At 44.6% G+C, this 72,089-nt stretch overlaps 1 pseudogene; it reads right to left on the reverse strand.

Moving 5' to 3' along the window:
* Nucleotides 1–39,469: 39,469 nt before the first annotated feature.
* On the reverse strand, nt 39,470–39,586 carry LOC136657992 (5S ribosomal RNA; annotated as a pseudogene).
* Nucleotides 39,587–72,089: the final 32,503 nt, after the last annotated feature.

Genomic DNA, 72,089 nt, shown 5'->3' on the forward strand with positions numbered 1-72,089 from the left:
ACACTTACCTGGGAGTAAACCGCATTGATTATAATGGGACTTATTTCTGCGTAGACATGCCTAGGATTGGGCTCTCCATCACATTGATTTCAAATTGTTTGAAGGTATAATTTGAACATGCCCTTTGCAACAAATGTTTAAGAATTTGCATAGCAGCAAAGCGGAGGCACGCACCACAACGACTGTTTTAAAAAAACCTGGCAGGTTAATCTTAAAATTAACCAAACTTTGTAGAAGAAGCCGGCCTGCATATTTTGGTTCTTAGAGGCCTTTGCTCTGTGTCTCATGAGTGTCTGACATGCAGGGGTTGTACCAAAGAGACACAGTCTCCTTCACAATAGCGTCCAGGTTTGCTGCATGAGACCTGACTAGTCACATCCTGCTCTACTTTGAGACATCAGCCTAATCCATCTTAGGCACGTTTTCTAGTCATGCCTTCTAATTTTGCATCCGCTTGTTCATTTTTTGCTTTTATGTTTGTTTTATGGGTTGGCGTTTTGTTTGTGTTCTTAATGATCAGCCCTTATTTTATGGATTATTGTTTAATTTAGATTGTCAACTACCCTGGACATCATATAGCAAAGCTGGGAGCTGGTGGGCGATAAATGTTTCAGTAAATAATGAATAAATAAATGAGAAGAAATGGACAACAGCTGGGAGATATATTTGCTGAAAATTGGATGATGTTTATTTAACCCTGGAGCAACCAACCTTATGACACAGCACAGTCCTTTGCTTTCCCCTTTGCCAGGATTGGATAGTAGTAACTATGATAATAGATTTTTATTTCTCAAAGAGCATTTTTTGCTTTAAATGATAAGTACAGGTTAGAAGAAAGATATAAAATGAAAGAAGCCGTGCAAATGCCTCTTTTCCCTCCCCTTTAAATGATGCCACAGTTTGTCTAATGTTTTGTCTGCTGTTATAGCTCATTTTTTGATGATGTTTGTAATTCCATTTTAATTGTCTGCGCAGTGCTGTGAAGAACCAAATGGGGAAGAAGGGAGCATTTGAGAAATAAATTTGCATTTTTTGGTCCAGAATTAGCCTGTCTTCACAACAGTGGATTGTTTTCTAATTTTCATGCAACCTATTAGGAATTGAGAACAGCCAGATTCAGTTACAGATGGCCACTATGAAGAAAATGTGCTTGAATGATGACTGAATGGAAGAAAACATCCCAATCCCCTTTATGCCAGCTTCACAGTGAGCTTCCCAGCTCCTCCAAGGTGCCAAGAACTAAATGGGTGTAACTAATATGAAAATCCACACCTCCCTCGCCCTCCCCTCCACATCCTACAGGTTAGCGGAGAGTGAAATATGTTTCATGCAGGTATCAAGCGGTGCAGAATATGAAGTACTCATCAATACCCGCACATTCTGCTTGGCAGGCCAAATGTGCAATATTTACGGCAGCAAAACATGTTGTTGACCAAGTTGTTTTAAAAAGCAAAAGAGAAAAGAAAGTCTGTTTTCATTAGAACAATTTTTTTTTTTTTAAATCCTACCTCCATTCAAATGGCCTAAACCTAAGAGCTAAAACAAATGAAGTAGAAACTGTACATAACGATGCTCTCATTGATCTGTGTACATTCTTTTAGCCTCTTGTTGGGGACTTGAATGTGTGCGTGCTCCCCCACATGGAATACTGTCCATCAGTACAAAACTAGGAAAAGCAAAAGGGTGTGGGTGTGTTACTTGGATAATTAGTACATACAGGACAAACAAGAACCCCAATGTTAAAGGTATATACATATATTAAAATTCACAGTCAGTTATCTCAGTACACATAGATTGACCACAGAAGAACTGTAAAAAACCCAACACTAACAGTTCAGTCCTAACCCACCTTCCAGCACCTTTGCATTAATAGAAAATTTCTGTGTATGTAACCTTTGTGCTGGCTTGCCTTAGGGTCAACCCAAAGGAGCCGAGCGCCAGTGGTATGCTTGTCCCACTGGCGCCAGGTGTCATAAAAGTGCTGTAAGGCACTTTACCACCAACACTAGACCTGCCGAGCCTGCAGTGGGCCTCAGCTCCAAGAAGACTCATTGGGGAGCAGTCAGCTATAAGTTACTCCACTGGCCAGTGGAGTGACTTTTGGGGACAGGGGGAGAGCAGAATTGGGTGAAGGGGGGCAGGGAGAGATGAGGATTGAGGCCAGGAGGGGACGGAGATAGTGGCAGATTCTGCTGCTGAATTCTATGCCTTTTCCAGGCCTAAGGAGCTCCACACAGGCCTCCTCCGTTCTGTGCCAGCAAAATAGCTGACACAGCTCTGAGGAGACCCATTTGGGGCCACTGGAGTTTTATCCGTGGTAAGGGAACAAATTCTGTGGTAACGGCATCTGGCTTGGATGCCTTTAAAAGGGGATTGGACAAGTTTCTGGAGGAAAAATCCATTACGGGTTACAAGCCATGATGTGTATGTGCAACCTCCTGATTTTAGAAATGGGCTATGTCAGATGCAAGGGAGGGCACCAGGATGCAGGTCTCTTGTTATCTGGTGTGCTCCCTGGGGCATTTGATGGGCCGCTGTGAGATACAGGAAGCTGGACTAGATGGGCCTATGGCTTGATCCAGTGGGGGCTGTTCTTATGTTCTTATGTTTTTATTTTTGGCACTTCTCTGTCTTTTTTTTAGTAAGAGCAGAGCAGAGAGCTATTTATTGCTCCTTCTTCTCTTATGGGTGGCTCATGGCTACCGGGTAGTGCATATTGTTGCAGAGGAGCTGGTGTTGGTCAGGTCACTTGGCTCTCCAGCCACTTCTTTAGCAACCTACTTCCATGATGAGGAAACCCCAGTAACTGGGCTCACTCCAGATAGGTGGAAGAGTTTCCCCTTTTATGATTTTCCCTTTCTGATGGCAGCAACCTCCCTTTTTGAATTGTGTATCTCAGAGATCTGTTCTGTCACAGTCGTCCCAGAGGGGATCTGGAGATGTGTGAGTAGGTCTGGTGCAGAATTATCATGCCTTGTTTATTTCCTCCAGTCCTGCATGTTGGATAGCAGCCATCAGAACCATCAGAATTACCATCCGAGAACCATCAGAACTAGCTTTCTTTGACTGCTCAGAGGGTGGAAAGGAGGGATGCAAAATTGGAGGCACACACAGGCCCCCTATTCCCCATACTGACATGTGTAAGGTAGTTTCTTTAAAATTCTACCAGGTTGCAGTTTACTTTTTGTTTCCTGAAAATACAGATTTCCAAGTTTTTGTGGTTTCCTATGAATTGCTTCTAAATTCATGAGACCATATACCTTATAGCCTGGCATGATGCCTGTGTATCATCATGGATAAGGGGAGGCTCTGTTGGGAATCCCAATCGGGATTCCACCATTTGTGGTGCTGGCTGTGATAAGATTGGGCATAGTCTACTGGAATCCCAAGAAGATCTAGGCTTGTGCTGCATCAACTTCATTCACATAATGCCTATGATCCTGAGGTTTGGTTGCTGAAAACAAAGTGGGAGGCCAGACCAATCAAGTAATTCATTTTGTTTGCACTTTTATTCATAAGAATGCAAGTTGAAAGAACAATACATTGCAAACAATGTTTCCATATTTTTCAGATATTGACTTCCTGGTAGCCTGATTGCATTTACAAAGGGGGATCCTGTGGAGGTATGGCATCCTGCTGTACCTTGACTCACTTCATTCACCACCTTGATTCTCTTCATTCACCCAGGAAGGTTTTAGACTTTTCTTTTGTCATAACAGCCTCCTGTGCTACAAATCAAGCTGTTTTTGAAATAGAGGGGAATTTCAAAAGCAGTTATATTGCTGAATAGTCAGCTGTTATATAATGGGGGGAAAACCTGTGATTGCTTAATTGATCTATCACCATCTGTATACTCCCTGTGGTGCTTTACAGAGTTTCATAAGCAAAGAGGCAAGCAAACAGAGGAGGAGGAAAGGAGCGCAGGGCAGAGACAAGGATAGCAAGGAATGAATTTGAGCAAATATAGTTACGTGTACTTGGGATTTGGGCCTAATCCTATGGTTGCCCTATGTTGCTGGAACTTGTGTTAATTTGTGTTCCAACAGCACAGTGTGCTTTCTGGTGAAAGCTGGACCATAGTAATGCGTTCCCCAGCTGCTACCGCAAATGGCAAACGGTGTGTTGTGCATGGTAGTGTCTCCAGGAGGCTGTGCTCGTCCTAGAGAGTTCTCGGGGGGGGGGACCCTGAATGGGGAGGGAGAATAATGGAGCATGTTGGAGGAGGAGCATGGATCCAGTGGGCGTCATGCACACCAGACATGTATCCCCCATTTTTCTTCCTTCCCTATCCCCTGGCCCTCCTTGAACATACGGGCTATATAGCTGGCATAGATCTGAGGAGACCCATAAGGCATCATAGGGCCTATGCAAAGGTAAAGGAAAAAAATATTTTTTACAGGGAAGCCCTCCAGAGACTGAGCGGTTTGGAGATAAGGCAGGATGATTGTCTAGGGAACTGAACTGGTCAGAGGGTCAAGTCATTTTTGAGAACTGTCTTTAAATAATTTTGGGCAGTGCGTTGTCCTTGCCGCCGAAAGCCATTTTAAAAGTACTGCTGTGATTGGTTGCAGCATAGGAGGACCCAGAAAAGCGAGTCTAACAGTGGCAGGGATGGCGGGTGGGCAGAATGGGGTAGGAGGGAGGACACTGGGGTGGAATGGTGGTGAAACAAGGGCTGGAATGGGCAGTATTTGGGGCAGTGGCACTACCAATATCTTATCCCCTTGATACACCTTCCCAGGTCCACTTGAATTTGTGCCAGCTTTGGCCAAGTAGACCATCAGGGCCCAGAGGCTTACCTCTGGATATGGGAACAAATATTTCCTTACTTGGAGGAGATCTCCAGGTCTGCCCCCCCCCCCCGCAACAGAGTTGTGTGATCATCCCCATGATCATCCCCATCCTCCTTATCTGATTGTAAGGGAAATGATTTTCAGCATCTGGTGGCAGCAGTAAAGCAGCACCTACCTTACAAAAGGGAGGGAGGAAAGGAGAAGGATTTTTGTAGAAGTCCTTCCCCATTACTATTCCTTACAAGTGATTAAAGTGGGTGGAATTTTTAGAATCTCCTTGCGTTAGTTAAAGAACAGCATGTTAACAAGCAAGGAAGGCGATGAATTCTGCCTGACCTGGCTGTGTAACTCATCCCTCACATCCCCCTCACGTCACATCCTCTCATTCCAAAATTCACGTCCGTGACTACTTAGAACCTTTCAACCTGAGAATCACAGCAGGCACATTTCCAAAGTCCTTTTAAAAGATATGTTTAGTCTGGTAATGGGGTGCCTGGCATAGTGAAAAATCTATAGAGGTCAGCCTATTTCAGGGAAAAAAATGGCCTTTTCTACTTGGTGTTTTTTTTTTTTTTTTAATGAGTCTGTTTAAATTATTGTTCTTGGTGATGAAACCTTCAGCTTGTAAATACTGAGCATATCAAGGTCATGTGGAGGTTGTGCTGAGCCATGCTGTGGGAGTGAGTAATAGACAAATCTTGTTAGCGGAGTGACAACTTGTTAAATTCATGTGGAAACACCCGTCCACTCTCCTGAATATTTATGGCCTTGGAGGGCCTTTGTTGGTTATGATTCTCCTGGTGTACTTGTATAATGTACATTATGAGTTACTCCATATCTATCTAATGATTGTTTTTATACTTCTTGAGCTTAAGGAGGGCATAATTTTTTTAAAAAATAGAAAAATAAATGAATACATAAATACTAGTAGAATAAAGAAAACGAGGGGATATTTCTTTGCCTGATTTCGCATGACTGGAGAGTCATCAAATATGTAAGAATGTAAGACTATTTTTCCATTTGAAATTAAAATTTTGAACACTTTAACATAGGAGATGATTTACTCTCTCAAAATAAATTCTTTGACTCCTGTAAGTGCTGCAGCTAGGAAGGGATTATTCTGTAGTGGAATGCTGCTTCTTTGTGCACCTCTCGCCTTTATGTGCTGAGCTGAAATGTGCATTGCTACATGCGAGCCACAGAGTAGATCATGACCTCAGTTGCTTTAAACTGGAAATTGATTCTCTGTTTGACAGCAAAGTCTGTCACTATGTCCAGGTTACCAGGTCACCACTTTGAAATACCTCTTGAAACATGAAGCTCATCACTCAAAAGAGACAGGCAGCTAGGTTTTCACCTGACTATTTAGGCCTTTAATCTGTCTCCCATTCTTTAGCCACTAGTGTACACAAGTGTCGAGGCTATGTGGTGTGCAAAGCCTGCAGAGGATGTAGTGCAGCGAACTGCTGGCACTCGAAGTGATCCAAGATAGCAGAGAGAAGGAATGAAGACACGGCAGGCAGAAGTCCACCACCAAGCTGTATTTACATATGATACAAGTAGCCATTCTCACCAGCAGTGTAACAGCAAGCACAGGTCTTCAGATATATCAACACAGATTCATGCTCTTCCAAACTCCTCACTATGACCAATGAGGGTAGGCTCTAGCAGCCTCCCTTTTATACTTCCCCTGACCAGTCGGGTTTGGGATGACCTCATCCCCATTACCTCATCCTCTCCTGACTTTGTTACATCATCCTCCCAAGATGCATCAGCCCCTCTCCCATTGACTTGCATTGGGGTTGCATGGTCACTGTGATTCAGCACATTTGTACAGTTACCATTGGTCAGTCCGGGCCTTGGGCTTTGGCCTTGGGCTTTCATCTAGATTCAGGTCTCAGGCTTTCAGGCCTTGCCATGCTCAGGCAGCAAATTTCTCCCAGTCGTGCCAAAATGTCCTGACAGTACACAACTCTGAATTTCCCACACAAACGGTAAGATAGAAAGGTAAGGACCCTGGAAATGTCATGACCGTGACTTTCCACCCAAGTCATGGCAAGTCATGGCATCCATCCAAGAGTTGTTAAGGAATTGAAGAATGTAGTTGCAGATCTCTTGACTAAGGTATGCAACTTGTCCCTCAAAACAGCCACGGTGCCAGAAGATTGGAGGATAGCAAATGTCACGCCTATCTTTAAAAAGGGAAAGAGGGGGGACCCGGGAAACTATAGGCCGGTCAGCCTAATATCCATACCGGGTAAGATGGTGGAATGCCTCATCAAAGATAGGATCTCAAAACACATAGACGAACAGGCCTTGCTGAGGGAGAATCAGCATGGCTTCTGTAAGGGTAAGTCTTGCCTCACAAACCTTATAGAATTCTTTGAAAAGGTCAACAGGCATGTGGATGTGGGAGAACCCATGGACATTATATATCTGGACTTTCAGAAGGCGTTTGACACGGTCCCTCACCAAAGGCTACTGAAAAAACTCCACAGTCAGGGAATTAGAGGACAGGTCCTCTCATGGATTGAGAACTGGTTGGAGGCCAGGAAGCAGAAAGTGGGTGTCAATGGGCAGTTTTCACAATGGAGAGAGGTGAAAAGCGGTGTGCCCCAAGGATCTGTCCTGGGACCGGTGCTTTTCAACCTCTTCATAAATGACCTGGACACAGGGTTGAGCAGTGAGGTGGTAAAGTTTGCAGACGACACCAAACTTTTCTGAGTGGTGAAGACCAGAAGTGATTGTGAGGAGCTCCAGAAGGATCTCTCCAGACTGGCAGAATGGGCAGCAAAATGGCAGATGTGCTTCAATGTCAGTAAGTGTAAAGTCATGCACATTGGGGCAAAAAATCAAAACTTTAGATATAGGCTGATGGGTTCTGAGCTGTCTGTGACAGATCAGGAGAGAGATCTTGGGGTGGTGGTGGACTGGTCAATGAAAGTGTCGACCCAATGTGCGGCGGCAGTAAAGAAGACCAATTCTATGCTTGGGATCATTAGGAAGGGTATTGAGAACAAAACGGCTAATATTATAATGCCGTTGTACAAATCTATGGTAAGGCCACACCTGGAGTATTGTGTCCAGTTCTGGTTGCCGCATCTCAAAAAAGACATAATGGAAATGGAAAAGGTGCAAAAGAGAGCGACTAAGATGATTATGGGGCTGGGGCACCTTCCTTATGAAAAAGGCTACGGCGTTTGGGCCTCTTCAGCCTAGAAAAGAGACGCCTGAGGGGGGACATGATTGAGACATACAAAATTATGCAGGGGATGGACAGAGTGGATAGGGAGATGCTCTTTACACTCTCACATAATACCAGAACCAGGGGACATCCACTAAAATTGAGTGTTGGGCGGGTTAGGACAGACAAAAGAAAATAGTTCTTTACTCAGTGTGTGGTCAGTCTGTGGAACTCCTTGCCACAGGATGTGGTGCTGACGTCTACCCTAGACGCCTTTAAAAGGGGATTGGACAAGTTTCTGGAGGAAAAATCCATTACGGGGTACAAACCATGATGTGTATGCGCAACCTCCTGATTTTAGAAATGGGTTATGTCAGAATGCCAGATGCAAGGGAGGGCACCAGGATGAGGTCTCTTGTTATCTGGTGTGCTCCCTGGGGCATTTGGTGGGCCGCTATGAGATACAGGAAGCTGGACTAGATGGGCCTATGGCCTGATCCAGTGGGGCTGTTCTTATGTTCTTATGTCCCCCTTTTCCTTTGTCTCATCACCCAGTTGAGTATATAGCAGCTGGTTGGATGGCCCTTGGATCGTCTCCTAAATTGAGCTTCATCATGAAGTTGGTGAAGACATTTAGAGATGTGAAACCCTTTTCTGCCTCTCATAAAACTTGTTGCTTCTAATATCAAGAGTCCAGGAAGGGTCATAAACTATTTTATGGGTACAGGGTCATAAACTATTGCACATGCTGTTCCAGCAGGATTTACAGCTGGAAAGCTTTGTGTCCATTTTGGAGGTGCGAAAACCACATTAACATGTAAGCAGTAAACAAGCTATGTTCAAATCTGGAGTGCTGGATCCTTTGATTAACAAATGGGGGGCAGATTATTATATGGTCCAAATGAAAGTGCAGAAGTGTGGCCTTCTTGGCTTGTGGATCTTTTCCTCTTGCCAGCAGTTCTTCACATAGTCACAATACTGGTCTGGCCCTTTATTCCCTAGGCAAGTCCAGCACCTACTACATGTGCTTAAATGCATGTCTCCTGCAAGCTTTGAATTACACACTACAATGGCTGTCAAACAACCTGGGATGCAGAGCACTATGACAAATCATTACTCAAGGTATTGCTGTATTATCAAGCCATGCTAATTGACACCCCCCTCCCCGCAATGATTTTATGTGGGAACAGCAAACAAGCCATAGGGCTGAACCAAAAACTCATATTTAGCAACGTGGGGGGGGGGGGAAGGCAGAATTGGACTTTCCTCCATATCTCCTTTGCTGCCTCCAGTCTTGAAGTGGTGGCAATGGCAATAGCACTTGCAGGTCCTAGGTAGGTACTGGGTTTAAAAAAAAAAATGGCAGCTACCATGATGAATAGTGATGTCACTGCTGCAAGCACCGAAAAACTTTGCGCATGCATTTCATGCTCTGTTCCCATAAAGTAGCACTGAAAGCAGACTGTGAAATTAGGGGAGCCATTTCAGCTTAAGCTATCTAGTCTATGGCCTGTGCATTATTAATGTGTAGGAATGCTCCCTAGTGCAGGAACATGTGCATATGTGCCAGCTGTCCCTGTTGAGAAAGAGTCCATAATTTGTGGTACCTGTCCCTGCTAATCTCTTCTTCTGTTTCCCTTTTGGGGAGAAGTATATTCACTGAATCCAACAGGACAACAGTAAGCAGGAAATTCCAGCCATGATGACATGCTCGTATGAGAGATGAGACACTTCCTGGTTGCCACAGCCTGCAACCCTATGCTTGCTTGTTTCTCAGTAAATAGGCATTGAATCTGGCCGCAGACATATGTTCTGAGTGTTGCTGCCAAACATCATCCAAATATCACTTGGGAATCAAGCTGTAATGCTTGCCTCAGTGTGAAACTCTCATTACAGCATGGGCATATTTCAATTTCAGCCACAGGGGAACTCAGTTAAACCCTTCCTCATGAGTCATGACCCATATCAGCAGCATGGGGAAAATGACAAATCTCAGTTGCCATTGGATCGAACATGTTACCACAGCCCTTGCCAGGCAGTGGAGAAAAGAGGGAGGCAGTTCCTCCATTTCCTATCTTTCCTGGAGCAATAGATCTAGAGGGCAAAGGGGTAGATAGACAAGCAAGGAGAAGGGTTGTTGAACATTCACATTGGGGCTGAAGGAGGAGTCAGATTCTGTTGTTCTCCCACTGACACTACTGAGGGTCCAAAACAGGGTCCAAAATAGGTTCAAAAATGGGTTTCTGAAGAGGAGGGATGATTTCCCATCCCGTTTCCAAGCCTGATGAGGGGCAGTTTGCTTTTTGCTACGTGAAAGCAGTTTGACGATTGAACAGACAAGGGAAGGTATTGGGTTTGCCCTCAGTGGAGGTCTTCAAGCAGAGGCTTGACAGACACTCTTTGGAGATGCCCTAGAGAGAACTTTCCTGCTTCAAGCAGGGGGTTGGACTAGCATGCCTTGAAGACCCCTTCCAACTCTGTGATTCATTCTATGAAGCATTTTAAATGTATCTTTTAAATGTTATGATGAGTTTCTTTATATACCCTGCTTCTGAAGGTAGTACAGAAGCAAGTTTGCAGTAGTAAACTGAACATATAGAAAGTGATGAAAAGTCTTACACAATTATGTACTGTTTCTCTCCAGGTTTTGATGCATTTACTATGACTGATTCTCTGGTCATAGGAGAATACAGTAGTGATGTTTCCTCTGTTTTTACCTTATTTTCATGTGAAATGTTGAAAGCACTTGCTATTTGAAAGTCCCCAAACTGTGTGCTGAATTTCAGAGGCTTTAAAACACAGTTGAGGAGGGCCTGTGGCCACCCTAGGAAAGGATACTGTGAGTATTGAATCCAGGCTCATATTTTCCCCTCCTCTAAGCAGATTATCAGTGGGGACTGTGTGTGCAGTGCCTTTTCCAGAGACGGCTATGCACACAGCATCTACTAGCTGGATTGGGGACCTGAAGCAAACCTGCAAATCCAGCCATGACACAAGTGCAGCTTTGTATACACAACTTCTGGTTATCCTAACCAGCAATTCTGGTCTTGGACTGAAGTCTATCATGTTTTATGGGAATGAAAAGCAACCGGAGACATTTGTTGTGGCCTCCTGTTTACTGTGGCGTGTTACTTACTGCTAACAATGCATAAATTCTCATATAGTTAATGTTGCCATTAAATTGCAAGTACAATATTGCATGGATTTTATAGCTTGTCTGCCTTGTAAATCTCCCTTGGGGCGAAACTGCTTCTAAGTTTAGTGTGCTGGAGATGGAAAGGCACATGGTATGAAAACAGAAGATTCAAGACACAGATGCCATTTCCAAAAGCTCTGCTGTTGCCTTCTACAAACTCTTCTATCCTGCTATTTAAGAGTGACCTCTGCAAAAGTGGGAAGCCCATAAGACTGTAGCTCAGCTGTACAGCTCCTGTTTCGCATGTGGAAGGTCCCAGGCTCAATCCCAGCATTTCCAGATAGGTCTGAGAAAGATCTTTCCCTGAAACAAGAGACAGCAACTGCTGAGCAGCACAGACAATGCTGGGCTGGATGGACCATTGGTCTGACTCAGCGGAAGGGCCCAGTTCTATCCCCCATCATCCTACACAATGCCACTGCACTGCCAGAGCTCATGCTGCATCCAGTGATGGGAAAATGAGCAGGTGACCTGGGAGAGAGAAATAAAAATATTTTTTACTTACCTCTCAATGGGCCACATGGTCGTAAATGGGTCTCTTTAGGCCTACACCAGCTCTTTTACTCACATAAGTCTGAGGAGAGGTGGGGGTGTGTTGGACCAGGAAAACAGAAATAGAATCTAGTGTGCACTACTATCACCAATATTCACCCCCTCAAAATGCCCCCTGCTCCCTGCCCCTATCCTCACCCTCAAATCACCCCCTGCCACCACCTTACCTGCACTGGTGCAGCATCTGGGAGCCGCTGAAGCACAAGCAGGTCCTCCTGTCATTTGTGCAGGTGGACCTAAAGCATAAGATGATATCACAGCTTTTGCAACACCACCGCAGTACTTACAGCAGTGGATCATGAGGTCCACTGCTGTAAGTCCCCATTAGAACTGGGCCAAAAGGCTTCAGGCCATCCCATCCATGAGGCCAACTGAAGTGGTTATTCTAGTTGCAAATAGCAGATTCCCTCTATGGACAAATTGCAGAATTTTTTCAAAACTGTAGCATGGTGGGGAGAGTAATGGGGGCAGCTTTTTACCCATACTAAAGTCCTGAACCAGATCTAAATTCCCTATAGCTACTATTTTTTAAAATACTGTGTTTAATATTATGTCTTGTTGGACCCTGAGTGTTAACCACTTCAAATTTCTGCTGTTTTTTTTTTTTTTTTTTAAAGAATTATATCTTCCTCTCTTGAATCATGGGTGTTAAATGTTAACTTATTGGGAAGAAAACTACCCAAAACTTATTTGGATTTTGCAAAGAAAATAGCACTTTTCCCCATTGGATATTCCATTTGGAGTTGAATCTTGGTGCTTTCTAGTGGAAGAAAGTTGCTTGTGACTGTAAGGCAGTGGGTATGCGGGGGTGGGGGTGTAAACACAGATTAGAACCATGAAGTACATCTTAGGCAGCTGGGTGGCTAGGTGCTAAGAACTCCTGACATCTCCCATTCACTTTAACAACTGCTGTCAAGCACCTTTGCAATTCTGTTTCCTTCAACGCCTGTTTCTAAGGCATCTTCAACATTGCGCCTGGCCGTTCCCCATCACTGCAGAAAGCTGTTTGCCTAAGTGACTGTGTTTCCTGACTGCTGTCCCATGCGGAGAAGTCAGCAGCTAACATGTTGGCTTTCAGCCAGGGAAAATAAGTGAGGGAAGTCAACTTGGAATATGGAGGGGAGGGGTCCGCTGGGTTATAGACTGTATGGAAAAGGCTGCTGAAACAAGTTTTCTGCTCCTCTGCCTTGTGCAGATTGATATTTTCTCTGGCAGTAGATTTTAATCAATTGTTCCTAAACTTAGAATGGGAGGTGGTGATGGAGAGCTAAGAGTGTAAAATCTTATTCCATATGTGATGCCCTTCTTTCATGACCAAAAAGGAATAAGAACTCCTCCAAAGTTCATTGTTTTTAAAATTGGTTTTTAAACACAGGCTCTTGGGGTCCTTAAAAGTCAGTCTTTGATGCACGTATTGGATGGAAGATTGCTACTGAACTGAGTTTATCTGGGAAATGTCGCTTGAATGTATTTCCAATTGATGAAAGTTCCCGTTTCTCCCCCCTAAAGTGCACAAATGTCTAGGTTTTTATTAAGCTGCATGGAGGTTCTTTTCCAAAGGAGGGAGGCAGGCAGGCAAGGATCAGCATACAAAGAAGCACATCGAACAAGGTGCTAATCATGTTCGATTGCAGGGAAAGTTTGATGAAGTTCTTTGGACACCACAAGCTGGCTCATACTTGCATGCTCATTGCCGGATGACTGCTGCTGCAGCATGAAGTGATGATTCATTATGTTATCTGAACGAAAAGCCATATAGATCAAGTGTCACAGATCAAACTCCACTGCCACACACAACCTCAAAAACATTAATGGGCCTTACTCCTAGGGAAGTGTGTGTAGGACTGCAGCTTTAAAGTACAATCCTAAATATACTTACTAGGGAGCAAGTCCCGTGGAATTCAATGAGGCTTACACCCAAATAGTCAAGCTAAGGATTACACATCAAAATCCAGATCTCTTTTAAGTTTCTTTTTGGACATATAGTTGATTTAGTACATATGAAGCATCAAGAAATGTCATAGTTTAATAATATCGGTCAAAATAGCTAACAAATTGAATTGTGAGATTGGTTGAAAAGTTATTGGAGTGCACTAGATGGTCAAACAGAGACATCTGATCTGTTTCCAAGCAAGCAGGAAAGGAAGAAGAAACATGAGGAATTACACTAAAAGCTGTAACAACCATTTTAGCCCATATCTCCTGATGGAAACATTAGCATTTTGTTTGCTATTTTGGTTGTTCACTCTTCATTTTAACGATCTGGAACAGGGGTGCCCAAGCCCTAGTCCAGGGGCAATTTGTGGCCCTCAGGGACTCCCATTCCACTAGGAGCCCCCAGTCTCCAATGAGCCTCTAGCCCTCCAGATACTTGCAGGAGCCCGCACTGGCCTGACATAACTGCTCTCAGTGCTGAGGGCGACTGTTTGAACTCTTGCATGAGCTGTAGGATGAGGGCTCCCTCCACTGCTTGCTGTTTCATGACTGTGATGCAGTAGTGGCAGTAAAGGAAAGGCCAGCCTTGCTTTGTGCAAGGCCTTTTAGAGGCCTTGAGCTATTGCAAGACCTTCATTCATTCATATAAGTTCATCTTTAATGTTTTCATTTATGTAAACTGATGTAAATTTATTCAATTTTGCAATGTAAATTAATTCTTCCCCTCCCCCCCGGCCCCTGACACAGTGTCAGAGAGATGATGTGGCCCTCCTGCCGTAAACTTTGGACACCCCTGATCTGGAAGATTAAAAGGATTTGGTATGTACTTATAAATTTATCATTTTGCTAATACAAGCAGTATTGGGTCAACCATCTGCGAGTGAGCATTTTGTGACTTATGACCATATAATGCAAAGAGAAAGCAGATAAAGGGGGGAGGGAATCCAAATTCCAAGTGCACAGCAAAGAAAAGTCAAAATAATCCACATAAATTATATCTCAAAGGCAGGCCACAGTGAGCATTCCAGAAAAGGCCTTTTTTTGTGTGGATACAGACTTGACACCCAAATAAAGTGGCATCTGGAGCAAAAGTGTCGAAGGACATTTGCGTTGAGTGGTATCAGAGTGGCTTTCAGGCTGTGTGAAAGTCCAAAATAGACTTGTCAATTTTCTTTCCTTTCTAAGAGCGCTTATGCGGTTTTAACAGCTGCCTGCCAGGCAGAAATTTGGTCAATGTAATTTTTCTTTGAATAGAGAGGAACTGATGGAGATGTTTCACCTTCTAAATCTCTGCAGGTACCTACTTAAAGGCACAGGAGACCCGCCAGAAAAAGCAGTCCAACACAAGGACTGTGAGCTACATGCAACTGGTGAGGCCCTTTTTGGTGACCCCCAAAAGCCTGTAGCCTTCCCCACCAACTCCTCCTGCTTCAGAAGCTTTTTGAACTCTCTGTTGTGCTCATCCAGCTTCTCCTTTGGAGAAAGAAAACTTGGAACTGTGTGGTAGGGAGATCAAAAAGCCCCACACCCCCACCTCCGCTGCAGGCTCTGTAGAGCATGGAATGACTTCAGCAGGCTCAGAACATGGAAGTCATTGGTGGTGATGTCATCACTTCACCGCCAATTACGTCTGGGTCAGCACAGCCAGGGGTCACGCAAGGGGCAAATGCCCCCTGGCTGCCAAAAGTTGGACTGCCCTAGTCGTTCATCACTGTACATTCCACTGTCAGAATGCTAACTCCAGCACTGCAAGACCGCAATAGGATTGGGGCCATACTGATCTCTCCTGGCTTAGCTGACTTTAAAGGGGGGGGGGTTATTCATGGAAAACTGGACCATCAGAGGCTATTAGTCATGATGTCTTAGAAGTAGGATATTGAATATCAGTTGTTGGATAGCAGTGGTAGAATAGGGCAGCTGCCTTCATGCCCAGCTCGCAGGCTTATTGGAGGCACGTCTGTAAGAAAGCAGGATGCAGGACCCACTAGCTCCTGATGCCTGAGGTGGCATGCCAAATGCTGCCAATGATATGCCAGGCTCTGCTCCTCCTACTCTCCAATGTTCTAGCTCAGGGGTGTCAAACATATGAGCCGGGGGCCAGATGCGGCCTGTGGAAGCTTTTTATCCGGCCCTCAGGCTCTCAGCTGCTGAGCAGTGCTGAGGTATTACTTATGAAAGGGCAGCCCACATGAAAATTGGGCTCTCCTATAACTTGAAATATGATCAAGAGTTGTGTATTTTCTCCTCTGTCATTTCCAGCTGATAAGTTCCTAAGTGAAAAAAGTGCTTATTTTTTGTTATGTCCTGATTAATGACATAATTTCCTGCCTAATGACATCACTTCCGGCCCTCAGCAGGCACCATGAATGCTGTTTGGCCCTTGGTATGAAACGAGTTTGACACCCCTGTTCTAGCTCAGCACTCTTCTCCCCTCCACAGTTCCTCTCTGTCCTCCTCTTCCTTTTCCAATCCAGGGAGCAGACGGAGAAGGAGGAGCAATGGAGGTAAGGAGGCGAAGAGCACACTCCACTATTCTGCTATCCAATGGAACAGCTTCAGTTTGATTCATGGATGGGATGGTCCTGACTAGATGCACTTTTGATCTGTTCTACCAAAGTTCTTTCTGTGTACAAATAAGAGAATACGCCCCCCCCTGCAAGTGCTATAACAGATGCCTTTAAACTGTGTGCTTAGATCAAAGCTAATGTTGACCTCTTTGCCCCCTTTGAGGGTTACACTAGCATAAGTGCTAAGCACTTGACTGAGAAGCTGTTACTTTCGAATGAATGAAATACGCTTCTCATTACCCTCACCTTCTCTGCCAAGGATGGAGGCCAATGTATTCAAACCAAGGTCAGTGTAAGAGTTCCAGTTACATCTTTGCATTGACAGAGGCAGAGCTGAAGGCAGCCAGGCAGAGAAGTAGAGTCTGGCATTGTGCTGAACAGATCAAAACGTGGAATTTTAATCAGCATGCAATAAGCATAGTGTTTTATTATTATTATTTATTTTCTGCCTAGGTTCTCTTATATGAATGTCAAAAAAACCCAGCACTTGCAAAGGCTGTGAAAGAACTCATTGCCAAGTTCCACACATGTTTCTAGCATTTCTTAAGATCGCAGTGGCAGGTGCTACTCGTAACAAAGCAATGATGCTTTTCATTGTTAGAAGAATGATAAATTGATGAAAGATCTGAACAAGAACACTTGAACACTAGTGTCAAATGCAAAGTACTACTGCAGCATAAATTACAGGAAAGAGAAGAGCCCTGCTGGATCTTGCCAATGTCCATTGTGTCCAGCTTCCTGCTCAGGATTGGCTCTGGGTTCCAGCAGTTCCACAGCAAACTGGCCTACATGGTCTCCCTGCTGCTGATTGCTCAAGGTTCATGGTGTGGCTTACCTTGGCAGATGACATTGGAGAAAGGACGCAACAGTGGAGCAAATGAGTTAAGAGAGTCACTCTGCCACCATGACACAAAGGCTATGCATAGAGAGATGGTCTTAGGGATCACCAGGGATCTTAGAGATCTTCCAAAGGCCTGATCCTCAGCAGTTACTGAACGTTGCCAACCCCTGATGATGCTGGCCCTAATCCTGCTCCCTAAAGCAGCCAAACCCCCATGTGTGAATCCATGAAGGCAATGGACCTTCCTCGCTGTTGCTGTCCAGCAACACTGGGACCCAGTGCCATACTGCCTCTGAAGAAAGTAGGTCCATATAATCATTATGGCTAATAGCCTTTAAGAAACCTCTACTCCTCCATGAATTTGTCTAATCTACTTCTAAAGTTAGTGGTCATCACTAAATTCCATAGGTTAATTTCAGTCGATAAGCAATCCACATTCATTTAATGAAATTAGAAAAAAAAAATTCAGGGGTACCCATTAGAGCAGAAGTTGGCAACCTTTTTCCACATGGGGGCCAGACGTCAGGTCCATCAATTGTAAGAATGCATGTGCATTGATATGTATGCACGATCCTCTTGATTAGGCCATATAGATAAGGAAAAAGTGATGGGCATAGCACAGAGAGATGCATGCCTGGAGAGAGAATAACAAAGGAAACTTCTCCCCTTGGTCTGTTTACACTGTAAACCTTACAAAGACAGAATTACAAATTTCAGTTCATTTTAAGGACCACCACAGGTTGGATTGATATATCTTTTTGGAAGAATGGGCTGGCTGATTAGTGTAGTGGGCCAGATTCAGCGTGTGGGCCGCAGGTTTCCTACCCCGGCATTAAAGTGATGCTTTATTAGGAGCAAAGAAAATGTCACAAAATGGTGATCAGGCTTTCAAGTTTCCAAGAATTCTCCTTCAGGCTGGATGTTAAGCAAAAAGTGGGAGCAGTAGAGAATTTATTTGCCTTGCCTGTCCTGAAACCCCTTGCCTGAAATCCCAGAATGAACTGTGGCAGCAAGTATCTAATTGGAAGGGTGTGGAACTTCACAACTTTTACAGGTTACACATCTGCTCTTGGGGAAGCTTCACCTCCTTTTTGGCCACTTTGTATGTTTAGGAGAAAAAAAAAATGCATTCAAGAAGCAGTGCCCCCAACCTTAGATGTTGCTCCAGCTACAAGTCCCCAGCTTTGATGTTACACATTTTGCTTGAGCAGTTCAGTCCATTCACAGGAGGAAGCATGAAATAAGCAGGACATGTGACTGCCAATCACTACCTATTAAAGAAAAGCAGAGAGAAAAGGGTGAGTGTCATGCAGACACAGCAATATGTAAGATATGCATAAGCCATCTATCTCCCTCATAGTGTTATTTTTAAAAAATTCATATGGATTTTTCCCTACTGCTGACAATCAAGATTTCTTCTCTGTCGCTTTATTCCCTCCCCCCCACCCCCCAACAAAAAACTGCAATTGGCTGGAAGAAGGCATTCTGATTTCAAGGTGCTGAAACAATTCTTGTTTTGCTTAAATGAAGTTTGACAAAGGAGGCTGGGCAAATGCAGATCTAAGATAAGTGCTAGAGATAGAAGGAAAAGGAAAATGTAGACAGACAAAATGTGCATGGTGCATTTTAAGCCGCAATTTCCAATTTCTGTGCTGGGAAAGAGTCTAAAGTGTGCTTTGAATTTAGGCCACTGTCTGGGCCAAGTAAGGGCCCGATCCTATCCAACTTTTCAGCGCCAGCGCAGCTGCAATGCATCCTGGAGGTAAGGGAACAAACGTTCCCTTACTTTGAGGAGGGTTCCATAATAACTACCCTCCCACCACAGGACACGGCACACACCCCATTGGCACAGCTACGCCGGGTCTGGTAAGTTGGATAGGATTTGGCCCCAAATTCACACAAGTGTACAGCTCTCATTCCAAACCATATATTCAACCAATGTACAGCCGTCCCCCTGTATCCATGGATTCACTTATCCACAGTTCTCCACGCCCACGCGCCCATTACTTATCTGTAAAAGGGGACCCTATACTTACTGTAGTGCCAAGAACTCATCTCTCTTCCATTGTGGCCTGTTATAGAATGCTAGAGAGCAGTACAAGAAGCAACCATCTGGAACACTGGGGTAGGAAGCTTCCTGAATCCTGCTATGTTTGCTTCCTGCTTCCTGTTAGATAGATATATACAGGGCTTTTTTTCTAATGGAACGCGGGGGGACGGAGTTCCGGCACCTTTTTGCAGGGGCCCCTCCCCTTCGGAGGCATTCCAGGAGGGGGGGAGCAAAACAGAGGCATTCGCTGGGTGGGTGCTGGGGGGTGCAGGATGGGTGCCTGGCCCCTGCCTGACTGCACAATGATCCCCTCCTGCCCCATCTTCAAGCTCTCGCCTGAGCCTAGCCCACCTCCCTTCCCCCTGCGCTCTGCTTCCCCGAGCTCTGCTTCCCCGCGCAGCTTCCAAGCTGGTGGAGGGCACGGGGGAGACGGACAGCCAGCCAGCCAGCCAGGGAGACAGGCTGTGGCACCCACGGAATGCCCAGGCACTGGCTTGGCGGAGGAGGAGGGGAAGGAAGCTGGCTGGCGCAGCCCCTGTGCCAATCTGCAGCACGAGCCTAGGTGTGTCTACTCAGAAGTAAGTCTCATTGTGCTCAATGGGGCTTGCTCCTGGGAAAGGGTGCATAGCCTTACAGCCTGAGAGCCCTAGCCTATGCATGTCTACTCAGAAGTAAGTTCCATTGTGTCCAATGGGGCTTCCTCCCGGGAAAGTGTCATAGCCTTGCAGCCTGAGTAGACAGGCAGAGGAGGGGCTCTGAGGCTGCAGTCCTCTCCACACTTTCCTGGGAGGAAGCCCCACTGCCTCTAATGGGACTGACTTCTGAGTAGACAGGCACAGGATTGGGCCCTGAGGCTGCCATCATGCATGGCCCAATCCTATGCATGTCTACTCAGAAGTTTGTTCATCTTTAGGGGGAAGCACATAAAAAATATTTTATTTCTCCAATAAAAAAATGGTTCAAAAATAAATAAATAAATAAATAAATAAATAAATAAATAAATAAAAGATTAACAAATTGTGAGTTCCTGCACCTTTTTCTTTTTCTTTTTTTTTCAAAAAAAGCACTGGAAAGATACTTTACTTTTTTCTGTTTATTTATTTATTTAACTACAATAAACATAAAATAGAAAAACAAATACATACATAAACAAAATTCTAATAAAGCAGCACGAGCGAAGCCAAAACATTTCCATACTTATAATCCAAATACATACAGTCCAAACATTAACAAATATTAATCTATACCACTAATACTTCAAAATCAATCTTCAAATCCAAAATACCTCAAATCCCCATCCTCTCTCTGATTCAAAAAATCAATAACTGGACTCCAATTCTTCAAAAAGTTTTCTTTTGAATTCTCCCTAAGCAAAATTGTTAATTTATCCATCTCCGCATAATCCATAAGTCTTATCCACCATTCCTCCACTGAAGGTATATTCATAGTCTTCCAATTTTGAGCATAAAGTATTCTGGCAGCACTTATCATATACAAAAATAAAACTTCATTTTTTCTTTCCACATACTCATCTGTCATACCTAATAAAAATACTTCTGGCTTCAATTGTATATTTGTTTTTAAGATCAACTGTGATAGATACTTTATTTACGATCATCCGACCAGCTAATCACAGACAACAAAACAAAATACACAAAATTAACACAACACCCCTTTACACATATATAAAATCAGAGATTTGCACTCTCAATTTTCTTTCTTACCAACTGTGCAGCATAACAGAAACAGGCAACCCTGAATGATATATCAGAGTGTACATCAAATAGCAGAAAAGCAAGCTGCTCCTCCACCTGCATTCCCGTTTCAGTACCGAAAATCGGGGAAATAAATTTAGATCTCAGATCATCATAATATGGACATTGCAAAACAATGTGGGCAGTCGTCTCCCCCACATTATGAGGGCAGGGGCCTTGCATAACGTCCCAAAAGGACTGCTGATAAAAGTACATTACACCTGGCTTTAGTAAAAGCAATCCTAAATTTAGGAATAACAATATTATAAAAATATCTGGCAGGAGAAAGTACAAGAGCTTGATCCCCAAGAAAAACATACACAGAAAGTCTAGCTCTCGCAGATCTCATTTCAAGGTCCACCAACCTCTGACACAAAATTTCTTTTGCGTCTCCCGGGCTCATCATCATTAAAGACTCTGGGGAAAGATCGCAGTTTAAAATGGTCCAAGCACCTTTTTCCCCAGGTGCCTACAAAAGGATCCAAAAAGATCAAATAAGTAAAGTTATCCTGTCTCGAGAGAATCTTCAAAAAGTAATGTAAGGTATTTAGCCACATCGACATCTCTATACTTGGGGTACCGGATTCCAGCCTAACCACAGTATGCGGCACACATCGGGGAACATTCATCAGTTGACGCAAGAATTTGGTCTGGATCACCTCCAGAGACCTGGTCTTTAAATATGGGGCGATCTCAGAACCATAAAGCAATTGAACCCTGGTTTTAGCAGTACGCAGCCTTAAAGCCGCAGGGAGAAATTTGGCGCCTTTAGATGAATAAAAACGATAAATGGCACTAGATGTTTTCTGTGCTGATTGACCGACATAGGTTTTTATGGGCCAAACTGCCTCCTTGATAGTGAAAAATCACCCCCAGGTATTTTATTACTTTAACCTGCTCAATGGGTTTCCCATTTAGGAGCCATCGAAAGGCCTTATAACGTCTAGCAAAAACCAGCACTTTTGTTTTATCAGAATTAATAGTCAATTTCTCCTGTGAACTGACCAGGGATAGATGGCGAAGAGCCCTCCTCATGCCGACCTCTGTTCTCCTGCTTCCTGTTAGCATTCTCTTAGTCTCTCTTCTCCAGTGTTCTGGTTGGCTGCTTCTTATGTTCCTCTCTAGCGTTCTATAACAGACTGCAACAGAAAAGAGACAAGTGCTTGGCACCACAGTAAATATAGGGTTCCCTTTTATCCGTGTTTTCTGTATGTGCAGGTGCAGGAACGTATCCCCTGCGGATACACGGGGGGGGGGGCATCAGTATAGAGCAGGGGTGTCCAAACATTTTGGCAGGAGGGCCACATCATCTCTCTGACACTATGTCGGGGGCCAGGAAAAAAAAGAATTAATTTACAATTTACAATTTGAATAAATTTACATAAATGAATATATTAGAGCTGGAACTTGTGTGAATGAATGAAGGTCTTGCAGTAGCTCAAGGCCTATAAAAGGCCTTGCACAAAGCTAGGCCAGCCTTTCCTTCGCTGCCACTGCTGCATCACAGACGTAAAACAGCAAGTAGTGGAGGGAGCCCTTGTCCCACAGCTCAAGTGAGAGGTTGAACAGTCTTTCTCTTACTGAGAGGCCAGCACGGGCTCCAGCAAGTCTTTGGAGGGCCAGAGGCTCATTGGAGACTGGGGGCTCCCCGAGGGCCTGATTGAAATGCCCCGAGGGCCGCAAGTGGCCCCCAGGCCGGGGTTTGGGCACCCCTGGTATAGAGGAAAGCAGGATTGTGTTAGCTGGCCGTATTTCAAACCAGTTTGCAAACACAAGCTCCTCCCCCTGCCCAATATGTATGCAGTAGAATGTAAGTATGACCCTTACGCACATATAACTCTACTAATACTCGTGAGAGTTTTACAAGATCAGACGCTAACAGTCCAATCCTATCATTAGCCTGCTGCATCACGATGGACTGCATAGCCAGGGACCATGGCCCAGCAGAGAGATACATAAATGAAACCATGTGTGCCTCCATGTGTGGATGAAGGGCCCAATCCTATCCAATTTTCCAGTACTGGTGCAGTTGTGCCAGTGGTGTGTGTGCTGCATCCAGTGGTGGAGGGGCGGTCACTGGCACCTTCTCAAGGTATGGGAACATGTGTTCCCTTACCATGGGGCTGTATTGTGACTACACCAGAGCTGGAAAGTTGGATAGGATTGGGCCCGAAATGTGTGTGTGTGTGGGGGGGGGGGAAGTGTGAAAAGATGGCTATCATAAATGGAGCAGGGAGTTCACATACAATAGTGATTCTTTCTCTCTTTTTCAATATATGGGCTACAAAAACCGCATCCTATGAGAGGAAGCAGACCAAGGGAAAGGAGCATGCAAGCTGGACTCCCGTCCCCTATCTTGAGATGGAGAACAGAAAAATCCTTTTTCTTAGAAGCTCGTTTGATGCTTCAGCTGTTGTCAACTGAGTTAATCAGCAAGGAAAAGGAGTGTGAAAGTCACTAGCTGCAGTCTAATTAGTAGTTGTCATGGCCGTTAATTGGATATAGAGTGGAGTAAGTGGTGGAGATGACAGTAATTAATCCAGCCCAGACCATGTGAAGACACACACAGAGACACACAGAATACATATGTGCGGGGGAGGAAGAGCAAATAAGGCAGTTTGCTGAAGTTACATAATCTGCATGTGCATTTCCTCTTGGTCATGTAGCAAACGTTGTCAAAGTCAAGGATGGGATGTGCACAAGTCCCCTGAAAAATGTCACTTGTCTTACGGAAATGAGTTTGGCTGTCCTTGAAAATTCTCAGATGTTTCTTTAGAGGAACCCTAAAATTGGCTTTAAATTTCACTTTTTTTTAAAATTTTTTGAGATTGGGATACCAGCCTTCAGAGAATACAACCTTGTGCTGAGTGTAGTGTTTTGTTTTGTTTTTCCTGAAGGTGATGGAAGTGTGTCCTTTACCTTGAATGGTGAATGCATGGACGTTTGGCAGTGTGGCTGATAGTCATGGTGCTAAGCATCTCCCAACACATTCGTTGAACTCACTGAGATCATCTGAAAAGGACTCATTGTTTTTATATCCTGGCCAAGCCTTTGGAAATGTTTCTTCTCTGTCTCCCTTCCCCAAACACCACAATTTAGAAATAAAGCTTTTTCTTTATTTTACATCACCTGATAAAGCCATTTTCAAGCTTAAAATGACTTATTTCCCTCTACATTATTCCTGCATTTTAGGTCTTGTGGGAGGTATTAATAAGCAAGACTAACAGTGACTTTTATAATGCCAGTGATACTGCTAATTTCACCCTGGTTATCTCTGTAATTGTTATTTTTGGTTGTAAATAATGCTACTTGATAATATAGGATGACCCGAGCTACTAATTTCCATCTACAGATGATGCAACATGTTCCATTCCACTTATTATTTATATCCCTGCTGCGAAAGCGACATTTGGCTTAATTGTTTCCCTTGTTTCCCAAATAACCTCATACAAATAGCCTTGCTAAAATGGTTGAGCGCCACTTGGAGAACATGATGTCCTGATATAATGGTGTGGATTTATTGCGTTATTACTTAGGATGATTGCTTTTCACCCAACTCAGATTTACAACATTATCATTTGAAATTACATAAATTGAGGGGAAAACAAGTATTTGTGGATCAACCCAGCCATGGCAAGAAAAACGTATGTGAGGGCAGGGGATGGGGGAATGGTAGGATGGCAATATGCCCATCAGAAAGCTTTAGGAGTATATGCGTGATACATTGATTTAAAATATTTATATCCTGCCTTGAGAACAAGACCCCCCCCCAATGGCAGCTAGCAGCGATCAAACTATAAAAACAAAATGCAATATAAAAAAAAAAGAAAGAAAGTTGAAACCAACACCTAAAACTTTGTGAAAGAGGAAAGTTTTCATTACCTTCTCAAAAGCAGACAGATATCTGTTAAAGGCTTGGCAGATATCTGGAAAAGCCCCATCTCTAGTATCTGTCAGTTGTATTTGCGTCAAAGGCATCCCGATGATGGGGACTTCAGAGACTGCTTGTAGAGCCTGGAGGGAGTCATATAGTAACTCAGTTCCCCCGGTTGGTTGGCACCTTCAGTCTCGAAAGACTATGGTATAAGCCTACAGCACCCGGTATTCCCAGGCGGTCTCCCATCCAAGTACTAACCAGGCCTGACCCTGCTTAGCTTCCGAGATCAGACGAGATTGGGCATGTGCAAAACTCAGTTCCAGGCAAAGCTTTAAAGGTTAATATCAATTCTTTAACACTGGGATGAGAAACAATTTGCCAACCAATGTACTTGTGCACTTCAGTGCTGATGCTGCACTTAGGGCCCAATCCTATGGCACCTTCCACTGAAGGAACAAGTGTTTCACTAGTAGAAGGCCCTCTCTGTCAAGCACTGCATACACAGCAGCAATGGGGCTGCCAGTACACATGGCCAACCACTGTGCCCACACCATCAGAAAGCTCAGCAGAGAAGATATGTTGGCGGCAGGGGTGGGCAAGGAGGAAGAGTAATGGGGTGTTTTGGGTGAGAGAGGGGTTGGATCAGATAGCAGTCATGCATACTAGATCTTGATCCCCGTTTTTTGGCCTGCCCTGTCCCGCCCCGCCCCCTGGCTCTTCTCAGACCTACACCAGCTATATAACTGGCATAGGTCTCAGAAGACCATAGGCCATCAAATCCCCTGAACGCAGGCCTCCTGATCACATTGCCCCCCCCCATCAGAGGGTGCCCACACCATCCACTGTGCCCACACCATCAGAAAGCTCAGCAGAGGTGGTATGTTGGCGGCAGGGGTGGGCAGGGAGGGGGAGTAATGGGGTGTTTTGGGTGAGAGAGGGGTTGGATCAGGTAGCAGTCATGCATACTAGATCTTGATCCCCGTTTTTTGGCCTGCCCTGCCCCGCCCCGCCCCCTGGCTCTTCTCAGACCTACACCAGCTATATAACTGGCATAGGTCTCAGAAGACCACAGGCCATCAAATCCCCTGAACGCAGGCCTCCTGATCACATTGCCCCCCCCCCCCCATCAGAGGATGCAGCATGCACTTCCATGGTTTGGCTGTATGCTTCTGTGTTTGGAAGGTCAGGATTGGGCAGTGAGTATAACATGTAGTTTGGCTTGGGGATTATGCATGTGCTGGCCTGGTGCTTTCAGCCTCAGTCATGAAATAATGTTTTTTCAAAAACACTTAAGTGGCAGGAAGAGTGAAAGAACTTGGCCCTGTTCACTGGCCAATCCTGTGCCAACCAATGCATTAGTTGCAAGCATCCATTGTGCAACTTCCCCCCCCCCCGATCAAAGTCACCATTTCTATGCCCCCTTGTATGGCTAAGAGGCACTTTTTCAAGTGGGTGCTCTTTTTTTTTTTAGCAGGGGGAGAGTAACTGGCCCACCTCACCCCAGCAGTGTCTGTTCGAGTGACTGTCTGTTGGCGTTCTTTTGCATCTTTTAGATTGTGAGCCCTTTTGGGACAGGGAGCCATTAGTTAATTGATTTTTCTCTGTAAACCACTTTGTGAACTTTTAGCTGAAAAGTGGTATATAAATACTGTGAATAATAATAATTTCTATTCAAATCTCTGTTACTGCTATAATCCCCCCCCCCCCCCCGGTGACAACTGTCTACAGTAGTACAGGCAGTGCTTGTGACTGGTGGTTCTCAAATGCTTTTCTCAGTTGGTTAATTGCTAGTTGCCTGCTAAATATAAAACAGAAACTTGTTCTGTGGCTCATAAGACTCAAGTAGAAACTAAAAGGCAGCTGTGAGTTAGGGACCAAGTAGCAATTTGTGTCAAGGACATTTTTGAACATGAATAACAACAGCGCAAAAAAAAAAAAGGCAAATTTACCATGGGTAAGCATTTCACATCCTACACACACCTCGCGTGCACTCTGCATTATCCTCAATAATTGCTGTTGTGTATGGTTGTAAGCGAAACTGCCAGTGCTGTACTGCTTTTTTCTCAAGATTCTAAATAACTGACTATTACGGGGTGTTGGTATTCACTGTGTCATGGGGAAAGCGGTGAAGTTCTCCAGAAGCTTGAAAGGGATTCTCCAATGACAAGATGAGTGACAGTGGGCAAGTTGCTTTGAAGGAAATGTCAGGGTTGGGGCTGCCATTCTGGAAGCTCCATAGCTGGACTGGCCCAACAGGAGGTCAATAAAAACAGCTCAGAGGTGACATAGGGCTCCCAGTACTTGGGCCATGGACATTTATTTATTTATTCCCATTTTTATACTGCTCTTCCTCCAAAGAGCTCAGGGCGGTTTACACAGCTGCTCCTCCCCTCCTTCTTGTCCTCACAACAACCCTGTGAGGTAGGTGAGGCTGAGAGAAAGTGACTGGCCCAAGGTCACCCAGGAAGCTTTGTGGCTGAGCGGAGATTTGAACCTGGATCATCCAGGTCTAAGTCCACTTCCCAAACCACTACACTACCCTGGCTCTCATGGACATGACTTCAGCCTCTCTATAAGACATAGTGAGAGTGGTGGGTAGCACAAATACTGACATTAGCCAAATTGTGGGGAGGAGAACAAAAGTTGCAAGTATCTACTGGTTTCATACAAAAGTAGACTGAGGCAAAAACCCTACACAGTCACTTACCCCCAGAGTGACAAGGGGTTACCTACAGTACCTCACTGTGGGAGAAAGTAATGGAGACTTGCCCTCTCTGAGATTCAGGAGCGCATTGGCCATCCTAACTGAGGAGAATGAGAACTACTCATAGTGGAGGGTAAATGTATTGCCCAAGATTAACTCTGTCCTTTGTAGCATCTATTTCATCTAGCATTGGAACGTCATCTGAGGCTATCACTAGAGGTGTATTTATTTTTTTTTAATGTTTTTATTTTTTTTTGCAGATTTTGTTTTTTTCCCAAGGAAAAAAGTGAAGACAAACTATATGTTTTTATTTCAAGGGCGCGTTTTAATACATTATAATGGCTTTAAAAGTGTACCAGGTAGGTGATATAGGTGGTATAGTATCAGTAGATGCAGCCACATTCATTACCCACGTACCCCCCCAGTCGAGCCCATTATTTATTTTTCTACATATTTCCCAGTTTATTTTTTCACAGATTTTTTAAAAACAAAAATGTAGAATCTTGAGAAAAAAGCATACAGAAAGCAGTCCTATGTATTTTTATTTTGTTATTACTGAAAAATTGCACCTCTAGCTATCACCCAGAGTCTCATGAAAGGCAGTTTGCCTATGGCTATCAACCATCCCCTGCAACATGACTTGTGTTGTACACATGAATTGCATCAGAGGTCAGTTAGGTGAGAAGTGGGAAAAGAGCTCATGACTGTCAGAGGTCCCACATGGCCATGCTAGCCCCCAGTCCCAGTGGTCATGCCAACACTCCAACAAGAGGCATCTCTGAGATGCCATTAGGGGCCCAGTGCAGGGCTTTGTGCCAGGGCCTCACCAATCTGGCACCAGAGCTAGATGCAGAGTGTGTGCTTAGTGTGGATTGACAGTGAAGCACAAAAGACCTGGGAAGTGCTTGAAATGGAAGGCAGAAAAAATGTGTCATAGTCATGCAATATAGCAATAGATTGAAATGTGTAAAAGAGTGCTAACAACACACCTTGCACATATGTGTCAGCTCGTGCACACTTACTCAGATGTGTTTTTAAGGGAACTTTAATTTTACTAGAACACACTAAACGGGAACTAGCATCTACAGAGTGAAAGTTAAATAGAAGCCAAATCTTTCACTAAGGCTCCAATCCTAAGTATGCCATCCACTGGCAGTGCACCACTTGCGGTGGTACTGACTGCCGTAAAGCAGTCAGCACCAATTGGAAAAGGCGCTCCGACAGTGCATCACAGTATACTGCCAGGAGCACCGACAAGGCCTGGTGCCATCACACTGTCTCCACTTGCTGAAGAAGTTAAGGGAGAGGCAGGAGGGGTGGGGGAGAGAGAAACGGGAGGAGTGGGATCAGCAGTTCTGGTGCACATCATATCCTATACTCCTTCCTGAACCTGATCCATTGGCTCAGATCTGGGTAGATCCCCTGTACAATGGAAGCTTACCCCTGGGTAAGAGAATGATGGTTCCCTTACCCAGAGGAGACCTCTTGGACCATCCCCCCCCCCAAATGCAGTGGAAGTTGTTTTGGGACTGTTGCATTGGCGGGGGGGGGGCAATAGAATTGGGCTCTAATTTACATAAGATCAAAATTTGGCGAGAAAAACAAACTTTGGAGAACTGCAATGAATATGAATTTATAATAAGGTTCCCTTTGTAGCTACTGCACATTATTTTAAAGCCTATTATATTTTTCATTTCAGAAGGTATTTGACGATGAAAGTATAAAGATTAGGTTTGTGATTATGAAAAACCTAAGGATTTGAAAGATTATTTTTCCCTTCCTAGCTATGGATGATGGACTACATCAAAGAGATCTTTCTTATGTTAACAAGAAGATACAGCAGGTGAACTGGAAGAAGGAATAAAACCTTTAACCTTTGGGTTATTGAATAAATGTTGCATCATATTAATAGTGGCAGGATGGCATTCCCACATGTTATTTACTTGGGTGACCTTTGCAAAATGAACAGCTGCTCTTAAGTCATTTGCTGTATACAGATATTTTCTTGCTCTGATCACAACACCACACTATAATTGGCACTAACGAACACATCTGTGCAATTTTTCCCCCTTGTCAGATGAGCCACAGAGAGCTGAATGAACAAGGAAGCCAATCTTTTATGTAATTATCTTTAAATTATTCTGGTGTTTGTTAATCTGGCCTTTAAGAAGTATGGCATTCTTTACAGAAGAAACAATGCTCCCCCTGGCCACAAATTCAACTAGAAATACGAAAAATATTTTCTGGATCAAACCAGATACGCAGATGGGATTTGTGATCTGAACTCCCCACCACCACAGTTCAGAAACTTCTATTTCCCCAGTGGGTAAAACATACTGGTATAACTTCAACATCTTTAATCCCATGGGGAAAATAGCAGCTCTGGATGAGTGGTGTGGAATGGGAAAATTATTATTATTATTATTATTATTATTATTATTATTATTATTATTATTATTATTATGGAGAATACTTTTCAATCAAAAAGTACAGAATTATTTCAAGCCCAATCCTATCCTTCCCTCAAAATGGGCATGCTGTATCCAGTGGGGAAGGGGACAAATTGGGAGACTTCGGAGGTAAAAGGGGATTTAAATCCCCTTACACCTCCATTGGCGACTAATTCCACCATAGGTGGAGATGGGTGAAAACGGTTTTATTGATTTGTTTGTTTGTTTGTGGATTTCAGTGTTTTCCAAAGTTAGAAGTGAAGTGAAGCAAGCAGAGTTATGTATTTTTATTCAAAATTTACATTATAAATTATAAATTATAATCACTTTAAAAGTGTACTAGGTAGGTGGTATAGATGGTATATTATCAACAGATGCAGCCACAGTCATTACCCATGCATCCCCTCCATTAAATAATAAATACAACCAAATATCAACCTACCTATCCCTACCCCCCAAAGACAACTGACATTTTACAAAGCCTTACAAAGATCAACAGTATCATATGAATAGGTGAAACCATTTTTCTCATTTCATGTTGCTCAAGTGGACCTCAAGGAAGTCAATAAAAACATAGTCATTGACATCTAAGATGTCATATTCAGATGTTGCTGTTGATTGTGCACGAAAGCCAATTCAGGGATAACTGATATGATAAATGATTTGAAAAATGGTCCAGTTACTTTGAGAAAAGGGTTGTATGAACTGGACAAGTAATTTAACTTCTTTTTCCCTCTCTCTCCATTCCCCACCTATGATTCATGGGCTGTAGTCAGACAATTCATGCAGAAAGAGACCACAAACATCGTTTAGGTGGTAACTGGGTTGTAGCATCTTAAGGTGCAAAGAATTATGCGGAAACCACAATTTCATCGTCATCTGTGCAGCAGGTCAATTCCTGTTTACTGTGGATGTCCTTTCTGCAGCTATAAATCTTCCTCTGAAAGCAGAGCTTGAGGTGCAGGTCTAGGTAGACTTGTCAGATCATTCCCTGTAGCAGAGAGTACAGCAAATCAAAGTGGAGGGAGAGAAAGATGACTCATTTGAGAATTCTAAAGGAAGTGCTGTTCAAGGATGGCCAGAAGACAAAAACAGCTGTGATCTCTGTGTAAGAGATAGGGGACATGAACTCTGAGTAATTGATGGGATAATTTTAAACCCAATAAGCTGTGATAACAAGGAGCCACCCACAGAGAATGTGACCAAAGATCCCAAATGACCACTTAATTCTTAATTCAGCAGGAAACTGTTATCCCCCCTCCCAGAAATTCCAACTAAGGCAGTAGCAAATAAATAGATCCGCTGAACCTTTATCTGGTGCCAGAAAGGCTATAGGCAAACATAAGCAGTGCCTTACACATTCAGAAGGCCAAAATATAGTTCATAGCTTTTGCTGCACTGACTGTTGGCATTATTTTCCCTTTCAGATCCAGAAATGGGACAGGAAGGACAGGATCCCCTCTCCTGTCCTTTGGCTACAGGGTGGCTATCAAAATGAGGTCAGAAGCAATGCTTTCTGTCTGTAGAGGCACAAATGAAAAGGAATTGTGAAAAATGGCAACCAGCAGCCACAGAGAGGGATGTTACATGTATTAGTGGCAGCAGCAAAAGAGGTTAGCTGGGCAGGCGCAATTTCAGGACAGCTCCCAATTCAAGTCAAAGCACTTGGTTCAGCTCTAAAAATAATCCTTACTCTCTTCAAGAAACTATGGTTCACCCTCAAGTTTGAGGGTACAGAAACCTACACCAAGAGCTTTTGCATGATCAAAGGGTATATTTTAAAAAGGCACCAGGTTCCTGGGCCATTGGGTGCTGCACCTACTTCCATTAGTGATTGTTCAGGGGTCAGCCTGCCCAAGAGGACGCCCTGATGATGTTCAGCCAGTGCCAACATGGCTGTCCCCGATGCCACCCCTGATTTAGAACAATGCCTTCCTTAAAACATGGCTGTTTTTAAATTCCTTTGTGAGGGCAGCATATGGAGACCCCATGAAAATGTCACTGCTCTGGATCAATGGTTCTCTTTTGCCCCTGTCACTGGCAGGGAGGATTCTCAGCAAATTGGATTCTCTGCCCTTATTTCCAAAAGTGTAACTGGAGCAAAATCCCAGGTTAGTTGAAGCACAAGGCAACTTAGATAATTCACACTGTAATTATGGTACAGGTCCAACCTGGCATATTAAAGTCACATGGGACACTTCACTCACTGAGAGCCTAGTGGAAAAAAAAATTATGTTGATTGGTCTCCCTGATTTGGAAATGCCACTTCAGAATAAATTGTGTTGTTAGACACTCTGAACTCATAGCAATGAGCACTGTGGGAGACATTACATTTCCCCAATTGGGCAAAATGATGGATTTCAGATGTCTTAATTAGGTCTGGCTCTCTAAACTATTCTGCCCAAGAGACAAACAGATTTTTCCAGACATTGCAGGAGCAAACACTTAGCAAACTGCCTCTTGATTTAAACCGAATCTTTTGATACTAACAAAACCTATTTGATCCACCCTTGCCAAGTATAGAAATACTTGAGTGTCCCCAACTGTGTGCAGAATATTGTCTGACTGGTACGCAGGCACATTTGTGCAATTCACGCTCCCTTCTCTTTGTGTAACTGTGTGTATGAAGCACAAGCACTGAAAGATGCGTGCATAAATGCACTGGACCCAAATGGGACATGTACCTGTCACAGATTCGTACACGTGCCCCACTATATTATGTTGATGATATCATAACACAACAGCTGTCCTCAGGAGATCTTGGATCCTGCATCAAACATATTTCACAGTAAATTGCAAAAAAGCACAGTTTATTACTGCACTTGCTTAATGCAACTATGAGCAAGTTTACTGAAGCAGTGCTTCCTTCAATATGAGCCTGCCCAGGCAAGTTCTCCCTTCTGCCTTGCGTGTGTATGCATGTGTGCGTGTGTGGGGTGTGTGTGTGTGTGTGTGTGTGTGTTAAGATGACTACACATAAGAGGGTCATTTCATTTTATTTTATTCTACAGGCTCTGGAGTTCTCCCTTCCCATGAGGTCTACCAGTCTTCCTCTTGGTCTTCTGGTGGATGAGGAAGATCTCAAATTCCAGGAAGCATCTGGCAATTCAGTATGGCAATCTGCTTGCCAACCAGTTTCTGCAGATAGTTATTATGTGACTGCAGCTGTTTATTTCACTTCCTGTGTGCTTATGCCAGGGGTCTCCAAACCAAGGCCCAGGGGCCAAATGTGGCCCACGGCGAGCCTCAATCTGGCCCGCAGGCAGCCTCTGGTCCCCTGAGAGCCTCTGGCCCAGTTGGCCAAACACAACCAGAGTTGTGCTTGTGGGATGGGGAAATGAGGCTCCATTTAAGTGTCTGCTTTATTTCTTGGGCTGTGTTCATGCTTGGAGAAGTCCTGGACATTTGAGCATTTGACATTCCTTTATTCAGTAATCTAAGTTTCATCTCCAATGTATTTATTTAAATTTAAATTATATATATATTTTTTCCGGCCCTCAACACTGTGCCAGATATTTGATGCGGCCCTTCGGCCGAAAAGTTTAGAGACCCCTGCCTTGTGCTGTTTGAATGGTGTTATTGCTAGCTTCTTTTAGCAAGTTAGGTGCTGGTTGTTTTGATTTTATTTGCTGTATGAGTATTTATATAGAAAGGGATGAAAATACTGATAAAAATACTGATAACCCCTGCTAATTGGGTAAGAGGCACTTTTTCAAGTGGGTGCTCCTTTTTTTAGCAGGGGGAAAGTAACTGGCCCTCCTCACCCCAGCAGTGTCTGTTCTAGTGCCTGTCTGCTGGTATTCTTTTGCATCTTTTTAGATTGTGAGCCCTTTTGGGACAGGGAGCCATTTAGTTATTTGATATTTCTCTGTAAACCGCTTTGTGAACTTTTAGTTGAAAAGCGGTATATAAATACTGTTAATAATAATAATAATAATAATAATAATAATAATAATAATAATAATAATAATAATAATAATAATAATTAATAAATAAATAAATAAATAAATAAATAAATAAATAAATAAATTGCTTGGGGTCCGTGTCTTGGATTACCCAAGAGGCCAGGACAACCTGGCTTGAACTGCCATTTTTTTTGGCCCAAGGAAGTGCAATCAATAGAAGCTGCGCAGGAACAACCTGAGCAGCATGAGAACCTGTGGATCAACAGTTCCATTGCTACAACAACTGAGACACTTGATCTGGACCCTCTGGGAGGCCACAAGTTGGATTGTGCCTGTGTAATCTAAGAGGACATTAAAAGCTGATGATGATGAGGCAGGCAGGCAGGCAGAAGGCCAAAAGCTTAAGAGAAAATCCTGGTCCAAGGTAGGCTGGATGATCCAAGGAAGCTACCTTTTGCAGGGTGACCAGATGTCTTCACCCCCCATATGTCCTCCTTTTTAGCCTCATGTCCAGGTGTCCTGGAAAAGAGCGTTAAATGTCCTCCATTGTCTTCTTCCCTTGGAGAGAACTGAAATCAACATATGTTTTATTTAGTGTGTCTAGCCTAATTAGTCACATCTGCAAATCAAAGGGGCTAGGAGTTGTCCCAGCCAGGCCACTAATGTGCTAATTGAGGGACAGAGGATTGATTTGAATACCAATCCCCCAACTGAGTTCAATAGAGCTAGGAGTTTTCAGAGTGATGTGACTGTGGGAGAAAGTCAGGCACTCTTAAATTTTGGAAGCACACACAGGATTTTCTGCTAAGCTCCTAAATAAACTTTAATAAGGGCTACTGGTTTGGGTCCGCTGGGGCGATATCAGTAGATGGAGGAGGTAATTTCTTGGTACAGGGAATGCTATGATTACTTGAAGAGGATTTTTCTTGCTCAGAGTTCTATAAGTATGTTGTAAGCCAAGACATTTTAAGGAAGATAAATTCATCAGAAAAATACAGTTGAGTTCAGGTGGCAATTCCAGACTTGCCCAAATTCTGATTCAACAATTAACTTTCTATTAAACTGCAGAAAGTTGATATGTTGATAGCATGGTCTGATTTGGTTGAGAAAATCACACTGACAGTCACATTTTCAAAATAGGCAATTAATAAATGATACGTAATGCAATATAGTTGTAAAAGTAATAATAAGTAATATAGGGCACAATTCAAAAGTGCCCTGAGGCTGATGCAAGTCCCTTGCGCCGGCCTAGGAAGGTCACTAACGTGCCCTAAGGCAAGATTGGACCTCCTCAAGAGCGCTGGTCTATGGAGACTGACAGAAGCCTCCTCACCCGCTTCCTCCTCGAGTCTTGTGTTGGCCCAGCTGGTCCGACGCAAGTAGAAAAGGTAAGTGGGTGGGGCGGGGAGGAGGCGAGTGGGGGGCATTCCTGGGCAGGGGCAGGGTGAGTGGTGGGCGGCCCCAGGGGTGGGTGGAGAGTGGGAGACAGTTATGCCGAATGCCAATTCCCATTCCTGGGGAAAACAGAGCAGTTCCAAGCCGCTCTGCTCTCCTTGGATTTGTGCCGCCTCAAAATGTGGCGCAAGTCTGAGGAGACCCATAGGGGCCAGTGGCCCTTACCCAGGAGTAAGAAGAAAAGCTTCCCCTTGCCTCTGACTGAGCTGCTTATGGTCACTATCCTGTGCTGGATATAGCACAAGCCTCTTGGCTTGCCTGTCCCAGCACAGGATAGGATTGCGCCCATAGTGTTTAAATTAACCACATGAAATCAATATATGAGTGTTTTTAGCTTTAATTTTGACATATCCTACATTTTGGGGTGCCTTGTCCTCTTTTGCAGTTATGACATCTGGTCAGCCTGGCCCCCTGGGAGGAGGAAGTAGGGGAGAATTAACCACCTCCCCTCTTAGAAAAAGGAAAAACTCTGACGGTCTGTATGCTGCATCACTAGTTGGCCCGAACTTCTTTTCTATTTTTCATGCAGAGAGATGATTGAGGACCAGAAGCAGGGAGAGCATCCTGGTCAGCCAGAACATCAAAATCCTCCAAAAGCAGAAGTGTAGGTATGGCATGTGCCATGTAGTGGCCCTCCCGCTTGCCTTTGGAGACATTTGGGGCAGTGGTGGCAACACACTGCACATTGCCATTACTGTTCTGAATGGCTCTGACAGTGAGGGGGCGGGGCCACTTTCATGGCACGTCCTGACACCTGCTGTACTTACTGCACCACCACCCCTCTGGCTATGCTTCTGTCCAAAAATGCAAGTAGGGCAGTATGAAATATGGTGGATGGGGCTGCCAATTCATCCAGAATGATCCAGTTTCTCCAGTGTTTTGCTTTTTTCCTCAGGCAAATGAGGAGCAAAGTTTAGAGCCATTTTTAGAGCCATGGGCAGGAGGTCTGGTCTAGAGGGTAGAGCCTCCGTTAGCCTGAAGATAACATCAGAAGGTCGCCAGTTCGAGGACTCCAGCAGCTCCCTGAATGGCTGAGAGTGGCGAGACCTTGAAGCAGCTGACAAGCCCAGCTGAGTGATTCCACCTGCTCTTGGTGTGAGCAAGAAGCGTCTTGGCTGCCCTCCATGTGAGAGATGGAGCTGCTTGCCAGCCTGCGTGGGAAAACTGGAGGCCAGAAGTGAGACCAAACCAGGAAGATCCATTCTGAAATGTTGTTGGTTCTTGAAAGAGAGAACCTCTACGATTGTAAAAATCCCCTTGAGGGATTTAGAAACGCCTGCCTTTGTAAACCGCCTTGAATAAAGTCAGAGGAGTAATCCGATGACCAGAAAGGTGGTATATAAATACCTAGTTATTATTGTTATTATTGTTATTATTATTGTTATTATTGTAACATTAGCAGCCAGAAGTGAGACCAAAGCAGGAGAAAAACAGCTGCCCAATCTGCAAAATTCAATCCACCCTACTCTGCACTACACCAATCAATCCTGCACCGATCAATGCCTTTGGGGCCAGCAAATTTTCATTGTTATTATTGTTATTACTACTACTACTACTACTACTACTACTACTACTACTACTATTACTATTATTATTATTATTATTATTATTATTATTATTATTATTATTATTATTATTATTGAGTCTCCTGCTGTGCTCCACCCTTTTAACACTTAACTCTGGCTCTTGATCACTCGGCTTTACCTCAGTCCAAGATGTTCCCCCCTCCCCCAGGTCATCAGACTTCTGGCATCCTGGACCTCGGAAGTAGAAATTTAAAGCTTTTGGTTGCATCCAACCTGGCAGCCAGTCCTGGGAGAGGACTGAACCTTAAATCTGCTTCAATGGCTTCCTGCCTGCGATGGAACCTGAAAACTCCTACTTTAAATCTTTCAAAATCCAAAAGGGTCCAAACACGTCAATAGTGGCATTTGAAAACAGGCAACCTCTGGAACCAATAATGTATCCACTTAAATGCCACATTTTCTTGTAAGTGAGGATTGCTCTGCAGTTGTACATCTCAGAAATTCACAGTTAATATTTTTGCCTCAAGCCTGGATGCAGTCTTGTTAAATAATTCTGTTCTGCAGTTTTGGCAGCAAAAAAATGAAAATTTGCTGGCCCCAAAGGCATTGATCGGTGCAGGATTGATTGGTGCAGTGCAGAGTAGGGTGGATTGAATTTTGCAGATTGGGCAGCTGTTTTTCTCCTGCTTCCACATGAAACATCTCTTGGGCAGCTGTTCATTTCAGAATTTCAGCTCCGCTTGTGTACTGGTAAACAACATTTTCTCAATCAGACTGGTGCGAGTAAAAGATAAAGAGGAACTGAATAGAATCTGTAATTATGCCCATGTTGAATAGGAAGTCAGTTTCTCTGTTCCATAGTGGCTCCGCTAATCTGAGTTTAAGAACAATATTTACATCAATATGTACAAAAGCACATTTCCAACATTCCACCGCACTTCCCCAACATTCTATCATGTTTACATGTGACCAAGAAACAAAATCCAGGATGGGGTTATGCAGGCAGAAGTAGGCTTTGTTCTCAAGGGTCATGGAAACCTGGGGAAGAGAGCAAGTTTAGTTCTCTACATAAGGTTTTCAAGGGTACTCCATTGAAAAGCGGTATATAAATACTGTTAATAATAATAATAATAATACTAATAATAATAATAATAATAATAATAATAATACTCCTTTATTTTCTTCCATGTATGCAAACAGTTGTCTTTCATGTGGGTGTCATTCATTTCCAGGGGAAAAACTAAACTACTGCCTTGGAGTCTGCAATAGCAGGAATCTACTAGGGAAAGCCTTCACTCCACACTCAGGTCATTTGTCATATAAAAGCCAGTTTCCCAGGTTCCACTGTAGTGTAGGTCACACTTTAGAGAGCAAAAAGGGAATGAATAGAGATGATAATTGGATGATGGCATAAGGCCATATAAATAGGGACTAGTGTATTTTTACTGGCTCCTATGCATTCATATGGGACAAGGTAAAGAGGCTAGTGATGTAGCCAATGTTTGTAATTATCCATTTTGGTTGCCCAGCTCGTAATGCTTGGGTGTGCTATGAATTGTGCACACATCCTCCCCCCCGGCACATAATATAAAACAAAATTCTGCATGTGCTCAGTGCTGTCCAAAGCCAGTTGTCTTGTAGGCATATCTGCAAAATTCATTTAATGAATTTAATGCCCTCATTCTAACTGAAACTCTCATCAGCATGGACAACATGACCAGAGCATCCACTAAGCAACCTTTTACTTGGTGAGCATCTTTTCTATTTTGGGTCAGTTCATTCCATTGTTTCTTGTAAACATTTTAGGCAGTTCTTGGGCTCTGCATCCAAAACCCTCTTTTGTTTCTAGGTGTGCTTTTTGGAAGGCACTGATTTTCCAAGAGGCTCTGCACCATGGCAGGTGCTTGAAATTACAATGCCCAGAAGGTTATGGGAGAAGGTGCATTTACGTGGCATCATCAGCACATACATGGCAACATTAGAAACTGGGAAAGAACATTCAGAAAACAATTTTTTTTCTCTGTTTTCACTGAGAAAGCTCATAATTTCAGAGCTTCTTCTAAATCAGGTGGAAGGGAGTTTGTCACTATCTGAGACAACGTTGAGAGGAGGCCAGACTTGCTTCTTACTTACAATAATGAAGGAGGCAAGCTTAGAGCCAGACCCTATCCAACCTTCAGTGCTGATGCAGCCATGCCAATGGAGCATGTGCTGCAGCCTGCAGTGGGGAGGCAGCCACAGAGACCTCTTCAAGGTAAGGGAATGTTTATTCACTTACCTCAGAGCTGCATTGCAGCTGCATTGGCACTGGAAAGCTGGATAGGATTGTGCTCTTAGAATGCTTCACTATGTTCCTGAGCACACCAGTTTGCTTTCTCCCATATAAGAAGAGGGAATTTCAGCAGGTATAGTTTGCCCACCCCTGGTATGGAGGATCACCATGTTGTTGTCATACCCTTTGGAGGCCGCCGTGTTCCTGCGCTCTTTTTAATAGGTGGAAGTGATGTCTGCATGAAGATGGTCATCTTTTCTAGCTCTGAGCTTGCTTTTCAAAATTCTAGCATGGCTAGCACACTAGAATCTTGACAAAAAGAACATGACCCTAGCATGCTGTAAGCTTAAAATTAAAATTATTTGGTTGGTTGGTTGGCAACCTTCAGTCTCGAAAGACTATGGTATAAGCCTACAGCACCCGGTATTCCCAGGCGGTCTCCCATCCAAGTACTAACCAGGCCTGACCCTGCTTAGCTTCCAAGATCAGACGAGATTGGGCATTTGGAGGGTAGCAGTTATTTATTTTATTTATTTTTCACATTTTTATATCACCCTTCCTCCAAAGAGCTCAGGGTGGTGTACACAGCTGCTCTCCTCTTTTTGTCCTCACAACAACCCTGTGAGGTAGGTGAGGCTGAGAGAAAGTGACTGGCCCAAGGTCACCCAGGAAGCTTCATGGCTGAGGGGAAATTTGAACCTGGATCTTCCAGGTCTAAATCCACCTCTAACTCTCTAGTGCTTCTAGCACTAGAAACTAAAAAAAAAAAAAAAAAAAGGATTCAGACAGAGATGGACCTGACAGTTATAGCCTTCCTTCTGGTTCTCTGCTTGGGTTTCCCCACATTTTTCTGCCTTCAGTATTAACCCTTTAATAACATAGATGCCCTTCCATAACAGAACAACATTCCCCTGCTGCAACATCATTGTCAACATTCTTGCGAGGCAGATTGTCCAAACATGTGCTTCTCAAAAGAAACAAGCCTAACATATTCCCAGGCCCCATTTCATTGTGTACTGCCACACACCTTCCTAAGCAATCAACTGCAAAGGAGAAAACCTTTGATGGAAAATGAACCTGACAGGTTCGTTCAATATGCTATCCACACTGTTATAAGCATTGCCAACACTTAACCTGGGGTCACACTGCATCCAGATAAAGCATATAAAATGTTGCCTGTATCAACCGTGGAGAACAGAAGATTGATTATAAGGTGCCCCTTAAGGCCATCGTGTTAATAGAAACTGTTTTAGCATCAAAAATGGATTTAAAATAAAATATGTGTGGAACCCTCAGGCAGTGCATTAAATCCCCTACTTGCATAGAAGCATGCCACTAGTGGGATGAAATCACTGCTGGCCCATGTCGGGACCTCCCTCACTAGCCAACGGGCTGCAATTCCAAAAGTGACCATCCGGGGTTAAGGTTGTAGGCATGTCATTTCAGATGTCAGTAAGGGCAGGGCCAAGGCCATTTCAGCAAGATGTGCCATGATTCTCAACAAGATTTGAAGGCCCACTTCAACAGTGCAATCCTATGCATGGCTACTCAGAAGTAAGCCTTGTTCAGTTAAGTGGAACTTATTCCCAGGTCAGCATGGATAGGATTGCAGCATGATATGCATATATACTAAAAAGGCCCTATTTCCGACGTCCCAGCATTTAGAATTTAGGCACATGGCAACTTAAGATACAGCCTTTTTGATGGCTGTGAGAATCTTTTCCCAGGGACACTCTGATGCTATTGACATTTGTCAGCTTTTGATTCTCCTGAATTTTTAATAGATGATTTTGTTAAAATTGTTTCTATTGCATTTTTATTCTGTACCTTCTCCAAGAAGCTCAGGGCAGCATTCAAGGTAATCTCCTTTGCATGCTATCTGTACAACAGCCCTGTGAGATTGTGATTAGCCCATGGACATTGACTGGGATTTGAACCCATGTCTCCTCTGATTGAGTCCACTGACTACTCTAAACACAGCACCATACAAACTTTCTGCCTTGCTGTTTCTCTGCTTTTCATTCTATTCCTTTGCTGTTCAACTGTAGTTTGTAGGCCCACTGCCAATTTTACATGTGGGAAGTATTCTTTGCCTGGCCCCAACAGTATCACACAAGCCTGAAACAGTGGCTAGATGTAGGCACCCTACTGGTGCTTGATCTGTTGGGGGTAGAGCTCTGTGCTCCATAGCTTCATAGTAATTTGGCTTGCTGACCCCAGTCCACCATCCCATTGGACAGTCTCAAATTAACTTGGTAGGAATGTTTTGTTGTCCATCTGCTTTGCACATTTTTTTTTTTATTTTTTTTTTGCCCAACCCAAACTGTTTTCCTTGGACTTGGTGATTTTTCTAGCCAGGATAGTCACTTCTGGCAGGTTTTATGTGAACAGAGATTTTGGTGTGCACTCTAAGGTAAGCAGAAGTCAGTGAGTGAGGCAGTACCAATCTTTAGAGGCTGGCTGGTGGTCCCTCATGCTTGGATTACAAAGTTGACTCAAAGGCTTTCTGTATTAGGTGAGGTGGTGCAGCCCAGTTTCTCTGACCCTTTAAGGTTGGCACAGAGAAGCTCAGGACACCAACAGGCCTCCATTTTGAGCCAAGGTGAGTATGCCTGAAAGGGGAATAGAATGTGGTTTGCCATCTCCTCTAGGTTAGAGGCCCACACTAAGGAGCGGAAGAGTCTTGAGGCATAGCCTACTGTAGCGTTGATCAAATTTATGATTGGCTTCCAATAAAAGTGGCCCTAATTATATTCCGTAGCAACTTGTTTATTAAGGTATGCACAGGGAATTTATTATTAAGCATATTTTTGTTGATTACACAGGCCAACACACATTTTGCTTCCTTAAACGTTACACCAATTCCTGGGTATATTTGGGGTGCCGATTCCAAAAATGGCATCTGTTTTGCCCTATTACATCTAGTTTTGGAGAGATGGTATAGCTTCTTTAGTGAATGGTTCAAGCAGCTTCCTCATGAGGAAGCCTACACTATGGCTTCCTCACGAGGAAGCTGCTTGAACCATTCACTAAAGAGGCTATACTGTGTCTCCAAAACTAGACGCAATAGGACAAAACCGATGCCATTTTTGGAATTGGCACCCCAAATTCATATCAAACCACCATAAAGTTTGGGAAAAACTTTTCTGACCCTCAATTTTGTAGCCCTGTGTTATTTTTACTATTTGTAATTTATCAGTGGTGTCTAGCCGATTTATTACTGTTGTTGTTGTTACATACATTTCTGTAGTAGAAATGTAGAAACTCTACCCCTCCTTTTAATAAACTATTTTTAGTGTACTTTGTATTCTGAAAGGTGGATTAAATATGTTTTAAAGAAACACATTGAATGATATCAAATTGTAAACAACAGCAGTGAATTTTAAGAGCATTTATTGTGGTTCATAAACTGCACAATAACCAATGCATTGTTCACAAGAAAGGGCAACCAGTCACCCCATTTGTGACAGATGTTTATGTCTTTGAGGTTTTCAAGAAAGTTAAAGGTGCTTGGAGAGAGAGTTTCACTTCCCATGAGATTACGCAGGTATTCATTTTGTCCCATCGTAACTCTGGTCAAACAGGTTTTGCAGGATTTTGAAACAATAAAAAGCTTGCAGAACTTGAATGCCCAGATAGGCAAAAGTGGAATGAGTGGAGCTTCACCTTTCAAACAATCTTCATCACTGGGGGGTGGGGCGGGGTGGGGGAGAACTGTTTCAGCCTAATTTGGGCTAGCACTGGTGCAAATAAAGTGCATTTGCAATGACTTATGATTTCCTGCCTGCGCTGCCTACTGATAATGGCACCTTTTAATCATACCTGCAACAGGAATGCCAATCCATGCTGAATTCAAAGTGAGAGCCATGCTGGTGTAGTGAGAACAAGGGCTGGAGAGACCTGGCCTCAAAGTGTTACTCAGCAATGAAGTTCACTGGGGTGACCTTGTGCTAGTCGCCCTCTCTGAAACCAACTTATTCCACAGGATTCTTGTAGAGTGGCAGAGGGGAAAGACCCATTAAGCTCTTTGGAGGAAGGCTTGGAATAAAACATCATAAATGAATAAAAGGGTGGCCTATTAATTCTCGCATGAAATGCTTAAAATTGCTAGCGGCGTTATCATAAATATGACTGCCTCACGCATAGGATAATTCACTGCTGCCTCTGGTGCTTAAATAAAATTAATTTGGTGAATGTATGTGTGTGTGTGTGTGTGTGTGTGTGTGTGTGTGTGTGTGTGTGTGTGTGTGTGTGAGCATGTATAAAATTAGGGACTTTAGTGACTTGACCTAGGTCCGGATGGAGTAAGCTGCCACTTAAGTTCCCAAGGAGGAACTTTACAGAAAGGGAGGGAGCCGAAACATCTCTTCCTTAAGCTGCTAGAAGTACTTTGTTGGGGCTAAAGTCCATTAGCAATCCAGATGGAGCAGCTAATAGTCAAGATCTACCCCTTATATCCTCCTCAGGCAGCAGAATCCACCAGTCCTCCCAGTCTATCCTGCAGAAGGAAAGACAGCAAAGCTCACTCTAATGACCAGTCAAGGCCAAGTATATTTTCCAGGGGTTTCATCTGAAAAAGAAAGACGGGATATTAAGTACGAAGAAAACACATTTCAGAGGAACCAAGATTACATAGTAGCACAGTCTAAAAAGAGGTAGACATCAAGAATCATTACACACAGAAAGGAATATTTTATGCTAGTGCTATGCTATGCTATTTTATGCTAACTTAATATTTTATTAAGTTATAAAGCTAGGCACCATTTAGTCAATTCAAAGCTGACTGTATTTTTGTTATTTTTAGTTTCACTTTTGCAAAGAATGAACAATCCAGCATTCTTGTATATGAACCTTACGCTCACATGACTTTAAATACGTAATTAAAACCTCAGAAAGCTAGTGTGATGTAGCCAGTGTCAGACTAGGACTGGAGAGTCTCAGGCTCTAAGCTATGAAGGTCACTCTCAATTTCAGCCTACTCTGCCTCATAAGGTTGTTGTGAGGATAGAATATCGGCGATGGAGAGTCATGTATTCCGCTCTGAGCTCTTTGGAGGAATGGTGGAATAGAATGTAATAAATAATAAAACCAATGAACAATTTGCAGCAGTGAGATGGGTGGGTAGCAAGCATGCACATTGGCAGGGCCATTGCATCCTGGACAATTGTCTCCCGGCCAAATGTGTCCTGGTTATTGGTGTCCCTGGATATTTGCACTCATTTTTTGGGTGTGTCTCGGACGTTTGTGTCCCAATGTATGTATATTTATATTAGATGTACTTTTCTATTTTGTAAACCCAAAGATAGGGTTAGGTTGGGTTAAGAGGCTCAGCATATATAACATGGGGTTTGTTGCCCAGTTATAGTGGGACACAATTAACCAGGGCACAAAAAACCCAGACATGAATGTCCAGGGACACCAATGACTGTGACACATCTGACTGGGTCACAATCAACCAGGATGCAAATACTCTAGTAGCAGCATGCACACTCCCTAGAGAGCCCAATCCTATCCAACATTCCAGCAACAGCACAGCTGCAATGCAGCTCCCAGGCAAGGAAACAAATGTTCCCTTACCTTGTAGTGGCCTCCATAACAACCTTCCCACCACAGGATGCACCACAGGATGCAACACATCCATTGGCACAACTACACCAGGGCTGGAAAGTTGGATAGGATTTGGCCCAGAGTTGGCAGACAATTTTAAAAGTAGACTGGATGCAGAAGTCCCCGGTATGTTCATCATGTGAACTGATGGTCAGTGTTACCTGGTCAGCATTCACCCCTCTTAGCAGTGTGTCAGAATGTCCTAACCTACGCTGGCATCTGCACACAAGGGGTCCAGTTCATTCTGGGGCATAAGCTGAAGTCGTTACGTATGAAATCACTTAACCAACAGAGAGGCGGCTCACTCAGAGCCCGCTCCATGATGAAGACTGCGGAGTGGAAAAGGAAAGTAAATAAACTTGAGCAATGGGTCATTTGTAAAAAGCATATTTTGTCATAAGCCATCCATTACAGCGGTAAAAGTCCTCTCCTAATAAAACTTAATTAGAATGACATAAAGTACTAAGTCATGCCAATTAGCCAACTGTGTGCTTGGTCGCTCTTTTTCTGGTCTATCATAAAGCATTCCTTATTACAGCATCTTCTGACGATGGGATTTTCAGAGGAAGGTTTTACCAACCACGATAAGTCAGTGCACATTAGATTTTTCATGTCAGGACCTTAATTCTTTCTAATTTGGGGCAAGAGGATGATGGTTATTGTCTGTATGTTTTTACCGTTTTGACACCTCCAAGGAGATCAGGTTTAATTCGAGGCATCCTTCAGTGAATGGAAGGAGATGCCGAATTTCTAGCCTATCACTATGCAAGTTTCATGGACTGTGAAATCCAGCCAAAGCCAAGCAATTCAAGAAAGTACTCTTCAACAAACTTACTTGGAAGTAAATCTCACTGGACACTGTGGGACTTAGGACTGCTTCAGTTGAGGCAGTGAATGTTGTTCATACTCCCATCACCTCCTACGTTGACTACTGCAAACTTCTCTCTGGAGTTCTCTTGTCTTCCCTCAGTACTTTTGCCTCTGTCCAAACCTCTGAGGACACAGTAATCTGCCTCTTTTGAACAGTCCAGTATCCCTCCTCAGATCTCTAGGTTCTTTGTATCTGTCTATTTTCATGTTTTTTTTTATTGTTTAGCAACTTTACTGTAAGCTGCCCTGAGAATATTTTACACTAAAGTAGTGGTACTCAAACTGGTGGGTTGCAACCCACCAGTTTGTGTAAAGGTCCCCCAGTCCCTTTAAGGCAGTGATTTTCAATCTTTTTCACTGACAAGGCACTAAAATTGTCAAGGTACACCATCAGTTTTTTGACAATTGACAAGGCACACCACACTGACAGTGTGGGGCTCACAGGGGCTCGCATCCTCTAGTGGCCCGACTAACAAATGATCTGCCCCCAAACTCCCGCGGCACACCTGTAGACTATCCACGGCACACCAGTGTGCCATGGCACAGTGGTTGAAAATGGCTGCTTAAAGGGATGGGGCAAGGGTAGCAAAGCGATTCACAGGATCACGTTGCTAACGGGGGTGTAAAGGGGGTACTTATACTCACAGAGGACTGCTGCAAGCTGCAGGAGGTGTGGGGAGCAGGGCTCCCCAAGGCTTAGAATGTTCAAATGGAGTGATCGCAAAGCACTTCCTGTTTGTGAACGCAACTAGGAAGTGCTTTGCAATCACTCCATTTGAACATTCTAAACCTCGGAGAGCCCTTCGGAGGGCTGTATGGGGCTCCCTGCACCTCCTGCAGCTTGCAGCAGCCCTCCATAGGTATAAGCACCCCCTTACACCCCTGTCAGTGAAGCGATCCTGTGGATCGCTTTGCTGCCCTCAGCTTTGCAAAGACTTACTGAGTGAGTGAAACTGCTGAGAAGTTTGAGAACCACTGCACTAAAGGGAAGGATATAAATGGAAAAAAAATTAATAAATTGTATGTGCTACATTTTCCCCCCACATTTGTAGCCTACCCCTCTCCAAGGATTGGGCCCAGGAGGACGGTGAGATCTGTGATGCTGGCATGCACCATATCCTATTCCCCTTCCAGGATGCCAACATGGCTCCATTCAAACGTTCATCAGTGAATTAACAGGTACAGATCTGAGTGAACCTGTTACTGCAGCTGGAACTTTCCCCAGGGTAAGGGGACAAGAGTCCCCTTACCTTGAAGAGACCTCCAGCCTGCTCACTTTCTGCAGAGGCTGCAGCGCAACTGCACTGGCCCAATACATTGGCACAAGTTAGGATTGGCTGTGGGTTTAGTTGGTTGGTTGATTGATTTATTAAATAAGGCATTCTTCCCCTTGCTGAGGGCTGGAAGTGATATCAATAAGCAGATAATGGCCAGAAACAAGCTCTTAGTTCTCACATAGAAACTCATTAGCTGCAAATGACAGAATAGAAAACGGGCAAATCTTGTCCATATTTTCAATATATGAGAGAGCCCAACTATCACTCTGGGAGAGCCCAGTTATAACAGGGGCTAGAAAAAATTGCTTCCAGGGCCGCATTTAGCCTGCAGACCTTATGTTTGCCACCCCTGATATAGTCATATATTGACTATATATCTTCCTTATATATTGACACCGTTTTACCAGGGACAAGTATTACAACAGGAGTGTCTATGGAAAACAGGAAGGGTTTTAATAGATTTGTAATTAGGTCCTGAATAATATTTTCCATTGTGCCCTTACCTTCTTGATGTGAAGAAGACTTGCTCCAACCCCTGAGATCTATGGAGAGAGCCAAGCTCCAGATGCATGATTGGATGCCCATGCAAACCTCCTTGTGGCGGAGATGTGTCAACAAGTAATAAGGCTTGAGAAATTAAATGAGAGAAATTAAATGAGAAATTAAAAGAGAAATTAAATGAGTTCTTTGCATCTGTCTTCACGGCAGAAGACCTCGGGCAGATACCGCTGCCCGAACGGCCCCTCCTAACCGAGGAGTTAAGTCAGATAGAGGTTAAAAGAGAAGATGTTTCAGACCTCATTGATAAATTAAAGATCAATAAGTCACCGGGCCCTGATGGCATACACCCAAGGGTTATTAAGGAATTGAAGAATGAAGTTGCAGATCTCTTAACTAAGGTATGCAACTTGTCCCTCAAAACAGCCACGGTACCAGAAGATTGGAGGATAGCAAATGTCACGCCTATTTTTAAAAAGGGAAAGAGGGGGGACCCAGGAAACTATAGGCCGGTCAGCCTAACATCCATACCGGGTAAGATGGTGGAATGCCTCATCAAAGATAGGATCTCAAAACACATAGACGAACAGGCCTTGCTGAGGAAGAGTCAGCATGGCTTCTGTAAGGGTAAGTCTTGCCTCACAAACCTTATAGAATTCTTTGAAAAGGTCAACAGGCATGTGGATGCGGGAGAACCCGTGGACATTATATATCTGGACTTTCAGAAGGCGTTTGACACGGTCCCTCACCAAAGGCTACTGAAAAAACTCCACAGTCAGGGAATTAGAGGACAGGTCCTCTCCTGGATTGAGAACTGGTTGGAGGCCAGGAAGCAGAGAGTGGGTGTCAATGGGCAATTTTCACAATGGAGAGAGGTGAAAAGCGGTGTGCCCCAAGGATCTGTCCTGGGACCGGTGCTTTTCAACCTCTTCATAAATGACCTGGAGACAGGGTTGAGCAGTGAAGTGGCTAAGTTTGCAGACGACATCAAACTTTTCCGAGTGGTAAAGACCAGAAGTGATTGTGAGGAGCTCCAGAAGGATCTCTCCAGACTGGCAGAATGGGCAGCAAAATGGCAGATGCGCTTCAATGTCAGTAAGTGTAAAGTCATGCACATTGGGGCAAAAAATCAAAACTTTAGATATAGGCTGATGGGTTCTGAGCTGTCTGTGACAGATCAGGAGAGAGATCTTGGGGTGGTGGTGGACAGGTCGATGAAAGTGTCGACCCAATGTGCGGCGGCAGTGAAGAAGGCCAATTCTATGCTTGGGATCATTAGGAAGGGTATTGAGAACAAAACGGCTAATATTATAATGCCGTTGTACAAATCGATGGTAAGGCCACACCTGGAGTATTGTGTCCAGTTCTGGTCGCCGCATCTCAAAAAAGACATAGTGGAAATGGAAAAGGTGCAAAAGAGAGCGACTAAGCTGATTACGGGGCTGGGGCACCTTCCTTATGAGGAAAGGCTACGGCGTTTGGGCCTCTTCAGCCTAGAAAAGAGACGCTTGAGGGGGGACATGATTGAGACATACAAAATTATGCAGGGGATGGACAGAGTGGATAGGGAGATGCTCTTTACACTCTCACATAATACCAGAACCAGGGGACATCCACTAAAATTGAGTGTTGGGCGGGTTAGGACAGACAAAAGAAAATATTTCTTTACTCAGCGCGTGGTCGGTCTGTGGAACTCCTTGCCACAGGATGTGGTGCTGGCGTCTAGCCTAGACGCCTTTAAAAGGGGATTGGACGAGTTTCTGGAGGAAAAATCCATTATGGGGTACAAGCCATGATGTGTATGCGCAACCTCCTGATTTTAGGAATGGGTTAAGTCAGAATGCCAGATGTAGGGGAGAGCACCAGGACGAGGTCTCTTGTTATCTGGTGTGCTCCCTGGGGCATTTGGTGGGCCGCTGTGAGATACAGGAAGCTGGACTAGATGGGCCTATGGCCTGATCCAGTGGGGCTGTTCTTATGTTCTTATGTTCTTATGTAAGGCTGCATCTTTATTTTGCCATCCATGCCACACTGGAAGTTGCTTAAATGACAGCAGATGGGTGGGAATGGGTGGAGGAGGCCAAATGACAGAAGCTTTTTAAAACTCTGAAAGGTCTTTAGATTCTTTTGAATAGAGAAGGGGGTTTTCCCCAATAAGTACATAAATGAAGGCCCAGCAAGATATTGTGTATATACAAAGCCACTGATTATCTGCCTTTATCATCCTAGTTTCAGTACTGAATCATACTTTTTCCTCCTTCCCTGCTCCCTTCCTTCCTAGCTACTTCTTCAAACATAAGACTGCCTTCTCTGTTATTGTGTTGTGGCTTTAATAGCACACAATGTCAACTGAATACAGTTAAGCTTGCCCTTTGTGCTCCTGTACACATGTTCCCTCCAGCTACAACCTGGTTGCTGTTTGAACGGTTGAATGGGATCGAAAGCAGCTCTTGCTAGATCTGACAAGTAATGTTGGGGGAAGCACAAGACGAAATCAGAAGCATCGCAAGGAGTGTAAGCAAATTGCCCTTCCAGCTCTAACTGCAAAAAATAAGGTCCTTCTCTCATCTTCCCCAGCACTGCATAGCTTTAATTAATACTCACTGACACTGTGCTAAGTGCTGCCCAGAAGATTTGAGTTACATCGTCTGAGTGTTTATGAAAGGCCTTCCACATTCGTTTCTGTAGCAAAGAGTAGTGTTCAGATGGGAGTGTATGGCTGGTAGTGCCTGGCAGCTAGAAGATGAGGAAAGAAATGACCTGCTGCTTGTTTCACTTCAACCAGGAGTTCAAAGGAATGGGGAAGGAATTGATCACAAAGGATGTGCATTTAGGGAGCATGCTTGAAGCCTAGTTCCTCAAGGGAAATTGTGAGTTTAAGAACCAGGTCTTCTTTATGCTGTCCAAAAAATCTTCTTTTGGCACTAAAGAGGCTAGTTGGGAAGATAAGGAAGAGTCTGACACAGCTGAGTCATCAAGGAAAGGAGAAGAGGTGTGAATTTTTTCTACAGATCATGAAACCTCCAATTTTTTTTTTACAACAAATCATGAGATGAGCCCTATTTTCTCCAACTGGATCCGTGGACTGCCTATGTGCAGGATTGCATGGAGAAGGGAGTGACATCATCTCATTTTTCCTCCCTATCAAATAGCAAATTATAAAAGGGGGGGCGAAGAGTAGCCATTTGGCTTTTTGCCATCTGTTTTCCAGGGGAAAATGCTGTGAGCCAGTTCTTCCCAAGGGGGGCAGTGAGCTCCTACCTGCTGCTAAACTTACAGATTGATTGACTACCTCAAGGAACCAACCCAAATGTAAGTATTTAGGGCTAGCCAGGATTTCTTATTTTACTGTATTGGGTGTTATCTTCTCAGATATGCCTTTTTAACCCATTTAGGCCTAGCCCACAGGTGTACACATTTGATTGCTGTTGAGTGTATGCAATTTTGGGCAGAAATGACTTAGGGCCCAATCCTATCCAATTTTCCAGTGCGGGTGCTGCTGTGCCAATGGGTCGTGTGCCGCATCCTGTGGTGGGGAGGCAGTTACACAGGCCTCCTCAAGGTAAGGGAAAGTTTGTCTCCTCATCTTGGTGCTGCATTGCAGCTGCACCAGTGCTGGAAAGTTGGATAGGATTGGGCCCTTAATCAAGAAGGGGAGGAAGGGCGACGGTATGTGATTCAGGAGTGGAAGAGAATGGATCTCGATGGCAAGATCATGCATGAGATGCTATTTCGTGCATGACTAGGAAGCCTAGCCTAGAGACTAGGAAGCCTACCCAGTGGTAAGTAAAAATACTTCTGGTTGACCACCTATCACCCTCCACCCCACCATAGCATGTAGAGCGTGCTATGGTGTATCTGCATGCTATAGCATGGCAGGAGTTGGATTGGGCTGTTAGTCTGATACTTTATTGGACTTTCTAGGATTACAGTTGTAAGTTCCCGAAACATTATTCAATGTATTGATATGTGTAACCAGCTGTTATGCACTGCCCTAATTTGTAGATACACCTGTATTTTCCCACTATACTTTTCCAAAGAAAACTTTGGATCAATGCCATTATCCCCCTCAAATGATTTTCAAGCAACATTTCATTTCCTTAATGCTTGGATTATTACTTAGTTATACAACTTGATGTATTTCTATAAATTACGGGGGAAACATCTCTGCGAGCTCCCACTGAACGAATTCATTAACATTAAGTCAAAATGAGTATTATGCAAATGGAAATGGTGCTGTTCAACTCTCATTTGCAGCAGCTGTGCCTACATTCCTTCCCCTTACCTCTTACAGGACTTCCCAAACAAAAGAGGAAAGAACCATTGTTCATACTGAGAACACCATTCACTCGCCATTATTTTTCATTTATCTGGGAAACGGCATTTGGTTCATGAAGGAATTCATTGAGGAGTCATAAGGCACCATCTCGGTGGAATGAAATCATACATCTAATTAGTCTAATATAGTGGTCCATTATAGCCTAATGTTACAAGGAGGAAACAATGAACTGAGAGGAGTTACAGATACTGAGGTAGCTGACAGCTGAGAGGTGGTGATGGGTAGGAGCGCTCTCTCTCTCTCTCTCTCTCTCTCTCTCTCTCTCTCTCTCATTCAAACACACTTTATCTTCCAGCATTTCACAAATGAAAATAGGAGCCCTTGTGATCTTTTAACATCCCTATTATCACACCACAGACTGCTCCACTGTCTGATTCTTTTACACCACGTTACGTTTTCCAGACTCACAAAGAGAGTCTGGTCCAACAAGAAGCTGACGGAACATACCAAGATCCAGGTCTACAGAGCTTGCGTCCTGAGTACACTTCTGTACTGCAGCGAGTCATGGACTCTTCACTCACAACAGGAGAGGAAACTGAACGCTTTCCACATGCGCTGCCTCCGACGCATTCTCGGCATCACCTGGCAGGACAAAGTTCCAAACAACACAGTCCTGGAACGAGCTGGAATCCCTAGCATGTACGCACTGCTGAAACAGAGACGCCTGCGTTGGCTCGGTCATGTCGTGAGAATGGATGATGGCCGGATCCCAAAGGATCTCCTCTATGGAGAACTTGTGCAAGGAAAGCGCCCTACAGGTAGACCACAGCTGTGATACAAGGACATCTGCAAGAGGGATCTGAAGACCTTAGGAGTGGACCTCAACAAGTGGGAAACCCTGACCTCTGAGCGGCCCGCTTGGAGGCAGGCTGTGCAGCATGGCCTTTCCCAGTTTGAAGAGACACTTGGCCAACAGTCTGAGGCAAAGAGGCAAAGAAGGAAGGCCCATAGCCAGGGAGACAGACCAGGGACAGACTGCACTTGCTCCCAGTGTGGGAGGGATTGTCACTCCCGAATTGCCCTTTTCAGCCACACTAGACGCTGTTCCAGAACCACCATTCAGAGCGTGATACCATAGTCTTTCGAGACTGAAGGTTGCCAACAACAACTGAAATTTCTCCATGGCTCAGTGGCAGAGCGAATGCCTGCTCCAAAAGGTTCCAGGTTCAATCCCTGGTGTCAGAGCTGCTGCCATGTACAGCTCCCAGATGGATAAATGGTCTGACTCAAGAAAAGGAAGCCTCACACAGTCCTGTGCATTGAGCTACTATGTTCTAGTCTGCCCCGCCATGGTTGTTGAGTCTTACCAGGACCCATGCTGAAGGGCCCCCTTCTACCACTGGAGCATGCCTGAGCACTCTGATCCTTGTCAGAGAGACTCCCCAAAGCCTCACTGGTTTCTATAGTTAGGTAAGTGGCAACTGGAGAGAGGACATTCTCAGTCATGGAATGTCCTGCTCAAAGATGCTCATCTAGCACCACTCTCATGCATTTTTGGTATAAGGCAAAGACATCATTTACTCAGGCTGTTTATCAAACAACAGATTTCAAGAGCTGTTCAATGATTTGGTCGAGCTGTTGAATGGTGATCTAGTTTTCCTGCTTTTAAGGCTGCAATCCTAACCACACTTTCCTGAGAGTAAGTCCCATTGAACAAAATTGGACTTACTTCTGAGTAGACCTGCTTAGGCTTGTGCCCTAAATTGTTTTCCTGTACAGGTTGAGTATCTCTTATTTGGACTGTGTGGGACAAGAAGGTGTTTGGATTTCAGATTTGTCTGGATTTCAGCATAATTGCATAAAAATAATGAGAAATGCATCTCATTTGAAGAAAGGGAAGGGGAGGAAGGAGGCCCTCAGAACCACTGGGGAGCCAGCCTATACAGAAGCGGCGTGCTTCTCCTCCAATTTCATAGGAGGCATGTGCCACTTCAAGCTCCAAAGGAACCATTCATGTCACTTCTAGTGGTGTGGAAGGCTCCACTCACCTCTTGGGTGCCTTCCAGCAGTAAAAAAAAAACTCCGTGGGAGCCTTTCATGCCACTAGAACACAACACCAGAGGGTGCTGCCTGGCCACTACCAAAAGTGGCAAGCAGCTGGAAGTGCACAGCGACAGACTGTGGATGCTCACTGCCTCAGTAAGGTCATGCAGTGGCCAGGAGGGAAACAGGAGGGGGTGGAATGGGTGGAATGGGAGGAGATGGGGCGTGGGAGCTGGGCAGATTGGGTCTGCGAAGGTGGTGGTTTCAGCAGCAGTGGATAGGGTAGGCTTGGCTAGGGGAATGGGAATTGGGGTGGAGAGGACAAGAAACAGGGGGGCTGTTTGCAGATTCAAGCCCATTATGAACTGAGCCCAAATCTCAACAGTGTTGGGCTTAACTCGTAATGGCCTGAAGGGGAAAAATCTTTCAGCATGCCATTCTTCACATGTTTGTTATCAGATCCAGTACCACTGCTGCTGACAACTGTGACCATAAAAATACCTCAGTGTCATGGAGCGGCTGCCGGGCTCACAGTCTCTGAGAGTCTGGCCTATTAAGTCGCACCACATCTGGTGCACTTTCAGTGCTTCAAAGGATAAAGCCCCGGTGTGTGGGAGGGAGAGCAGGAGCGGTCTGGAGCAAGTCTGTCAGAAGGTTGTGTGGCTTTGAGGCAGCCTTTGGAGTGGCAAGATTAGTAGCAGTGAAGAACAGAACACACAAGCCCCTGCTGTCACCAAGAAATTTAATTTTCAATGGACAGTATTCCAGAACTCGGTTTCCAAGAAATGTGCAAAAGGCATGGAAAGACGAGGGGAAGCACCAACGTTTGTTTCCACAGAGGTACCCCAGTAGCTGACTTCAGCAGTTCGTTTCATGTTTTGAAGTTAGCTGTTAATCAGCTCTGCCTCTCCAAGGAGGGAAGTGGGGTCAATGAAGGTCAGGCGCAGCCTTTCAAGGGAGGCTTCAAGAGAGACAGCCCAGGACTTCAACTCAGCAAGCCTGAAAGGAAGTTTGAAAGGAAAGAACTCTCACCTACTTGGAACTTCTACCTACTGTGCATCTTTCTAAAGTTTGAGTGTCACCTTGAGGCTCATGACAACTCTCTTCTCACAAATGCTCCACACATTCATGCTACATGTGTGCGTGTGCGTGTGTGTGTGGGGGATAGTCTTGGCTGACCCAAGTCAAAAGGTTAACCCTTTGTGCATTGAGATGATGGTGCAAACTGCACTTCTACATGCCTGCCGCAAAGCCATTGTGTGTTTTGGTGCCCTTTGAGGGTCCATCTTCAGTTTGAGAGGGGTGCCCTCTATTGTTTTGCACCCTGAAGATAGTGTGGCAGGGGACTCCTTGGTTGCTCTGGAGGCCTGTTCCTCAATTTACTTCTGATTTGTGATTGAATTTGGTGAGAGAAGCCAAGGTTGGAAGTACTTCTTTTATGATCACTGATCTTATTGACCTCAAAGTTAGGAGGCTTCCACGTTGTAGCCCTGCTTACAGATTTGAACTGGACAAGGTGTGGCTGGTCATGGAATTTCCCAAAATGCAATGGCTCTCTTAAGCTAACCAGCAGTGGGGGACGGGGAAGGGTTGTTTGAATGAAACCAAAGGTTGGTCTTTTCCCCAAAGGCCTGTGGGACCTGATGCTTTCTTGCCATCTACCCAAGCAAAATGACACAAGACTGGTCTCAGTCATGCTTTCTCAGTATGCTCCCAGCACTATGAACACACACGCACGCACGCACGCACACGTCAGGCAACAGTTCAGTAAGTGAAATGTTCCCCATCATTTCATTTCCATCCTGGGAAAATCACTCCCTACTAAATTTCTCTTATAATGCAACTACTAAAAGCCTTGCCAGAAAATGTTGGCACCAGCAAGACTATTTCCACATTGTTCTTCATTCAGAGTTCAGGTGTGGTATTGCTTACTTTACACATATCTTTTCTTTGGGGTGTCAGGAAGTGGTGCTCCACATGACGCTGCTTTGTCCCCATCTGATCTTCCTCCAAATGGTGTGCAAGCGTATGCCAGAGAACACCTAGTATTTCACTAGTCTAATCTGAGGACACCTGGAGTCCGATGCCAGTTCTGTATACCTTCCTCTGCTGATCCATGATTAGAGCATTGGGGCTGCAAAGTGGCGTCGCCATTAATATTTTGGTCTGATTATCTAGCTGAACACTCTGAAACATTTAGAAAATTAGGAAAAACAAACTGAACATGTAGGTGAGTGCTATAAAACCCTCAGAACCTGGTGCAAAATAATGACATCATGATTATGTGCCAGGGTGGTTTGGGAGACCCCCGATTCTTCTGCGGCTTATACATCATAGGTGGGACCATTCTAGCTCCCCCCCCCGCTTCATGTAACTACTATAGAAAAGGGACAGCCCAAATTTGTCACTTGTATGAAGGCTAAAACACCACTTTGTGACAGAAAAGTGAATATCGATGACCAGGTAACATTGGAACAAGGAAAGTTTCTGCTTGTAGCCATGTTGTTAGGCCTGAGTACAAGGCCCCAGCTGTAACTAACTTCTAATTAGGGCATACCAGGTCTGAGAGAACTGTGGAGGAGGACGCTTCACAGGGCCTTCAGATACCGTACCAAACTACCAAGTGGGCTCCAGGGCCAATTTGATTAACAACAGGGTACAGCTGTGAACTTCTCAGGTTGGGAAGGGGGATTCCACCATGAGCAAGAAGGTTTGTGGCACGTCCACCCCTAGAATGTTCGGCTGGAACTGAGTTCTGATTGGTGGATGGGTCAGGAGACCTATAAGGTGAGGGAAAAGAGCTTTTCTTTGTTCTAGCTTTGCCTCTGGCTAAGGGGGCCTGAGCTTTGACCATTCAGACAAGAGTTTGGTCCTTGACTGCAGCAAGGATGGGTTAGACTGGACTTTGGAAATCTAAAGACTTTGGTGAGTGATAGTTAGAGTTAGGAGTTATCTCTTTATTGTTTTATTAGTGCTGAGTGTTGTATTGTATTGGTATGCTCTATCCTAAATTCTAAAACCTTTGACTGATGCAGTGCTGTCTGTTCTTTAAATCTATATTCAATAAATCTTATCTATTACAACTGACTGGATTATTGGGACTGGTGAAGCAAAGGGGACTGGTTGTGGGAGTTAATCCAGTGTGATTGGGTGGAACCTGGAGACCCAGTACTAGGAGCCTGCTCTGAGGTTCAAGTCAAGTCCAAGGGGGGGCTCAGGCTGGAGCACGGTTCAGGGGAGGGTTCCCCAAATTTGGCCTGGCTACCAGGATTGGAAGCTCTATGGTTAACGAGCAATTGGTAACTGGTGTTGGAAAGACCTGAGGGATGTCAGGTGGTTATATGGGTTTATGGCCACTTGATTATCCTAAGGGCAATAAACCGATTACATGGCCCTCAAGGAAGGGTCGTCTTGATTGTCACACACTTCACTACCTTTGTCAATGTTGGGCATGAGCAGTTCATCAGATCATCCATTTTCAACTTTTAGAACCCAATGGTGAAACTTGGGACTCTACTTCTAATAGTTGTACTGTATTGGTACAACACAGCATTGATTTTAGAAATGTATACTGTATTGATTTTAGAAATGGGCTATGTCAGAAGGCCAGATGCAAGGGAGGGCAGCAGGATGAGGTCTCTTGTTATGTGGTGTGCTCCCTGGGGCATTTGGTGGGCCGCTGTGAGATACAGGAAGCTGGACTAGATGGGCCTACGGCCAGATCCAGTGGGGCTGTTCTTATGTTCTTATGGTGTATTGCTTTCCCCTTTCTATGGTGACCACAAATGGCTGCAGCAGAGGTAGTGATGATATTACATGCCCCCCCCCCCTCCACCAGACTGGCTGGGATTAACTGCTGTATGGCTCTTCCTCAGAACTGTCTTCATCAGTTCATTGGTCCTGTTAAGAACCAACAGGCATCTGTCTGCTTCTCTCTCAAAACTGTCTTGAGCAGCAGCCATTGAGTTGACCCATCTGAGATCAGGAGCTGAAGACCAATACTACAAGGAAGATGGAAACTGAACAATGTGAGGCATGAAAGCTGCAGTGGGCACTCCTGTTTCCAGGCTCTGATGTGGTGATAATGTCATCACCTCATATCAAGACCAAGGATTCCAGTCTAGAACCTAGATTAATTTTTACTGGTTGGCTGGTGCACATTTTGGAAAGTAATACTTTCACTTCAATTTATTTCCTGAGCAGTTGGGAAGAAGGTGTGGTTCTACTCGTTCCTATAATGAGATCAATTCTTCTTAAACCCTAAAGGTGCATCGTTCAAATTATGTCATTTCTCATGCTGTCATCATTTCTGCTGCTACATATGGCTGTGTTTAGCTTGCGCTTGGTTTGGAAGTGACTGTGCTGCACAGCAGCAAAGCCTAATCTGTTTAAATACTGAGCATTTCTATCTCTTGTAAAACAAATTTACGCAGTAATTTGCACTGGTTTGCTATACAATGTTAACACTGATCTTTCTCAAATGTCTCAAAATATGTTTCCTGACCAAGCAGAAACCTTGCTGTCAATTATTCTCAGGGTGCCGGTACAGATAACGTTTCTTTCACTGAGCAAATGTGCCCATGTGCTGATAAAACTGCTTCCGTAACTCAACCATATCAGTGTCTGAAAGTATAATAAAAACTGCCTCTAAGACGAACTATTTTCCACCCTAGATTCTGTGGTTGAACTGAAATGAGATGGTTAATGCCCACTATTGATACTAAGAAACTAAGAAAGTTAGCCACAGATTCTCAGTAACCATGGGGGACAAGTTTGGAATGGAACCCCTATAGATAGGGTATCGCCTATATATGAAGTTTGACACTTCTGCCCTGCTCAATATAATATTTTGAAAGGCCATGTGACTATGGAGTAATATACAAATGTATTCACTAGGCATCAGAGAAGAATCAACCAGCACTGCCCAAATCCTAAGAATGGAATCACATTTTAGACACGCTAGCATCAATCACTGCTTGCCCTGTAGTAACTTTAACTAATTTTTAGGATTGGAAGGTTAGTTTATTGTTTCAAAGTTCCATTTGTTGCACACAGGTCTGTAATTCCTCCCTACAATTTCTTCAGCAGGTAGAAATTACAGACCTCCATAGTCACATGGCCTTTCAAAATATTATATTGAGCAGGGCAGAAGTGTCAAACTTCATATATAGGCGATACCCTATCTATAGGGGTTCCATTCCAAACTTGTCCCCCATGGTTACTGAGAATCTGTAGCTAACAGGATGTTCTTTAGAAAGATAGGGAAAGTGAAGAAAAATGACATAAATAGTTTTTCCTACCCACGTGCAGTAAAACTGCTGCATTTTGTGGGCTGCAGGTAGTCTTCCAAGTCTTCCTGGTCACGCAAGGCTCCTCCTTTCACCCAGCGTCACCCCAGAATACATTTCACTTTTGAGCAATTTGGTGGCAAGCCAGCTCTACCCAAAAGGCAAATCTGTGCTAGCTCTTTGGCTGGTGCAAGTCTGAGTGGCCCCAAAGCGGCATGTTGAGGCTGGAAAGAGGTGAGGAAAGATTTTCACTGATATCTGCCCTCTTCCCTTCCTAACAAACCCCCAGATGGCTCTGATCCTTCCCTCCTTGCCCTGATTCCCCCTCCACTACCAAGTTACGGGCACCGGTGGTGGCCAACCATTGCATGCGCTGTTTCTGCTGCTGCTGCACCAGTGACCTGGGCATTCTTGTTGACACAGCATATGTAATGTCAGTGGAAGGCCCACACAGGATTGGACTGTAAATTTTTCTCATGACCTTTTACTGGAATTGGATGTATAGAAAGGTTAAATGATGGCTCAACTAATCCAAATGGAGCTCTGGAGTCAGAGGGAGTTCTCTACTACAGCTGGAGCCATAGAATGAGACTATATTGTTACATTTCATATTTGGCTTGATGCTGTGGTTGTTCATAAGTATGCAAGGAGATATCCATTTACAATTTATTCCTCTCCCTCCCACCTCTTAAAAAAAGTAACCAAGCAACTCTTTTCTTCCTATTTGTCCTGCTCAGTTGTAATCCCCCCTCCCCCGTCCTACCATTCATACTGCAATTACACAGAGCAATTGTGGCAGAGACAGTTAACATACAGGCGACTTTCTTACAGCCTTGACAATGACATATCTAGAGGATTACGAGAGTTGCTATATATGTATTTGCAGAGAAAATTATATACGTTTCTCTATTCCCTGTTTCCCCATGTGGCTACGGATCAGCCACACAAGGGACTTTATCTCTATGGCAGCACATGCCGCTGCACTTTCTAGACTGCAGAGGAGTACGTTGCTAGTACAGCTATGGGGTGATCCTTCAACAAGGTGATACATTTATTTGTTTCAGTAGGGTTTAGGCCTGATTTAAAAGTGATGCAAATGCACTGAAAGAACTTCTCCATGCAGTGCTGCTGTGCTGAGTGGCTTGTTGAACCTGAAACTATAGCAGCAACCTTGCATTGCTAGAAGTGAGCAGGGACATTTCATTTTGGTGCTCCCACCTCTTTCCTTCCTGGACCCATTTGCAGGCTCCCAATTCATTCCAACTCTCCCATTTTTATAAATCCTTTCTTTACCTGCTCTTTCTGCCTTTGCCTATGTCAGCTGCAATATACAGTGATGGAGACTCGAGTCCTGTCACCCACTCCCAATTCGGACTTAAGTCCTATCAGTCACTGACTCGGACTCGACTTGGGACCAAGAGGCAGTGACTCACGGCTCGACTCGGGACTTGAAGCTGTTTTCACATCCAAGTCGCTATGTGCATGTGTGTGTTCTTTCTTACCTTTTTTGTGCTGCATCTTCATTGTGCCACAAGACCTCCTGGGCAATCTGAAAGTGAGCATGATCACTCAGGCAAGGTGGGAAGTGCCTGCCCATCTTGCCCAGGTGATCATGTTGTGTCCTATGGCTCCAGGCTGCCTGTAGTACTTTGATTGCTGCTGATCAGCTGTGTGGTGGTGAGCAGGCATCTGGAAAGGCTTGCCATCAAAAGTATGTCTACAACTCCACCCCCTCACCACCACCACCACCATTTCTTTCTGTTAAATTTGGCTCAGAGACTCAAGACTCGAGACTCAACTTGAGAATTTGAGCAAGGACTTGAGACTTGACATTTGTTCAGCCTTGAGACTTGACTCAAGACTTGAGACTCAACTTGAGAATTTGAGCAAGGACTTGAGACTTGACATTTGTTCAGCCTTGAGACTTGACTCAGGACTTGAGACTCAACTTGAGAATTTGAGCAAGGACTTGAGACTTGACATTTGTTCAGCCTTGAGACTTGACTCAAGACTTGAGACTCAACTTGAGAATTTGAGCAAGGACTTGAGACTTGACTTGACATTTGTTCAGCCTTGAGACCTGACTCAAGACTTGCGGTTAGAGATTTGAATACATCACTGGCAATATGCTGCCACCTCTGGATGGCACCACATTAAATAGCCACAAATACTGCAGGATACAAGATGGTACTGAAGCATACTGGCCAGGGGACTAGAGAATGAGAGTGGGCATTGGCTGGAGGACTAAGAGGCTCCTGGGTTGTTTCCATTGTTATTGTAACTCATCATGGGGATCATTTTGATCAAAATCCAGAGAAAAAATATATATTTTTCCATTAAAACAACCTGATAAGAAATGGTGCTAATTAATGATCATCAATAACAAATACATATATTTACATCTCAACAAACAATCCATGGAATTTATAATACACAAAACATTTTCTTGATGTATCCACTGGGACAGATTACATGCATGGAAAACTCACAACTTTACTGTAAATTCCTCAGGCTGTATGAAACATTTTGCTTTTTCTAAAAGTAGGGAGAGACAGACACTTTTTCCATAGGGATGCACCTTACTGTTTCAGTCAAACTGATTATATGAGTCTCTGTGTATTTAGAACATTCTGTATGCCTCTTAGTCTTCTGGAACCTCAAAACCCTTTTATTCACCAACATTCTTAGCCCTTCCTACTGAGTAGAGCTCAGCAAGCAAGGTCACTTTACACTAATGGGAGAGCTGGAAGCCTTGTGGTACACAGAGAGAAACCGGTGGTCCCCGGCAGGTCTTGGAGCTGTGGCAATCTCCAGTGCAGTTGAATATGGCAGCCATGCCTCTTCCTACCAACTCCCTCACAGTCCTGCCAGCCACCAAATCCCTCACCTGCTGTGTGGCGTACCTGGAACTTTTCATGCCACAGTAGACATGGGACAGGCCACATTGTGACAGAACAAGCAGGAGGAAATATGGCTTCCTTGTTTCCTGCTGCCTCAGATGACTTAATGGTATTCTTTCATGAACCAGGTTTGTGAGGTGGCAGCCCTATGACCTACGCATAGGATTCTGCAGTAGGATGAAGCCATTACCAACCTCAGTCTGCGGGTCTTACTATGCAACATTAGAGATGGAGTCAGCTATGGAGGTAGGAGGGGGAGGCAAAAAAGGAACCAATCTAATGAATGACTGACTCAGAATATTGTTTCATAAGACTGAGCCATTAAAGAACTACATTTGATTTTAGTTTTTTTATGCAAGGGTTTGATGAGTTCTTGCCAGTTAATATCCCTGGAATAAATTACAGTTTTATTACCCGATTACAGCAATAAATCACACCAAAACTGCAATTTTCTAAAATGGATGGCACCCAATACAACCCACCTTGCTTATTTTCAGAATTTAAAAACAAATACCAACGTAGTTTAAGAAGTATGTTAAATAATAATTCAGAGCGCTGATTTCACGTGAGTTATTTACTACCGATAGTAAAGTATTTAACATGCAGTTCTCCTACCTCATCTTCATGAAACACTGGCTCCAAGCAAATAGTAGTTGCAGGGAACTAGTCACACATAAGAGCTGGTGATGGCTGGATACAGACAGGCATTAATCAATTCAGTCATCAATTCATACAGCTCGTTCTGTTTATATCCTGTACTATCCCATTGCCTTAGACTCGTTTATAGTATTCCTTTCTACATGGCTGTAGTCATGTCCCTAAGAGACTCCCAATCTTAAAGGAAACAAAAATAGTTTGGGGATGAAAGAACTGTAAAATCAAAAATTGCATTGTAAACTTTTAAAAAAAGGAAGAGGTAAAAAAGAGAGCCTGCAGTTCAGTTCTAGGTGCCTCTTGGGCTCCATGCAGGGGGAAAGGAGGTGTCCCCAGTAGCAGCACTAGCTGCCAATGGCAATGGTTGAAAAGGGTGCTGCAGTGTGCACTGAGAGGCTCTGGAGAACAAACAAAAGGGGCAGGGCCATCCCTCGGAGTTGCAGGGCCCAGTTGGAAACATTTTTGGAAGGGCCCCCAGATTCACAGCCAGGATCTGTAGAATCTTACAGATCTAAATAACAATTATTATAGACCTTATATATCTCTGTGGTAGAATGGAAAGTTATCAAAATGCTAACCCCTGCTAATTGGGTAAGAGGCACTTTTTCAAGTGGGTGCTCCTTTTTTTAGCAGGGGGAGAGTAACTGGCCCACCTCACCCCAGCAGTGTCTGTTCTAGTGGCTGTCTGCTGGTATTCATTTGCATCTTTTTTAGATTGTGAGCCCTTTTGGGACAGGGAGCCATTTAGTTCTTTGATTTTTCTCTGTAAACCGCTTTGTGAACTTTTAGTTGAAAAGCGGTATATAAAGACTGTTAATAATTCATAATAATAAAATGTGCGCTTCAAAAAGTGCATGTGAGTTAATGGACCAAATGGATCTAAGCACATTTTAATATAAAACTGCATACAAGATTAGGGTGGATTATCCCAGCCTGGGCCCCCTTTGGCACAGGGCAATTGGGAGCAATTGGTCCAATTGGCTTAAGAGAAGGGAAAATGATAGGGGGATTAACCCTATTGGCAATTCTTGGTGAGAAGGAATGTCGGTCACTCCATCTCTTCCTGATCACTCTCTAGGCAAGAGAAGGGACTAACCTCAGCCACCACAAACCCTTCTCCTTCTCAACTGCTCTTCAAAGCCCAGAGAGTGATCAGGAAGGGTTGATTAGGGTGGTCCAGCTTGAGGTCAGAAAGCATTTCACCAGGGGAGGTACTGGGCAAGTATTGGTGTGCAGGGGGTGCACCCCCACATATCCACCACCATCCCCAATCCATCACCATAATCTGTTGCTTCACTCTGCCTCATCTCAAATGGACCTGCCCCCCCTGCTTCACGATGGTTTATCCTAAATGGGCCTTACTCCCTGATTCCTCATGTTGTATGGCGCCTAAATACACAAGCTGACATTCACCTCTGTTATGACGCCCCCATCATATTGTGTTATGTAGTTCTTTCAGAGCTGCAACATGAAATTGCTTCAGGGATGGGAACAGAGCGTAGGAATTAGCTACATTACAAGGCTAAGGAGGTCACCTTCACCTCCCTGGAGAATAGCCAGTGTGAGAATAAAACTTTATTTCCTAATGAATGGGTGAAGAGTCAGTCCTGGAAAGCTACAGAAAGTAAAAGAGGGGACATAAAGTGATTGCTGTTTTGCTTTATATGGTGTTTAGATTTCAGAAGTGTCCTTATTTCTTTGGACTGCATCTGTTTGGGAATCTTGGTAGCATTATATTCCATTTGTTGTTCAAAGTCCTGGCATACAGTCTGAGATCTAAAGACATTAAAGAGCAGTTCATTGCAACAACATTGCAACATATTACTTGCTATTCTGTTGTGGATTCTTGCGAGTTAGTGCCAAGTAGCTTGGAAAGAAGCATATTTCACACCCAAGATTTTATTTTCAAAGAGAGCACAAAATTCTCTGCAAAATGTAGAACAATGTAAGACTATGCACATTTAGCCTAGGCATATCTTACTCAGAAGTAAGTCCCATTGTGTTCAATCTGGCTTCCTCCCAGGATAGTGTGTTGAGGTTTGCAGACTAAAAAGACTGAGCTGTGAACCAGAACTCCCCTAGTTTCAGTGGTGTCACTAGGCTGGTGTGACTGGTGCGGGCTGCACCAGGTGACATGCTGGGAGGGGGTGACGCGCCGCCAGCCCGTCCTCCCACCAGTCACGAACTTCGGAAGCACACAATTCCACAGGAGCCTCCAGCCGAGTTTGGAGACTCCATGCTTCCTAAGCAGGCGGGAGGATGAGTGGAGCATCACCCCCTCCCAGTGCTGGGAGGGGGTGATGCGCCTCCCACCTTCGTAGGAAGTGCATGACACGACAGGAGCCTCCAGCTAGTTTGGAGACTCCTGCTCTTCTGAACGAAGGGCTAGAGGAGGGTCTAGGCACCGCGCAAGCCTTGCGCACACGGGCAATGCCATAGGAACCTCCGGCCCCTCATAAAGAAAGGCAGGAGCCTCTGAATTTGGCCGGGGGCTCCTGTCGCATTGCACACTTTCTAAGCAAGCAGGAGGGTGGGCGGGCACTGAATCACCCCCCCCCCCCAGTTATGCAGTGCCCGTGTGCCCTCCTGCCTGCTTAGTAAGCGTGTGATGCAACAGGAGCTTGTGCACACTGGAGTCTCTCAGGTGGCCGTAGTCACCTTCTCCCAGGGTGCTGCTCCTCTGCATGGTTTCCTCTCAGTGCACCCATTAGCCCCTTCCTTCCCCATCCCTGCTGCTCCCCTCTCACTTGGCCAGAAAGGGACAATTGTTTTGCCTGGAGGGAGGGAAAGAGCAGCATGGTGTCAGCGAAGCATGAGCCCGCACCATCCACCTTCAGCCTTTGGAGGCTTGGGATGCTCTGCTCTGGCTGGAACCAGGTGCTGCCCCACCACATTCCCCAGCAGGAGCATGCACGCCCAGGGATCTCTGGTCAGGCCATCCTGGACCAGCCGCACACCCATCCTCACCAGTGCAGCAGCCAGGCAGGAAGGCAGGTAACAGCAGCTGCTCTCCCTGGAGGCAGCTGTAGCTCCCTGACAGGCTGGGGGTTGGGGGCTGGAGGAGGAGGGGGAGGAAGGATGTGAGGAGGACTACCTGGTGGCTCTGGGTGACATACAGCCCAGTCCTATGCATGTCTACTCTGAAGTAAGTTCCATTATAGGCAATGGGGCTTACTCCCAGGTAAGCGCAAATAGAATTACAGCCAAAGGCAGGATTGCTGGGCATGCTGCTAGCCCTCCTTGTGCTGCATTGCACAGGGAGGGGTTTGTGTGTCTTCCCCCCAAGCCTTCCAGTGGGAGCCTCTCCCTCTAGACACTGGGGGTCACTTGGGTAGGGGCTTGAGAGCTCAGGAACACAGCCATGCAGTGCCCTGCAAGCCTCCTCCGAAGTCAGCCCCATTCTGCAGAATGACTCCCAGCAGCTGAGTGTGTCGCATAGGGTGGCAGTCTTTATGTCTGAGGCTGCCATCCTAGACACGCTTACCTACTTGGGAGAAAGGCTCAGTGAACTCTGTGGGGCTTACTTCTGAGTAGATGTGCTCAGGATGCTGCTGTCCTTTCCCTTGCTAGGAACAAGCACCATCACTGAACAGACTGGGAATAATACCATCAACTTATATGTCACTCAATGCATAGTTTCATGCAGAATGCAATAAAACAAACCACACCAAAACATCTCTATTCTATCAAAAGTTAGAGCCAAAACAACCAACAGAGGCAGAGTACTACTGCCCAGGGTGTTGCCCCACCCACTGCATGGGAGGTGGTCCATCATGGGGGTCACGCACTGGCCGCCTGCACTGGGTGATGCAAACCCTTGTTGATGCCACTGCCTAGTTTTAATCTCACTCTTCCCGCGAACAAACCAAGGGACCAATCCTAGCCAACTTTCAAGGTGCTGGTTTTGACCTTTAAAGCTCTATATGGCTTAGGGTTCAGGTATTTGAGAGACACTTTCTTCCATACAATTCGGCTCATCCCCTCTGGGGATCAGAGTGGGTCCTTTTGCAGGGGCCGCCACTGGTGAAGGTGAGTAGGGCCTTCTCCGTGGTGGCACCAGTCCTATGGAATTCCTCTTAGCTTACCAACCGCTCCTTCCTTAGAGGCTTTCTAGCAGGGCCTAAAGTCATTTCTTTTTAGACTCACCTTCCAAATTTGGGGCTTTGAAAAATGGGGGTTTTATGCTGTCTAGTTTTTATGGGCTGCCTTTTTATTGTTTTACTGTTTGCTGCTGGCTTTTTGTACACTAAATTGTGGCTTTTAATGAATGTTTTAGGTTTGTTCATATGTTTTTATGGATATATAAACATGGATCCATATATTTTATGGATATATATATATATATATGGATAATGTTTTTATATAAATTTAATAACTTTTTGTAAGCCGCTTTGAATGCCCAGCAGAAAGAGAAAGAGGGGTAGAAATGTGCAAATAAATAAATAAATAAATAAATAAATAAATAAATAAATAAATAAATAAATAAATAAACTTTCCAGTGCCGAAGCAGCCGCAATGTAGCTCTGAGATAAGGGAACAAATGTTGAGGAGGCCTCCTGGACTGTCCCAGCACAAAAGAATGCAGTGTGTGCCCTGTTGGCCCAGATGCATCATTACTGAAAGCAGCGGTATAGCTAGAAGGGGTTAAAATGCTAAGTATGGATGGTGCCGCAACTCACTGTCAGCAGCCCCTCCTCCCTGCTACCCGAGCCGTACTGGGCAGCAAAAGCAACACGGAGGTGTCTCCTCTGCATTGCCCTCACCTCCCCAATGGCTCAGAAGGGGAGGGGCAGCTGACACAGCCAGTCGCAGTGCCATCAATACTTAGCATTTTGGCCCCCCTCTAGCTACGCCACTGCTGGAAAGTTTGATAGGATTGGGCCCTGAGTGGCCTAGGCAAGCCACCCCCTTTCAGTCTTCCCCACCTGCAGTTTGGGGAGAGTAACAATGCCGATCTCTCAGGGTTGCTGTAAGGAAAACTAGTAGATGCATGTGGAGCCCTTCGCACGTTCAGAAAGCACAACAGAAAAGGGAAATATTATCTGAGACGCGTTTTTCTCTGAGTTGTAGGAGATCATTTCTGTTGCTGTTGGGCCTCTCTTTTGGCCAGGCATGTGAGTGTCCCAGCAGCGGTGGCAGCAATTTGCTTGGAAGCTCTCTTGGTCAGGCCCAGCACAACCCAAGAGAGACACACAGGCAGTCACCCTCCACCATCTCAGTTTCACCCCTGCCAGCACCTGCCTCCTCCAGGCCACCGCAAAGTACTTTACAGCACTTTTAGGACAGGTGTTGCCAGGGCTATGTGCCTGAGATGAGTGCTGCAGCCCTGGAGCATTGGGCCTTAAGTCTCAACGAGGTAGCGTAGGGAGGATATCCTCTTCCCCCCAAAATGAAGCCAGGACAGATTTTTGTGTCTGTATTCAGCTCATGTCAGGGTTGAGCTGCACAAGATTGATGTCCTGACAGTGATACTGAAGAGCATCTGTGTCTCACTTGGCTGCAGATTCCTCTGGCCCTGGTGTGTCAACTTATTCATGCAGTGCCTATGGAGAATCTGAGGCTCTACACAACATGCAGCTCCCTGGGGCTTGAAGAGACCTTTGCTTTTGTTTGCTACGACTTCCAAAGCTCTTAATGTTCTCTATTATTATTTGTGACACAGACTGGTGGTGGCGGCACTTCCGTTGATGTCAGTTTCCAACAAGGGGGTCATAATTCACTGGAAGGTTCCGCAAAATGTCAGCCTTTCCAGCACGTCCCTGCTGTAACTTGGAAATTATCACTTTTTCATCATGAACTTTTTCCCAGACCAAGAAGAGAGCTAAAGCGAAAACATACATTTAAACTATCCTACGCCTAAATATAGAGCACAAAACATGCTTCCATAATAAGAAAGAAACGTGGTATTCATGCATTATCTGAACATGCATCTTAACCATTTCACAGAATGATGCAAACCAGCAAAATGGAAGACATATGCCAAATAAGAAAAGCCACTGTTTGCCCAATTTGCCTAATTCTTAGCCAATCTTATGAGAACTGCCCCCGCTGATGCAGCTGCAGCACCAGAGTATGCCCTGCATACGGGGGGGGGGGGGAATCCTGGAGTTCTCCTGCAGGAAAGGGAACATTTGTTCTCTTTCCCAGGAGTAAGCCTTCACTACCCCACTGGGTATACTTGGACCTGTGCAGACCCACAGATACCTGCCGGAGCAGGTAAGCCCTTCCTATGTGGAAGTTGGAGGAGCGAGGAGGTTGAACAGGGCAGTGGGAGGGCAAATTGGGGGAGGAGGGGGGCAGAACAGGGCACTGACAGGTAGGGAGGAGGATGTATCAGGGCTAGGAGGGGGTAGGATTGGCTACAGTAGCACACACCGAATGCTGAGTCCCTTCCCAGGCCAGAGCTGCCGTCAAAGAGCAACATGTACTTTTGCCCGCGATTGAGCTGCCTCAGGTCCAAATTGCCCCAGAATGACTGCTGGAACTTACTCTGGTGCAAGGAGACAAATGTCCAAGGAGACCTCCAGCAGTCAAAAATTCCCCCACAGGATGCATCAGCAAGCATGTCAGCACCACGGCATCACCATGCAGGGATTTAGTTAGGATTGGGCTGCTAGTTATCCTATAGCAGTGATTTTCAATCTTTTTCATCTCATGGCACATGGATAAGGTACTAAAATTGTCAATGCACACCATCAGTCTTTTGACAATTGACAAGGCACACCATGCTGTTGGTGAGGGGCTCACATCCCCCAATGGCCCTATTAATAAATGACCCTCTCCCAAACTCCTGCTACACACCTGCAGACTATTCGTGGCACACCAGTGTGCCACGGCACAGTGGTTGAAAATGGCTGCCCTATAGGATTGTTGGGATGTAAGGACGTCAAGAGAATACCTGTGAAATGCTTTGAACGTCAAGTGTTATACAAATGTGAAGTACTGTTATCCCTCTAGACTGCACTTTTCACCTGGATGTGGAGCTCTGGACTATCATAGGATCATAAGGGGTTTTTGGAGGACAAAAGGAACATTTCCCATTATTTGAACAGTCTTCAAATGCTGTCACAGAGACACAGCCCAGTTGCTTGTTAGATTTTTCAATACCGCACGCCTGTTTTGAAATAACATTAACGCAGACTGCAATAGTGTGCTTGTAATCTAGGCTGCCAAAAATTGAATTTGAATTTTTCCGTCTACTGCGTATCATCTCCGAAGGGATGTGTGAAAACTTCCCATTTAGTTTCATGGACAATTTCTGCCAACCTGAATACTGGCATTGCATGTTTGGGATAGTTTTAGTTAAAAGTGAATGTGTGACATGAGCAGTTTCTAAGTGATAGATAAACATCACGGTTGCACATTGCATGGACAATTGACTTAATTGCACATTGTTCCCATTCCAGAGAAGAGACCTTAATAGAATCATGTTGATCGGAATCATCACATGCACAACTGGTTTAATCGCATATTGTCACCCATTCAGAAGCACAGACCTATGAACATAATGAGGATCTGAGTAACTGCTGCTGCTTTCCCCCTCTTTACTGATCCACTGATAATATGTGGAATACTCTTCCTTGTTTGGGATGCTAATTTACACTGTGTGGTGTTCTCATTAGGACCAGAAAAGGACAACTATTGTAGCATCCTTATTACAAATCAGGTATTACTGACTTCCTTCTCTGCTCCAATACAAACATTGAGGAGAGACCATGGTTGATTTGTATAGGGTCTGTTCTGCATTGTGATTGGTCAATTTTATCCTAGGTTTTTCTCATTATAAACAGGTTTATATATGACTAGATTGGTGGTGCTATACAAGAAATTTTCTACCTATGGATATGTGTTTAAAGTAATTACTATACAGTGGCCAAGGTTTTAGTCAAATGCGGCAAAAATACCACATATTTCTTTTCAAGTTTTTCTTCAATGTACTTTCTGAACAGAAGCGGCCTGCAATTTTATTTTATCAATGGACACTTCCATTGAATCTCAGTTGACACTGACACTCCAACGGGAACATTAGTCAGTGTTGTGTAGTGGTTAGAGTGGTAGACAAGGATCAGAGTGACATGGGTTCAAAGACCCACTAAGACAGGGGTTGGCAACCTTAAACACTCAAAGAGCCATTTGGACCCGTTTTCCGGAGGAAAAAAAACCTCAAGAGCCACAAAACCCTTTTGACATCTAAAATGAAGATAATACTGCATATATAGTGTTTTTTTTTTTTTACCTTTATGCTCTTATAGGTCCCATTTTTAAAATGTAGCCCCCTCTTATAGCTTTTAGTTTTGTCATACATTCTTCTCCTGTGTTTTCAGACACCTGGTCCTCTATGGTGTTCTGCCTGATTCCAAGGCCATTCTCTGCCAGGAGAATTATGCCCACTTTAAGCAAATTAGCTCCCCTTCTTTCCCCCAACAAATGACCCTGGTTCTGCCCTGCAGTCCTGCTGGACCCCACCTCCAGGGTAGCTGGCCTGTTCAACCTACAGAGGTCCTCTCTCCTGCCAGCAGCCTCCCACCACTACAGCAGACCCTGGGTCGTCAGCAGGTCTTGGGCACAGCAGCCACACTTCAAACTCCAGTGTCTCCAGCAGTCCATTAGTCACAAAGTCAGTCAGAGTATCCAGGGCAGAGTCCAAAGTCAATAAGCCAAGTCACAGTCCAAGATCAGATTCCAAAGTAAGTCAGTCAAATCAGTCAGAGTATCCAAGTCAAAGTCAATAGGTCAGGTCTCCTCTCCTCCCTCCAACCTGCATTCCTTCTACAACCCACACCCCCTTCCTCAGGTGCCCGTTATATCCCTGTAGGTCCTATTGCCTTCAAGTGGCTACAGCTATGCAGCACACTGCTGGATGCCCAGGCCTTACCCTTAAAGGGGCCACTGCTGACACCACATCTACCTCCTCACCAGATCTTCCAGGATTCCAATACCTATGGTGGTTATGACATCTGCTTATCTTACATGGATACTAAAGAACTCCTCCCACCTTCCAGAGGCACCCTGCTGGAAGGAAAAAAGGACACAGACTCCAGAGGTGGGGAAGAGAAGAAGCCAGAGCTGGGGGGGGAATGTGGGGGGGGACCACAGGCCAGCTTCTGCCCTCCCTCACTCAGGCTGCAAACCTCTCCACACTATCCTGGGAGTAAGCCCCATTGACTACAATGGGACTTCTGAGCAGACAAGTTGGTTGGAGCTCTCAGGTTGCAGTCCTCTCCACACTTTCCTGGGAGGAAGCCTCACTGACTACTTGTGAGTAGACCTGCATAGGAGGGGGCTGAGGCTGCAGCCCTCCACACCTTCCTGGGAGGAAGCCTCACTGACTACAGTGGGGCTTACTTGTGAGTAGACCTGCACAGGAGGAGGCTGAGGCTACAGCCCTCCACACCTTCCTGGGAGTAGCCCAGGGACTACATCAGGGCTTACTCTTGAACAGACCTGCGTGGGCTCCCACTCACCCATCCTTGCGCTTGGCCTTGAGCAGGCTCCAAGGCTGCCATCCCAGGCACCCTTTCCTGGGAGTAAGCTTCATCTGCTGTAATGGGGCTTACTACTGAGTAGACACACAGGATGTCTCCTCTGCTATGGAGGAAAAGCCTCTCCTTG

Source organism: Tiliqua scincoides, chromosome 7 (genome assembly GCF_035046505.1).
Source record: "Tiliqua scincoides isolate rTilSci1 chromosome 7, rTilSci1.hap2, whole genome shotgun sequence".
NCBI lineage: Eukaryota > Metazoa > Chordata > Lepidosauria > Squamata > Scincidae > Tiliqua > Tiliqua scincoides.